The sequence below is a fragment of the Acomys minous genome (assembly GCF_964271855.1).
Source record: "Acomys minous genome assembly, chromosome: 7".
Taxonomy (NCBI): Eukaryota; Metazoa; Chordata; class Mammalia; order Rodentia; family Muridae; genus Acomys; species Acomys minous.
In genome coordinates, this window is record NC_140488.1 from 1,365,300 (window position 1) to 1,434,540 (window position 69,241).

The 69,241-nt window shown below is 48.8% G+C and overlaps 3 protein-coding genes across 11 annotated transcripts in view; all 3 read left to right on the forward strand.

The window, feature by feature from the left end:
- Positions 1-25,224: 25,224 nt before the first annotated feature.
- Positions 25,225-52,432, forward strand: HCFC1 (host cell factor C1). Of its 4 annotated transcripts, none has more exons than XM_084789920.1 (26): positions 25,225-27,811; positions 33,916-34,064; positions 34,582-34,742; positions 35,435-35,643; positions 36,450-36,534; positions 37,079-37,185; positions 38,053-38,232; positions 38,939-39,298; positions 39,545-39,705; positions 41,229-41,426; positions 41,737-41,961; positions 42,121-42,225; positions 42,442-42,661; positions 42,763-42,905; positions 43,039-43,177; positions 43,407-43,627; positions 44,360-45,863; positions 45,993-46,153; positions 46,652-47,228; positions 47,503-47,850; positions 47,996-48,114; positions 48,203-48,340; positions 48,775-48,960; positions 49,591-49,891; positions 50,491-50,554; positions 50,728-52,432. In XM_084789920.1, the coding sequence occupies exons 1-26, from the start codon at positions 27,619-27,621 to the stop codon at positions 50,765-50,767; spliced, it is 6,294 nt and encodes a 2,097-aa protein (XP_084646046.1). In that variant the 5' UTR covers positions 25,225-27,618; the 3' UTR covers positions 50,768-52,432. The 4 variants fall into 4 exon arrangements, with proteins under 4 accessions (XP_084646046.1, XP_084646047.1, XP_084646048.1 ...); XM_084789921.1 differs by having other exon boundaries at positions 25,226-27,811; positions 47,524-47,850; XM_084789922.1 differs by having other exon boundaries at positions 25,228-27,811; positions 47,527-47,850.
- A 3,183-nt stretch (positions 52,433-55,615) lies between these two features.
- RENBP (renin binding protein) lies at positions 55,616-65,585 on the forward strand. The gene is made up of 11 exons (XM_084789924.1): positions 55,616-55,711; positions 55,932-56,041; positions 56,201-56,276; positions 56,386-56,461; positions 56,612-56,784; positions 57,199-57,423; positions 58,093-58,174; positions 59,218-59,393; positions 60,820-60,951; positions 65,270-65,357; positions 65,445-65,585. The coding sequence occupies exons 1-11, from the start codon at positions 55,682-55,684 to the stop codon at positions 65,567-65,569; spliced, it is 1,293 nt and encodes a 430-aa protein (XP_084646050.1). The 5' UTR covers positions 55,616-55,681; the 3' UTR covers positions 65,570-65,585.
- A 138-nt stretch (positions 65,586-65,723) lies between these two features.
- The window catches only part of NAA10 (N-alpha-acetyltransferase 10, NatA catalytic subunit), a 5,254-nt gene continuing 1,736 nt past the window's right edge, over positions 65,724-69,241 (forward strand). For 3 of the 6 annotated variants that reach the window (XM_084789926.1, XM_084789925.1, XM_084789930.1), the window contains exons 1-6: positions 65,724-65,954; positions 66,370-66,468; positions 66,777-66,835; positions 67,726-67,771; positions 67,865-67,980; positions 68,127-68,171. In XM_084789926.1, the coding sequence (XP_084646052.1) occupies positions 65,934-65,954; positions 66,370-66,468; positions 66,777-66,835; positions 67,726-67,771; positions 67,865-67,980; positions 68,127-68,171 (386 nt within the window). In that variant the 5' untranslated portion in view covers positions 65,724-65,933. Of the gene's footprint in view, positions 65,955-65,976; positions 66,188-66,369; positions 66,469-66,776; positions 66,836-67,700; positions 67,772-67,864; positions 67,981-68,126; positions 68,172-69,241 lie in introns of those variants that run through there. The other 3 variants (XM_084789927.1, XM_084789929.1, XM_084789928.1) reach the window with 3 other exon arrangements.

Below are 69,241 nucleotides of genomic sequence, written 5' to 3' on the forward strand. Positions count from 1 at the left end.
CAGTTTATGGTAGGCCTTTCAATTAGGGGATATGGGAAAGTAGTCATAGGTATTTTGTCTTGATATTTTGGAAATTTGAATCAAACAGGGCTCTCTGGTACATTTTTCTAACTTTGTTTTTATTTTTTTATTTTTGGTTTTTTCGAGACAGGGTCTCTCTGTGTACCCTTGGCTGTCCTGGACTCACTTTGTAGACTAGGCTGGCCTCGAACTCACAGCAATCCGCCTGCCTCTGCCTCCTGAGTGCTGGGATTAAAGGAGTGTGCCACCACCGCCTGGCTTTGTTTTTATTACATTGTTATTTGTTGCTTTATTTATATATGTATGAGTGTTTTGCCTGCATGTCTGTCTGTATACCACATGTATGCCTGGTTATCGTGGAGGTCAGAAGTGGGTGTCTCCAGGAGCAGGTGAGCCGGCCCTGCCCTAGGACACGGGAGCAGGTGAGCAGGCCCTGCCCTGATGACACAGGAGCAGGAAAGCAGGCTGTGCCATGATGATATGGAAGTGAGAGAGCGGGCCCTGCCCTGAGGACAAGGGAGTGGTCCCTGATCCAGGACTCTGAGTGAACTTCACCCCAACATCTACCCCATGTATGACCTGCTGGAACACATGAAGGGGCCAAACCTGCAGATTCAAAGATTAAGAATCTCCTTGACACACAGCAACAATGGGATATCTGACAACAGTCCCAGTGAGGATCCAGTAACAATAGTGTAGGCCTCCAACCAGACCCACGACTCTTAGCAATGAACATTTGAAATTAAGCATAGGTGGACAAAAGGCTGTACTGTGTGATACACTGTAGCTTCTGTGACAAGATTTTTTGTCTGTTTTATTTTACTGGGGGCAGGGGAAAGGGATTTTGGTGCATGACGTGTAAATCATAGACATTCAATAAAAGATAAAAAAAAAAAAAAAAGAAGTGGGTGTCTCCTGGAGCTGAAGTATAGGACAGTTGTAGGTACTAGGACATTGAACCCAGGTCCTCTGAAAGAGCCACCAGCACTCTTCTTGAATTAGAATCACCGTTGTAATTCTGAACTAGACTTCTCTTCTTTGTTTTGTTTTTTCTTTTCTTTTTTAAAAAAGGATTTATCATATATACAGTATTTTGCCTGCATGTACACCTGCACACCAGAAGACGACTGTGAGCCACCATGTGGTTGCTGGGAATTGAACTCAGGATCTTTGAAAGAATAACTTCTGAGCCATCTTTCTAGCCCTTTGTTTTGTTTTGTTTTTGAGACAGGGTTTCTCTGTGTAGCCCTGGCTGTCCTGGACTCCCTTTGTAGACCAGGCTGGCCTTGAACTCACAGAAATCCACCCGCCTCTGCCTCCCGAGCGATGGGATTAAAGACATGCACCACCATGCCCAGCACACTAAACCCTTCTTGGTCTCATATCACAACTGGATGTGGTGGTGAAAGCATATACTCTCAGCATATACTCTCACTAGTTCAAGGGCACAGGAGCCCTGAATATGGTGGGTGCTGAGAGCTGGGTTCTATGTAAGAGCAGCAATTATTCCTACCCACTGAGCCAGCTCTCCAGCCCCTCTTTATTTCGCAGAGAAAGCCACTGTCCTACTCAGTGTATTGACAACTTATTAGTAAGTTTTGTGCTGCTAAGGATCAAACCTAGTGCCTCAACCATATAATAGCCTTCTGCCACTGTGCACATCCTTAGCTCTAGAGCTTTTATTTGTTTGTTTTTAGATAGGAACTTAAGATCCTCTTGCAGTTTTCCAAAAGCTGAGATTATAAACTTTCACCACAATACCCAGCTCCTTGAACAGCTTGGGGCCACCAGCCCCAGTGAAGTGAAAAATCCATTTATTCACTCATTTCAACTTTTCTTTTTCCTAATTTCTTGTTCCTTGGAGAGCTCATGAAGCCCCAGCTGAACTTGAACTTTTATGTGGCTAAGGATGATTTGAGCTCCTGATCCACCTGACTCTACCTTCTGAGTGCTGGGATCGCAGGGATGAAGCCCATCATGTTGTGCATGTTAGGCAAATACAAGCAACTAAGCTCCACCTCCAGCTCAAATAGGAATTATTAATCACCTGCTATTGGTCAGAAACTGACAACGAACACATATTTGACTATGGTGGTATATTGTAGAAGATAAACAATAACTACTGTGCTGTGTGAGTGATGGAGAACTAAGCTGTATTCCAGGGCAGGTGAGCAGACATCTATAGTATGTGAACATACCAAAAGTGCCACGAGGTAGTTAGGAAATATATTCACTATTAATGAGGTTTATTTACTTTTCCATTACTGTGACAGGAAAAAAACTCTTAAAATATGTCTTCTGGCCGGGCGTGGTGGCACGCGCCTATAATCCTAGCATTTGTTAGTTTGAGGCCAGCCTGATCTACAAAGCGAGTCCAGGACAGCCAAGGCTGGGTTCCTTGGGGCGAGTCCAGTCCTCCTTTTAGGATGTCTCCTGACAGAGAAACTCTGTCTCAAAACACCAAAAAAATAATTGCCTTCTGGCCAGACATGGTAGCATACATCTTTGATCCCAAGGCTTGCACTCAGGAGGCAGAAGCAGGCAGATCCCTGTGAATTCAAGGCCAGCCTGATCTATATAGAAAGTTCTACACCAGGCAGGCTACACAGTAAGACCCTGTCTCAAAACAAACAAACAAACAAACAAACAAACCAGAAAGTTCTTCTCTGACCTCCACAAATATGTTCATATGTACCCCCACAAAAATAAGTAAATGTGATTTTTAAAGATTTATTTTTGTTTTAATTATGTATCTTTGTGTGTCTGTGTGTGGATATATGTACATGCCCTAGGAGGGTTATTTTGTTTTTGTTTTTGTTTTTTGTTGTTGTTATTGGTTTTTTTTCTTGGTTTTTTGAGACAGGGTTTCTTTGTGTAGCCCTGGCTGTCCTAGACTGGCTTTGTAGACCAGGCTGGCCTCAAACTCACAGCGATCTGCCTGCCTCTGTCGCCTGAGTGCTGGGCTACCACACCTGGCTAGCTCGGTGTGAGAGGGCCAGGGCCGAGGAGGGGTGGGTCTTCTTAAGGCTTTTGCTTTTGAATGGGATTTTTTTCCTGTAGAAAATGAACCTGAAGGGCATTCAGCTTCTCTTAGCTCACTTTCTTTGATAGTAAGTCCACTGTAAGCTGCTACCAGTGTGACTTGGGTCCCCTAATCTGGCATATAGCCACAGGAATGGTATAGGCTTGCTTAACAACTATTTTTTATTTTGGGCTCCTTAAATCCCTTTCTCCCTTCTCCACCCCAATCCCTTCCAACACCCCACCACCAGGTGGGAGAGAAAGAAGGTGAGCGGGGAGAGGGGGGCGTGGTTTTCCTGAGCTGCTTCCTGCTGTCCAGGGTCCTTGGGTTCCTTGGGGCGAGTCCAGTCCTCCTTTCAGGACGTCTCCAACTTGTTCTTCTTGTCCTACTGCATCAGCAGCAACCAGGAGCAGCATGGGGGAAGCACCAGCAGCCCTCTTCTTTCTCGGAGCCCCCGGTCTCTCTCCCCGCTGACAAACATCACCATGTGTTAGTGGTGCACACCTATAATCCCAGCACTCAGGGGGCAGAGACAGGCGATTGCTGTGAGTTTGAGGCCAGCCTGATCTACAGGGTGAGTTCCAGGACAGCCAAGGCTGTTACACAGAGAAACCTTGTCTCAGGGGAGAAAACATGTTTACATGTCATAAACCAAACTTCTAGAACAGAGTGGAGTGGCTGTCTTCCTCACAAGAAGCAGAAGTAGGATAGGAAGGCCTGCCTTAGTATGTACATTTTTTGTATACACAGTCTTACTACGTAGCTCTGGCTGTCCTGGCACTCACTCTGTAAACCAGGCTTGCTTCCTGCCTCTGCCTCTCTGTTGCTGGAATTAAAGGCATGCCTGGCTACTGTACACTTTTAGTGGACTCTCTACTCATCTCCAGTTGATACCTCACAAAAAAGGAAAGTGAGGCTCTGAGTTCACTGTTTCATTAAATTTATTGGAGGGACACTGACTTTCCATGGTGCATGTGTAGAGGTAAAAAATAAAACAAAACAACATCAGTTTTCCTTCTACCACATGGATCCTAGGGATTAAAGTTAGGTTGTCAGAGGGACATATGCTCAACCATGTTCATAGCAGCCTTATTCATAATAGCCAGAACCTGGAAACAGCCTAAGTGTCCCTCAGTAGAAGAATGGATAAAGAAACTGTGGTACATTTACACTATGGAATACTACTCAGCTATTAAAAACAAAGAATTTGTGGACAAATGGATGGAACTAGAAATGATCATCATGAGTGAGTTCACCCAGAAGCAGAAAGAGTCAAATGGTATATACTCACTTATATCTGGACACTAGCCCAAGTGTCATGTCCCATGAAAGTCTTCACTTACCAGGAAAGTGGGACAGAGGGGAGGACATCCTGTTAGGACTCTAGGTGAGAAAAATATAGGAGATAGGGAAATAGATGGATCCAGAGGGTCCCAGAAACCTACAAGAAGAACACTATGATGGGTGGATCTGGGCCCAGGGCTTCTGCTCAATCTATGGCACCAACCAAGGACAATACGTGCAGTCATCATCAAACCCCTACCCAGATCTAGCCAAGGGACTGGACATTCTCTACAGTTGAGACTGGGGACTGACTTTCACATGAACTCTGGTGCCCTATATTTGGCCACGTTCCCCGATGGCACTCGGAGGAAGGATAGCCGACTACCACGGAAAAACTTGATACCCTAGCATTATATTCAGGGGGAGGAGGTCCCCCTCAGTCACAGTCATAGGGAAGGGGAATGGGGTGAAAGCGGGAGGGAGGGAAGAATGGGAGAACACATGGGATGGGATAGCAAGTGAGATGTAATATGAATTATTTTATTTTTCAATTAAAAATGTATTTTTTTAAAAAAGGTTGTCAGACTTGGCAACAGGCACTTTTACCTAGCAGGCCATATCATTACCTAATCTTAATTTTTTTTAAAAAGGTAGTTAATAGGACTGGGGAGTTAGCCCAGTGGTAGAAGATGTGCTTAGAATTCACAAGACCGCCGGACATGGTGGCACACGCCTTTAATCCCAGTACTTGGGAGGTGGAGGCAGGTGTATTGCTGTGAGTTCAGGGCCAGCCTGGTCTACAAAGTGAGTCCAGGACAGCCAGGGCTACACAGAGAAACCCTGTCTCAAAAAAAGAAAGAAAGAAAATAATTCACAAGGCCCTGGGTTCACCACCCAGTGCTGTAGTTAAATACACACAGCATGAACTTGCCATCCTAACCCTTGGAAATGTGAATACAGTTTTGGTGGCATGAATTATATTCAGAGTGCCATGCAGTCATCACCACCACCTAGAGAGTATTTTCATCTGTTCTTTTTTCTTTTCTTTCTTTCTTTCTTTCTTTCTTTCTATCTTTCTTTTAAGGTGTTTGAGGCAGGCCCTTACTCTTTTGTCCAGTCTGCTCTCAAACTCACTATGAATTCCAAGCTGGCCTTAAACTCAAGGCAGTCCTCCTACCTCAGCCTCCTGAGCACCAAAGTCTAGGTGTGAGTCAGCACTCCCAACTTGATCTCTTCCACCTTGCGAAACTGAAACCCTGCCCATTAAGCACTAATTCTCCCCTTCTCTCCTTCCAGCCCCTGCCTCCTAGCACTGTGTGTGTCTCAATCTGAGTAATGTAGGGATCTCCAGAAGTAGCACCTGAACAGTATTTGTCCTTTTTTTAAATGTTTATTTGTTTATTATTATGTATACAGTGCTCTGCCTGCATGTACATCTATAGGCAGAAGAGGGCAGCAGATCACATTATAGAAGGCTGTGAGCCACCGTGTGGTTGCTGGGAATTGAACTCAGGACCTCTGGAAGAGCAGCCAGTGCTCTTAACCGCTGAGCTCTGGAAGAGCAGCCAGTGCTCTTACCCGCTGAGCCATCTCTCCAGCCCCCCATATTTGTCCTTTTGCGCCTGGCTTATTTCACTGAGGGTGGTGTCCTTCAGGGTCATCCCTGCTGTGAGAAGCCACAGCCTTAAAAGCATGGAGAAGAACTCGTTCAGGAAACTCTTCAGTGGGATTGCTATATCATGTGGCACATCTATTTAATTTTTTTTATCTATTTAATTTTTGAGGCAATCTTGATTTAAAGCTGAGAAAGTGAAATAAAAACAAAAGATAATGAAGCATTATGGAACACACCTTTAATCCCAGTACTTGGGAGGCAGAGGCAAGCAGTTCTCTGTGAGTTTGAGGCCAGCCTGGTCTACAAAGTAAGTCTAGGACAGCCAAGGCTACACAGAGAAACCCTGTCTCGAAAAAAACCAAAAACAATATAAAAAAAAAAGAACAAAAGAAAATGTGAAGTCACCTCCACCAGCTCAGTTACATGGTAAACCCTGTTGATGCACCAGGGCAGTCACTTCAGTAAGCCCTTTGGAAAGTTGTTTGGCATCTTTTGTGCAAACCTAAGTGTTCTCCTGGCCCCCATAAGGACCAAGTAGGCAAGGGAGTGCGCTCAGAGGTGCTGCTTGAACAGCAGTGGCAAAAAGAAGATACAGATATGATGGACACCAATTACAGTCCTGAAGTTTCCATTACCCAGGGGAAAGGGGGAAGGTGGGGGAGGTGGACTGGATCCCTGTGGGCTCCCTGTGGGAGAGCAAGATTGAGTGCCCACTGAATCTGTTACTGTTCATGTCTTTCTTTCTTTCTTAAAAAATTTGTTTATTTTGAGACAGGGTCTCATGTCTCATAGGCTAGCCTCCAACTAATTGAGTATGTAGCTGATTATGACCTTGAACTTCTGATCCTCCTGTCTCTGTGTCTAGAGTTTTAGAATTTCATGTATATGGCACTACTTCTGATTTATTTAATGATAGAGATAGAACCCATGGCTTTGTGCATAAGGATTCAAGTCTGTACTGGCTAGCTTTATGTCAGCTTGATACAAGTGAAAGTCATCAAAGAGGACGTAGCCTCAATTGAAGTCAGGCGAGGGGAGCATAGATAGAAGAGGTGTAAGTAAAACCCCAGGTCAGGACTGTGGAGAGAAACAGAGAGCAAAGATAAAAAAAAAAAAAAGGTGGAAATGGAAGAAACTACCAGAAAAAATACAAGAAGATTAAAAAGACTAGGTCTGCCACCACACCCACCAGGCCTGTGACTCTCTAGACCCACAAAAGCCCAGTCCTGGCATCAAGATGGCCACAAGCCTGCTAGCTACAGAGTCACAGATCATCTAGAAGGAAGGAGTGTAAAAAAGATCGAGACTGAGGACACCTGGGCCGAAACTGCCTTATTTATATTATCCAGGGTTTCTACCATTAGAGACCTTCAAAGGGAGAGCAAAGCCTTACTTCCCTAGTAGAGGTGCCCGGCTTAAAGGGCAGAAACATCTCACTTGTTCTTCCAGGCTGCGGTGCAGTGTGGACCCATTTCCTTCTCCTGTGGAACATGATCTCAAGATGGCGATATTGACCTTTTTGAAGCAATTACTCTTTGAGAATCATTGTTTGGCTGCTGAGATGGGGACCTACAGCCTCCTACTGAGCATGCTCTGTGCAGAGAGTTCAGCCCTGAGAATAACTATATATTTTTAAAAGGTTTGTTCCTATTACTTTCTTTAGATTTCTTTATTTTTATCTGATGTGTGCGTAGTGAGAATTTTGCAATTTTGGTTTCTTTTAAAAAAAAACAGCAATATTGGGCTGGAGAGATGGCTCAGAGGTTAAGAGCACTGATTGCTCATCCAGAGGTCCTGAGTTCAATTCCCAGCAACCACATGGCGGTTCACACCTGTCTGAAGCCATTTCTGGTGTGCAGATGTACATGCAGACAAAATACCCATATACATAAACAAATAAATATATATATTTAAAAACACAGCAATACTATGGGATATGTTTTGCTTTAATCCCAGAGGTGGAGATATAGGGCTGCCTCCCAGCAGGCAACTATGATTTGTCTCATGCTATAGCAGGGGCATACTTTTGCCAGCTGCAGATAGCTTTTGTGACTGTATGATGTTTGGAATTCTGGGGACTTTTCAAAGGGTATATAAATGCTAGGGCCCTGAGAGGTGGGGTGCACTGCTGGTTGGATGCTGTTGGTTGTGGCTGTCAAGTAGTCATCCTTAAAGAAATGAGACGAAATTAGACTTGACGCCCCTAATCAGTAAGAGGTGGTTTAATAACAATGTTGCCCCCTTACCCTCTTGTCCTTCTTTCTGTCCTATCTACTATTAGGGGGTTAATAAGGGTGGGTAAGGGTAGAAGAGAAAAAAAGGAAATATAAGCTACATGTGTGTTTTGCCTAAAACTATGGATGTGTAGCTTGTGTGTGCCTGGCTCCTGTCAGAGGAGGCCCCTCTGGAACTGGAGTTGTAGACGGCTGTGAGCTACCCTGTGGGCGTGGAAAGCAAAGCAGTCCTCTGGAATAGCAGCAAGTGCTCTTAACCACTGAGCTATCTCTCTAGCCCTCTTTTTATTATTTTAAATTGTGTGCAGGAATATGTGTCTGTGTGTGTGCAGGTATGCGCACACGTGTCTGTGTGTGTGCAGGTATGCGCACACGTGTCTGTGTGTGCAGGTATGCGCACACGTGTCTGTGTGTGTGCAGGTATGCGCACACGTGTCTGTGTGTGTGCAGGTATGCGCACACGTGTCTGTGTGTGTGCAGGTATGCGCACACGTGTCTGTGTGTGCAGGTATGCGCACACGTGTCTGTGTGTGTGCAGGTATGCGCACACGTGTCTGTGTGTGTGCAGGTATGCGCACACGTGTCTGTGTGTGTGCAGGTATGCGCACACGTGTCTGTGTGTGTGCAGGTATGCGCACACGTGTCTGTGTGTGTGCAGGTATGCGCACACGTGTCTGTGTGTGTGCAGGTATGCGCACACGTGTCTGTGTGTGTGCAGGTATATGCACACGTGTCTGTGTGTATGCAGGTATGCGCACATGCATGCAGGTGCCCTTTGAGGTCAGAGGCCTCTGAGTAGAGTTCCAGATGGATATGAGCTGCCTGATGGAGGGGTTAGGAACCAAATTCTGTAAGAACTGCAAATATTTTACAATTGTTGAGCCATCTCTCCAGCCCCAAGAATAACTTCATACTTAGCACTTATGCTGATTTTTAACAAAGGTAGCTGAGGTGTGGACAAGTACCACCTAGCCCCACAGGAAACTAAACAAGGACAGAAGCCTACAAATTATAATGAACAAGGCAAACATGAAGATGTAAACTTTCAACCATTTTGCTTTAAGATATCTACAGCTGAACATGGGGGCACACACCTGTAACCACTCATGAAGCTGAGCCAGAAAGATCAGTAGTTCAGGGCCTGCTCTACTGCCTCACAGTGTGATCCAGGCCAGCCTGGGTAACTTAGTGAGACCTTGTCTCAAAAACAAGGTTCCTGTGTGTGGCTTTGGCTGCCCTGGAACTCACTCTGTAGACGAGGCTGGCCCTGAAATCACAGAGATCTGCTGCCTCTGCCTCCTGAGCACTGGGATTAAAGGTGTGCGCCATCACGCCCAGCTGGGATTTTCTTTATAACAACACTCCGAAGCCCCCGTATGCGCCTTAAGATTGCGTGCATGCCAGTCTACCATGAATGGCGTGTGTGAAGAGGTGGCCAGGATCCTGGAAGTCATTACATTCTTCTCTGTACTTTCCTATTTGGTTAACTTACTTGCTCTATGAGTCTGGATCACAGCAGAAACAATCAAACATTTTTTGTTTGTTTTTGTTTGTTTTTTGAGACAGGGTTTCTCTGTGTTGCTTTGGCTGTCCTGGACTCACTTTGTACACCAGGCTGGCCTTGAAGTCACAGTGATCCACCTGCCTCTGCCTCCCAGAGTGTTGGAATTACAGGCGTGTACCACCACACTCAGCTTTGTTTTTCTGTTCTAAGAGAGCATCTTGCTATGTACTCCTGGTGGTCTCAAATTCTCGTTTCAAATTCTCCTGAGGGCTGGGATTCCAAGCATGTGTGCTATCATGCCCAGCTAAGAAAACATCTCTTTCCCTGGAGAGAACATATTCAGCACTAATACCTAAAAGCACTTTCCAGACAATGGTTTTTGGCCCCTGGTAGACACCTGGCCTTCTCATGCTCTGGGCTGTGACTTTACGGGCAAGTTTAAGCTCTCTAGTTTCAGTTTCTTATTCTGTCAAGTAAGGAATTGGTGCAGATGTCTTCTGAGATCTCCCTCCACTAGCTTAGGAAACTCTAAATATTAGGTCAAAGATGGGCGAGGTCCTATCTGGCAACCAACCATGGTCTCTCCAGCTGTAGAGATGCTCCAAGGAACAGCAAGACCGAGAGCAGCAGTCACAAGGGTTCAGCAGCAACACTTCCCTCCAACAGAGCTGAGCCCTGTGAGGCGCTGTGGATGGAGGCCTGAAGATGAGGGAAGGCTGGCCAGAAGCTTTCTCCACCTCTTTTGGGACCTTCTGGCCCTAGGCCAAGGCTGATTGGGGGATTGTGAGGGACCAGTTCTAGCAGCTGGGACAGGCCTCCTGGCTTAAGAGGAATGAAGCAAGCTTCATGGCTAAAGTAGATCACAGTTGGACAAACTCCTTTCAAAATGGGGGTGGGGGAGGTTGCTTTAAAATGTGTGCAATGACATTTCCTAGGCCCTGGTGTACCAGGCGCCCTCTCAGCCTCTGCTCAGCCTGCATAGGCTCTAGGGCTTCTGGCTGTTTGAATTGGCTTGCTGGTTTCTTGGTTTTTCGAGACAGGGTTTCCAGGCTGTCCTGGACTCGCTCTGTAGACCATGCTGGCCTCGAACTCGCAGAGATCCGCCTCCCTCTGTCTCCCGAGTGCTGGGATTAAAGGCGTGCACCACCACCACCCAGTTGACACTGAAGAATTTTTAAATGTCTCGTGAAACCTGCATATAATCTGGAGACCAGAGAAAAGGGGGGTGACTAAGACCTCTCCCTTCCCCCCTTCTGTAGCCACACCCTCTCAGGCTTCCAGAGTAGTTAAGGCACCACGTGGTATCTGCACGTCCACTCAGTAGTTCTGTGAAACTGCCTTGAGTCACCCAAATCTCAGCATGCTGCCTTTTTCTGGTGAGGACTCTGCCTGACACAGGAGTTAAATAGAAACCAGAAGTTTCTCAGAATTATTGAATACATATTAGCAAAAATGAAAACTAGAATGAAATAGTCGTTTGTAGCTTCTGTTTGCTACTTTATGGGTTTTTCATCTTCCACCCTTCTTCGCCCTTTTCTTTTACCCCTTCAACCCCCTAACACTAGATATGACAGAAAAAAAAAAGCATAGAGAGGAAAGGAAAGAGATCCCTGAATAAAGTCATGGGCCAGAAAGTGGGTGACATTATCATTCAGCTGCGTCCTGCTGAGTAGGAGCACTTGAGTTCCTTGGGGCAAGCTTGAAACTATCTGCAGCTGGCAAAACCACACCTCTGCTAGACCACGTGGCAAATTATAGTCGGCTGCTACAAAGCAGCCCCGTATCCCCACACCTGGGGTTAAAACAAAACATATTGCTGTGTTTTTCAAAGAACCCAAAATTCCAAAATCGTCACTACAGTGGTACTTGTACTCTGTCCTTGTGTGCCCCCACACAAAGTAATAAAAAAAAACCCTGTAGGTCAAGATCTCATATGCAACTCAAAGGTATGGAATGGATGCGACCTTACAGTTCTCAGCAGACAACTTTTGACAGGGGTTCTTGGATCCTAGATGAAGAGCTCAATCCACAAAGATTTAGGGTCCCACACCATCAAGGAGGCACAACTTCACCCTCCCCAAGATCTGAGATGGGGTGGTTTTCTGGGGGTGCCCACAGCTGCCTTTTTCTAGGGCACAACTTAAAAAAAAAACTGTAGGTCATGGGCTGGAGAGATGGCTCAGTGGTTAAGAGCACATACTTTTTTTTTTTTTTTGGCTATTTAATTTATTTTAATGGTAAAGTTCTTATGACAGCAAAACAAGATGCTGTATGATCTCTACTCACCTCTATCCAGCCACCTCTGAAGTGGAACGGAGCATTCACTCCATGTGCACTTCTGGCATAGGAGCCCCGCACAGTCTATTCTGGTGCAGGACCAGAGGAGTTCACTAGCACTCACATCAAGCAGCTCACAGCTGCCTATAACTCCAGCCCTAGGAGATCTGGTAGATTTCTGAGCTCCTGTAAGTGTGTGAGTGTGCCCACACACACACAAAGTAATATTTAAAAAAAAACTGTAGGTCACAATCTCATATGGAGGTGATGAAGGAGAGAAACCTGTTCTTTAGGAGCCCAAGTGTGGGATCAGAACGGTCTCGTGAGAGAACAGGTGATGTTAATTCACTAGCAGGGCAACCACCTCGTGCAGGAGCTTAATTGCTACCAGATGAAAAAGATCCCGTGAACAGACTCTGGGAGGAGAGATATAAATGAGCCCAGAACTGGCGGCTGGGGGGATTGGAGACTTGGGATAGATTTGGCTGTTCATCGCTGCCCTTCGAGACGCTCCTAGAGAAAACCGCTTGAGGGAAGGCTTCAGAGCTCTGGCTCCTGCTGAGGCTCTGGGGTCTGGTTACCCCAGGTTCCAGTGGAAGAAATCCTGCGGCTCCCGACTGGAGAATCGTTCCTCAGAACTGATATCCTTAAGGTTTTGTTGTTGTGTCCATTAATCCTCACTTCCTACTGTTTTGGTTAATCAGGTTATAATTTACGTAGTCTCAGTAACTAAGTTGTTAATAAAATATTTTGGTTAAGAAAATTGAGTCTACAAGGTAACTAACTGAATGTGGCAATCTCAAAAAAAAAAAAAAAACAACAACAACAATAAAAGGTTTCTCAACATTCAGTGACCAGGCACAGTGGCACACATCCATAATCCTAGTACTTGGAAGGTGGAAACAGGAGATCAGAGTCAAGCAGTGGTGGCGCACGCCTTTAATCCCAGCACTTGGGAGGCAGAGGCAGGCGGATCTCTGGGAGTTCGAGGCCAGCCTGGTCTACACAGTGAGTCCAAGACAGCCAAGGCTACACAGAGAAACCCTGTCTTGAAATACAAAAAAAGAATTTTTTATATATACCCTCAAAAATATTTAGAATAAATTTATTATTTATCAATACATGTTGATTTGTGCCATATATATATATATATATATATATATCCAGGGTGTTGGAGAATGTCTTTGGTCAGTGGAAATTTTTTGTTGTTGCTTTGGTTTATTCGAGAATGGGTTTTTCTGTGTAGCCTTGGCTGTCTTGGACCTCACTCTGTAGACTAGATCAGCTTCAAACTCAGAGACTTGCCTTCCTCTGCCTCCCAGCACTTGGCATGTGCCATTGACATTCTGCTATGAGTGAAAGGGGTTTAAGAAGCTTCGGTGTGAGGTGTTTGCAGCCCTTAAGGAACAACATTATTTCTCAAGCCACTTGCAACTTCCAAAAATATCATCACTGGACCCAAATCCTGAAAGATGGACAGAGGTAGGCTATGGCCCTTTGCTGGCATTTCCATAGGAAATGGGTTTGGTTACACTCACCAGTGAGCTCCCACTTAAGATGTGCCCAGCCAGGACAGAACATCCAGTCTAGGGACTCAGGTCTGAAAGCATCTCAGAGATCACAGCAATGGTCACATGCCAGCCAAGGAGGCTCTGGTGACCAGGCCTTGGGGCACTAAGCAGGTACCTCTAGGCACCCTGGCCTCACAGGCCATTTAGCAGAAACAAGGTGTCTTTGCTTCCCTGGCCTCTCCTTTGACCTGTTCACTTTTCCATTTGATTTGTACAAGATAGGGCTGCATTGTTGTCTACCAGTGACTAACAAGTACTTAAACAATGTTTGAGGATACAGAGACAAGACCCTGGGGTCTAGAATTGGAGAGATGCTGAAGTAAACGCCTTTATAGCTCCTGAGTTGTGGCTCCTGAAAACTGAAGCAGGACTATGAATCTGAAGCTCCCCTGCACTACACAGTGAGACCCTGTCACAAACAAAGTTCCCATTACAGGCCTGGCGAGACTGCCAAGCCCAACTACCTGAGTTTTCTCCCTAGGACCCATCATGATGACATAGCAAGAGAAAAATGACTCCCACAAGTTGTCCTCTGACCTCCATGCATGCCATGGCAAACACATATAAATGTGTAATTTTTAAGAAAATCTGCATTGTAGTCTAGATGTGTTTTAGGGGAAAGATGGTGAGATGGGCAAAAAGAGAATTGATATGCGACTGCCAGAAATACTTTCTTTCAGTTGGCAAGGCCAGTACTATACCTTTACCTCAAGGATGTGTTAACTCTCCTGCTGCCCTGTGTCATAACATAGAGAGGATTGTTTGTTTGTTAGTTTTTTGAGACAGCATTTCTCTATATAATAGCCCTGGCTGTCCTGGACTCACTTTATAGACCAGGCTGGCCTCAAACTCACAGAGTTCCACTGGCCTCTGCCTCCCAAGTGCTGGGATTAAACCAGGCCAGGCCATAGACGGTATCTTTTTCTTTTTTAAAGATTTATTTATTTATTATGTATACAGTGTTCTGTACCACATATACCCCTGCAGGCCAGAAGAGGGCACCAGATCTCATTATAGATGGTTGTGAGCCATCATGTGGTTGCTGAGAATTGAGCTCAGGACCTTTGGAAGAGCAGGCTGTGCTCTTAACCTCTGAGCCATCTCTCCAGCCCCATAGAAGGGAATCGTGATTATTTGTCTCTTCCACAAAATATCACACTGGTACATTATATAGAGGACATTATGCTGATTGGACCAAGTAAGCAGGAGGAAGCAACCACTTTGAAGTCATTGGTAGCACATATGTGGATCAGAGGATAGGAAATAAATTCAACCAAAATTCAAAGACTGTCTCCCTGTCTACCTCAGTGAAATTTTTAGGAGTCCAGTAGTGTGGGGCATGCAGAGATATTCCTTCTAAGGTGAAGGTAGGTTACTGCCCCTGGCCCCTCCCACCATCAAGAAAGAAGCGCAGTGTTTAGTGGGCCTATTTGGATACTGGAGACAGCACATTCCTCACTTGAGTGTGTTACTCTGGCCCATATACCAAGTGTCTCTCAAAGCTGCTAACTTTGAGTAGAGCATGGAACAAAAGGTTTTCAACAGGTCCAAGGCTGCTGTGAATGATGCTCTACAACTTGGACCATATGATTCAGCAGATTGGATTGTACTTGAGGTGTCAGTGATAGATAGGAATGCTGTTTGGAGCCCTTGGCAGGCCCTGTAGGTGAATCACAGAAGAGACCTTTGGGATTCTGCAACAAGGCTCTACCATCACCTGAAGACAAGTCTCCTCCCTTTGAAAGACAACTCTTAGCTTGCTATTAGGCCTTAGTGGAAACTGAACGTTTGACAATGGGCCACCAAGTTACCAGGTGACCTGAAGTGCCCGTAATGAGCTGGTTGATATTGGACCCACCAAGTCATAAGAGCACAGCAGCAATCCATTATCAGAAGTGGTACATATGTCATTGGGCCCAAGCAGGTCCTGAAGGCACAAGCAAATTTACATGAAGAAGTTGCCCAAATGTTTGTACTCCTGTTACAATGCTATCTATAGCCTCATGGGGTGTTCTCTAAGATCGACCAAGTAAGGAAGAAAGACTAGGACCTGGTTTACTGATGGTTCTGCACATTATGCAGGCACCACCCAGAAGTGGACAGCTACAACATTATAGCCCCTTTCTGAGACAACCCTCAAGGGAAATCTTCACAGTGGGCAGAACTTTGGGCAGTACAAATGGTCATACGGTTTGTTTAGAAGAAGAAATGGCCAGGTGTGCAACTGTTGGCTGACTTATAGGCTGTAGCCAATGGACTGGCTGGCTGGTCACTTGGAATGAGCAAGACTGAAAAATTGGTGAGAGCCAGGCAGTGGTGGTGCATGCCTCTAATCCCAGCACTTGGAAGGCAGAGGCAGGTGGATCGCTGTGAGTTCAAGGCCAGCCTGGTCTACAAAGTAAGTCCAGGACAGTCAAGGTTACACAGAGAAACCCTGTCTCGAAAAAGAAAAAGAAAGAGAGAAAAATTGGTGAGAAAGACTTCGGGTAAGATGTATGTGGATAGATCTCTCCAAATGGGCAAAGGATGTGAAGATACTGTGCCCATCAATGATTAAGTAGATAGGATAGATGGCCCATTTTGTGGACAGTCAGCCTATTTCCTGGTTTATCTCTGTCATTGCCCAATGGGCACATAAAGAAAGCGGCCATGGTGGCAGAGATGGGGACTATGCATGGGCTCAACAACATGGATGCCCACTCACCAAGGCTGACCTGGCTACAGCTGCTGCTGAGTGTCATATCTGCCCACAGCAGAGACAAACACTGAGCCCCTGATATGGTACTATTCCCCAGGGTGACCAGCCAGCCACCTGGTGATAGGCTGACTACACGGGACCTTTCCTCTGTGGAAAGAACAATGCTTTGCCCTTACTGGAATAGATACTTGTGACCAAAGTCAAACAAAGGTTGCAAAGCTCCTTCAGAAAAACAACTCTATAGATAACAGAAAACAATCACTGTTTCTCCAGTGATTTCTTCAGGGCCAAAATACTTCTAGAAAACAACTGGCCATTCTGGTGTTTACCCTAGCTACAGTGGAAAACAGCTGCTTCACTGTGATGTTTGCTCTAGATCTAAAGATTCTACTAGAATTTCACCACAGCTAGGTGTGGTCTGCTCCCACTTTAGCACACTGTCTCTTTAGGACAGTCTTGGCCATTTGTTTAAGTTTGTCAGAAACAAAAATGCAAAGTGGAGCTGGGAACATGACAGACCTTAGACCAGAAGTGGCCAGGGAGTTGATGGGTCGGATGCTACTGTAAAAGCTGATGGTCACACAGCTTGAGAACCTCAGAACCCAGGCAAGAGAGCAGGTCCAAAGCTCAGTAGGTGGCTACGGAGACACCACCGTTCTGCTTGTGGGTGCACAAGGCTTCTCCAATAGCTGCTACTTCATGAGCACCCAATGCCACCCCAAAGCCCTGTGCCTTGTCCTCAAGGTTGTAACTTGATAGAGACAACCAGGGCCTCCAGCCCTCTCTGGGGGAAGCACTAGGCCAGTAGCCATGCAAAAGTGGGCAAAGGAGCCATGGCAGTGAGGTATGTCTGGATGCAGGCCCACAGCCACAGAACAGGACCATAGACCAAGGCCATGCTGACAAAGACATCCGTCAGGTAATTAGCCCTCTGCAGCTCTATGGGGCAGTCAGGGGTGCTTGCATTTCTTTAAAGCCAGTACACTCCCAGGAGCATGGAGGCCATGTTTATAATTGAGCTGAAGGCCATGGGCAGGCTGGCCACTGGTGCCTCAGCATAAGTACTCTACAGCTAGTCTACAAAGTGAGTCTAGGACAGCCAAGGCTACCCAGAGAGACTCTGTCTCAAAAAAAAAAAAAAAAAAAAAACAAATACACAGAAACCCTGTCTCGAAAAACCAAACAAACAAAAAAAAACATTGGGTGAAGTCTGAATTTGGGAATCTGGACCAAATTAAAGGAGGACAATGAGGATTTCCCCTCCTTCCCTATGAAAAGGACTCAAGCCATAAACGACCTTCCACTTCCTGCAGTCACACAGCCATAGAAGCAGAGGCAACTGTGCAGGGATGGCTTCACTTTTTGAGACAGTGACTATGTACCCCTGGCTCTCCTGGAACCCCTGAAACTGCTTTGTAGAACAGACTGGATTTGAACTCATAGTGCTCCATCTGCCTCTCTACCTCCTGAGTGCTGGGATTAAAGATATACTTTTTTGTTTGTTTGAAGATAGGGTTTCTCTGTGTAGCCTTGGCTGCCCTGGAACTCACTTTGTACACTAGGCTGGCCTCAAACTCATAGATCCGTCTGCCTCTGCCTCCTGAGTGCTGGGATTAAAGGTGTGCGCTACCATTGCCTGGCTAAAGGCATACTTACTTAGTTTTGAAAATTTTATTAAATTTATGTGTGTGTGTATTCTTATGTGTACACACACATGTAGAGGCCAGAGGAACAACTTTCAGAAGTCAGTTCTCTCCTTCCATTAGGTGTGTCTCAGGGATGTATTTAATTCAGGGGCCATCAAGCTTGATGGCAAGTGCTTTTCCTTGCTAAATCATAAATCACCTCACGGGTTGTTAGTTTTTCTTTTTTGAGACAGGGTCTCACTATGTATCCTTGATTGGCCTGAGACTAGATATGTAGACCAGACTGACCTCATAATCACAGCTGTCTGCTTGTCTTTGCTTTGCCTCAGAGTGCTAAGTCCTTGGTTTTGTTTTTAATCTTTTATTATTCTTTGACACTTTCATACTTGTATACAATCCTCTCAAGTCCATCGGCCTTGCTTTTTTTTTCCCTCCGAGACAGTGGCTGGTCTGGACTCACTTTATAGACTAGGCTGGCCTGGAACTCACAGCAATCCTCCTGTCTCTGCCTCTGCCTCCCAACTGCTGGGATTAAAGGCAAGTGCCACCTTGCTTTTTTGGGGAGGGGGAGTTTTACATTATAGCCCAAGCTGACTTAATAAAAACTTACTCCTGCTTCTACCGGCCGAGTGTTGAGATAAAAGGCAAGACCCACCACTCCCAGAGACAAATGAATTAGCATTGAAGAGAGAACAAGCTCACCTCAACACTCTGAAAAGGACACACAGCCAATCACAGCCAAAGGGCAGAGATGAGGGAGGACGAACACAAAGAGAGACCCTTAAGTTCTCTAATGCTGAGCTCTGTGCATTCCAGGCCTAGCCTTTTCTCTGCTATGTGACCAGAACCAATTTGCTCACCAATAAAATGTAGAAATTAGCTTTGATTAAGAAGAGACCAGCTGGGTGTGGTGGCACACGCCTTTAATCCCAGCACTCAGAGGCAGAGGCAGGTAGATTGCTCTGAGTTCCAGGCCAGCCTGGTCTACAAACGGAGTCCAGGACAGCCAAGACTACACAGAGAAACCCTGTCTTGGAGAGAGAAAAAAAAAGAGACCAGCAGGCCGGGCAGTGGTGGTCCATGCCTTTAATCCCAGCACTTGGGAGGCAGAGGCAGGCAGATCGCTGTGAGTTCGAGGCCAGCCTGGTCTACAAAGTGAGTCCAGACAGCCAGGGGCTACATAGAGAGTGTACTGGCTTTAAAGAAATGCAAGCACCCCTGACTGCCCCATAGAGCTGCAGAGGGCTAATTACCTGACGGATGTCTTTGTCAGCATGGCCTTGGTCTATGGTCCTGTTCTGTGGCTGTGGGCCTGCATCCAGACATACCTCACTGCCATGGCTCCTTTGCCCACTTTTGCATGGCTACTGGCCTAGTGCTTCCCCCAGAGAGGGCTGGAGGCCCTGGTTGTCTCTATCAAGTTACAACCTTGAGGACAAGGCACAGGGCTTTGGGGTGGCATTGGGTGCTCATGAAGTAGCAGCTATTGGAGAAGCCTTGTGCACCCACAAGCAGAACGGTGGTGTCTCCGTAGCCACCTACTGAGCTTTGGACCTGCTCTCTTGCCTGGGTTCTGAGGTTCTCAAGCTGTGTGACCATCAGCTTTTACAGTAGCATCCGACCCATCAACTCCCTGGCCACTTCTGGTCTAAGGTCTGTCATGTTCCCAGCTCCACTTTGCATTTTTGTTTCTGACAAACTTAAACAAATGGCCAAGACTGTCCTAAAGAGACAGTGTGCTAAAGTGGGAGCAGACCACACCTAGCTGTGGTGAAATTCTAGTAGAATCTTTAGATCTAGAGCAAACATCACAGTGAAGCAGCTGTTTTCCACTGTAGCTAGGGTAAACACCAGAATGGCCAGTTGTTTTCTAGAAGTATTTTGGCCCTGAAGAAATCACTGGAGAAAGAAAAAGAAGAGACCAGCAAGCCAGGTGGTGGCGGCGCTACACAGAGAAACCCTGTCTCGGAAAGAGAGAAGGAGAGGGGGAGAGAGAGAGAGAGAGGGGGGGGGGGACCCTTTGTCAAAAATGGAACCTGGGACAGGTTGCAACTGGGGCATGGCATAGGGAGATATTGGCTGCCCTTGTGAGACACTGAAAGCTCTGAGGCTTTAGGTAACTAACTGACAGATCAGTTGTGCATTTGAGCAAGCTGACCCTTTTCTTGAGCTGGGCGGTGGTGGCTCACACCTTTAATCCCAGCACTTGGGAGACAGAGGCAGGTAGATCCGCTGTGAGTTCGAGGCCAGCCTGGTCTACAAAGTGAGTCCAGGATACACAGAGAAACCCTGTCTCAATAAACCGAAGAAGGAGCCGGGCATGGTGGTGCGCGCCTTTAATCCCAGCACTCGGGAGGCAGAGGCAGGCGGATCGCTGTGAGTTCGAGGCCAGCCTGGTCTACAAAGCGAGTCCAGGACAGCCAAGGCTACACAGAGAAACCCTGTCTCAAAAAAAAAAAAAACCCGAAGAAGGAGAAGAGGAAGAGAAGGAGGAGGAAGAAAAGGAGGAAGAGACCAACAGCCTGGTGGTAGTGGTGCACACCTTTATTCCCAACACTCAGGAGGCAGAAGCAGGCAGATCTCTCTGAGTTCAAGGCAGCCTGCTCTTCAGAGTGAGTTCCAGCACAGCCATGGTTACACAGAAAAACCCTGTCTTGAAAAACCATTAAAAATGTGGAAATTAACAGCTCTTCCTTGAAGCTTGTACACATGTGTCCAGTGCATAGTATTTCCCCATCCCCCCTTTTTTCTCTTCTTGAAACGTGGCCTTTTTTTGTAGTCCATGCTGTCTTAGAACTCAATTCATGATCCAGGCTGAGCCCCAAAGGGTGATAATCTGCTTGTCTCACCTTCTGGCCTTCTGAGATTACAGGCATGAGCTACCACGCCCAGTTTTTAAGTTGTTTTTTTTTTTGGTGTGTGTGTGTGTTATTTTTTTAAATATTCATTTTTTGCCAGGTGGTGGTGGTGGATGCCTTTAATCCCAGCACTTGGGAGGCAGAGGCAGGTGGATCTCTGTGAGGTCGAGGCCAGCCTGGTCTACAGAGTGAGTCCAGGACAGCCAGGGCTACACAGAGAAATCCTGTCTCAAAAAAGTTCATTTTTTGAGACAGAATCTCACAACACAGTCCAGGGTGCAGGCTTCAAACTTGCAGCGGTCTTCCTCTCTCAGCTTCCTGAGTGCTGGGGTTCACACATGTTATACTCAGCGTATTGTTGTTCTTTTCTATTTTTTTTTCCCCGAGACAGGGTTTCTCTATGTAACAGCTCTGACTGTCCTGGACTCACTTTGTAGACCAGGCTGGCCTCGAACCCACAGAGATATGCCTGCCTCTGCCTCCCAAGTGCTGGGATTAAAGGCTTGTGCCACCACACCTGGCTCTATTTTTCTTTTCTTAACAGTCACAGTGTCACCTCCTCTATCCTGGACCTCAACTCCGTAGTTCATACTATCTCTAATCTATTTAACAAACTCTCAACTTGGGCTGGTTAAGAACACTGTTGCAGAGGCTGCAGTTTGCCTCTCAGCACCCATATGGAAGTTTACAACCAGGGGGATCTGATGCCCTGTTCCAGCCTGTGAGGCTACTCTGTGTGCCGTGCACAGGTATACATGCAGGCAAAACAGCCATATACATAAATTAAAAATAAATTTCAAAAGCAAACAAACAAAAACAACAGCAGTGGTAGCACATACCTTTGATCCCAGCACTGGGTAAGTAGAAGCAGATGGATCTCTGTGAGTTCGAGGCCAGCCAGGTCTACATAGTGAATTCCAGGATAGCCAGGGCATTTATACAGAGAAACCCTGTCTCAAAACACCAAAGAAGAAAACAACAACAAACCCAAAACTCTGAACTTTAAGAAAAAAAAAGTGGCACACTTGGGAGGCAAGAAAGAGGCAGGTGGATCATTGTAAGTTCGAGGCCAGCCTGCCTGGTCTGCAAAGTGAGTCAAGGACAGCCAGAGCTACACAGAGAAACCCTGACTGGGGAAAAAAAGTGTAGCATCATGGCTCATATCTGTAACCCCAGCTGATATGGATGCTGAAGCAGGAGAATTGAAAGTTTAAGGGGAAACCTGCCTTAATAAAACCCTGACTCAGCTGGGCATGGTGGTGCACGCCTGTAATCCCAGCACTCGGGAGGCAGAGTGGATCTCTGTCAGTTAGAGGCCAGCCTGGTCTATAAAATGATTCCAGGACAGCCAGGGCTATTACAAAGAGAAACACTGTCTCAAAAAACCCAAAAGAAACACCCGGGCGTGGTGGCGCATGCCTGTAATCCTAGCACTCGGGAGGCAGAGGCAGGCGGATCACTATGAGTTCGAGGCCAGCCTGGTCTACAAAGTGAGTCCAGGACAGCCAAGGCTAACACAGAGAGACCCTGTCTCGAAACACTGACTCAAAAAGTTTGAAAAAAAAAAAGTTTGAAAACAAAAGGTTGGAGATATAGCTCAGTGGTAACACACTTGCCTAGAATATATGAGCCCTTGAATTCAATATAAAAATAAACAAATAAACAATAAAGCATGGAGAAGTATTTATATAAAACTGGTTCTTAATTGGACATGCATTTAATCCCAGCACTCGGGAGGCAGAGGCAGGCGGATCGGTGTGAGTTTGAGGCCAGCCTGGTCTACAGAGTGAGTCCAGGACAGCCAAGACTACACAGAGAAACCTTGTCTTAAAAAACTAACAACAACAACAACAACAAAACCAAAACCCTGGGTTTTTTGTTTTGTTTTTTGGTACTGCTGAGGGGTGGAACCTAGGGCCTTATACACACCACTGAGCTTCGTTCTCAGCCCCACAATGGGCTATTATACATTAAATCACTTAGTAATATATATATTACTCCATATATATATTATTGTTTGTTTCTAAGACAGAGTCTCCTACTGTATGTAGTCCAGGCTAATGCTTGTCTTACCAGCCCCATTCTCTTGCCTTAACTTTCCAAGTCCTGGAATTACAAGCATGAGCAAGTACTGTTTAATTTAAAGACCAAATGTCTAACTTCCTTCCTGGAGTTTAGGGTAGGACCCAGCTGGCTTCTATTCTCCTCCCTTATCCATTCACCAGACCCATCTGCTCTTTGGCTTCTCAGCTATGTCCTGGTGTCCCCTGGATCCTGGGCTATGGCTGCTGGACTTGCTGTGAGTATCTATTGCTAAGAAGGAGCACCAGGTTAGGATACGTGAGTCCCGCTGCTCTCTCAAACTCATTACCACCATCAGCTGAAGCTCTCGTCCTGACCTTGTCTCCATGTGTGGGAGCCACATCTGCTCTTAGGTTTTCACCTCCAAGCCAGGGTTAACATGGCCTGTATCCTGAGGCCCCGAACCTTCCTTAAGTACCCTTGGATCGCATCATATCCCTTCTAGCCACCCTTCTGGCTAGAGGCAAAGTGCCATCCACATGTATCCTTGAAGAGGCTTCAGCTGGGACACAAGCTAAGGCCTCACTTGATGTCTCTCCAGCCTTCCCTCCACCCATATGGAGCTGCCTGACTCTACTATCTTCCAGCAAGCAGAGTGGTGAACTGGTGCTAGGAGGCAGATCCTGTCAACTGGATAAAGGAGGATGAAGGAGAGAGAAACCTGGTTTTTAGGATCCCAAGTGCGGGATTGGAATGGTCTCGTGAGAGAACAGGTGAGGTTAATCCACTAGAAGACCGGCCACCTCGTGTGGGAGCTTGATTGTTGCCAACTGAATAGATCCGTGAACGGACTCTGGGAGGAGATACTTAAACGAGCCCAGAAGTGGAGGTGAGCTTTTTGGAGACTTGGGATAGTTTTGGCTGCACTTCGAGAGGCTCCTAGAGAGACCTGCTCAAGGGAAGGCTTCAGGGCTCCGGCTCCTGCTGAGGTTCTGGTTACTCCAGGTTCCAGCAGAAGAAATCCTGCTGATTACGCCAGGAGAATCGTTCCTTGGAACTGATATCCTTATGGCTTTGTTACTGTGTCCATTAATCCTCATTTCCTATTTTTTCGGTTAGTTGGGTTATAAGTGACGTGTGCTCGGTCACTAAGTTGTTCATCAAATATATAGGTTAAGAAAATTGAGCCTAGAGGAGGACATCCCGGAAGGTATAGATGAAGCAACCTTCCTTTAATATGATCAGAGTCCACCTAAGTACCAGATGAAAGTCGCGTACCAATTGTCTTAATCCTCCCAGGAAGACTAAGCTGGCTACTTTGTAGCTACTTTGTACACACTACTGCTTCTACAGCTGTAACCTTTGCACCAGGCCAAACAGCTCTTCAGACCTTGCCCCTAGCGACAGACAAGGAAGGCTCTTAGGTCTTGAGTGTTTTGGGAACATCCTGCAGAGTGTGACACCTCCCTCTCCTTTTCTATAGCAATGAGTTATATAGCAGGCATTGGCTACAAATTTTCACCACTATGTCCAGCTAAGCGTAACAATTTACCAGCTAAAGAGCTTCTTTCATAAAATATGTGTTCCTTCCACTAGCTTTTTTCCTGTGGCTGTATAGATTTAAGCAGCACCTACTGTGTATACCAGGCAGTGGAACAGAGGTGGCTTTTTGGCTTGCAGCATTTATGAGAACATTCTGTTGTGCTCCAGGACTGTGTGGCCTTTCTGCAGCTATGAAGGCATAGCCTGGGTCACTACCAGAAGATCTGGATAACCTTAGCCACTTATAAACTCACAGAATCCAGAGGAAACAGCAATTTTTGAATTTGAGAGCAAAACATGCTGCATTCAGTCAAGCTCCTGGAAGTCCAGCAGCTCAGCTCCCTATTTTAACAGGGAGGACTTGGGGCTATAAAAAAGACTGTCCAGCCGGGTGTGGTGGCACACGCCTGTGACCCCAGCACTTGGGAGGCAGAGGCAGGCGGATCTCTGTGAGTTTGAGGCCAGCCTGGTCTACAAAGTGAGTCCAGGACAGCCAGGGCTACACAGAGAAACCCTGTCTCAAAAAGCCAAAAAAAAAAAAAAAAAAAAAAAAGACTGTCCAAAGCCAGGCGTGGTGGAGCAGACCTTTAATCCCAGCACTGAGGAGGCAGAGGCAAGTGGATCGCTGTGAGTTGGAGGCCAGCCTGGTCTACAGAGAGAGTCCAGGAGTCCAGGATGGCCAAGACTACACAGAGAGACCCTGTCTCAAAAAACCAAAAAAAAAAAAAAAAAAAAAAAAGACTGAGCAGGGGCTCATCTCTGGCCTTTGCCAACCGAGTACTTGCAATTGGATAAACTAAAACCGAGAATTACTAAATAAATTTAATACATGAAAACATGACTATTATATACCCATTGTTTACAGTGTGGTATGGTATCATGCATGTCTATTGCTGACAAATTACAAGATTTACTGACAGGTTCAATACAATAACATCAAAGCTAAAAATCATTCAGACTGCTGGGAGAGCTTGTAATTTAATTTCTATATCTGTACAAAACAGGCACAGGACCTGCAATGCATGTCCTTTGATGACAAAGTCACAGGTGTGTCTGATACTCCATGTTCTGCTTCCTACATTTGTAATTACAGGAAATGCCAAATTACTACTAGAAGTTAATTTAATAAAAGGATGAACTAGAGAGGCAAATGTGGAGAAATCATCTGCTTTTGGTCTAGGCTCTGTGACATTAATTTAGGACCCTGTGCTACAAGGTGCCTATGATAATTGTTATAGTGATGACATTGCTGTGCCTAAGAGGCCTCCTAGGCTTGGAACATAGTAATGAAAACGGTAACGTTCCTTTTTGAAGGTTGTTGTGTGAACTTACAGTATTGGCGCGAAAAGGCCAGAGCTCAACATCCGGGTATTTTGCTTCTCTCGCTTTGCTAGGGAAAATTCAAATCTCAAAAAAGGGCGGACCCTTTAAGCTGCTGTACGGCTGCGCAAAGGCGGGGCGAGAAGCCCTGGGAAGCTGGAGGGGCGGGTGACGCGAGGTGACGCGAGTGGTGCTGGCTGCTCCCGCGTCGGCATGGTTCCGGCGCCTTCAGCCTCGCCGAGCCGCTGGGTGGGGGTGGCCCATCGCCCTTGCGGTTCGGAGCGCGCGACCCGGTTGTTCCGGAGGCGCAGGCGGAGGCGGCGACGCCCCGGGGTGTTGCTGGCGGGCCTGGGAGCGGGCGCCAGCTCCGCCCCTGGGAGCTCATGGCGTCACCTTCCGCTGTCGCCCCGCCTCCACGGCGGCTCTGTGGCGGGGTTCTGGCTGGCGGCTGAGTGGTCGGGGCGGGAAAACAGCTGCTTCACAGCCAAGAGCGCAGTTGCAGTGTCTTCTCGCTGCCGCCCTTAACTACCATGTGCCCTATCTCCTCTGCTAGTTAAAGGCCATTTCTCGGGTTTGTGTCCCTTCGGCGACCCGAGAGACAGTTCCCGGGAGGTGGAACCCATGACGGTTGGGGGAGGTTAGATTTCTCATCCGGGCACCCGCAGATGCCTTGACCATCTTTGCTTTGTGCTGAAAGTCGCTATTGACGCCCGCAGACGGACGGGCGTGGGGAAGTGGCAAGATGGCGGCTCCCAGGGAGGAGGCGTGGACGAGCGCTGAGGGGGGCCGCAGGGCGGGGCGTTACTGCACTTGACCCGAGCTTAGCTGTGTCTAGCCTACTGCGCAGCAGCGCCAACTCGCCCGCAACCAGACAGCGGAGAGCTCTTTTAAGAAGCTTTAATTCTTTATGAGCCGTGGGTCCTTTAAGTGTCTTGGTCCCAGAAACGGAGACATGAGAAGGCGGGGGAACGGTGACGTCTTATGACTCCGCCCCCTCTCCCGACCGCCGCCATGTTTAGTTGTTACTTCTTCACACAAGATGGCGGCTCCCAGGGAGGAAGCATGAGCGCCCTGCCGTTACCGCTTCTTCTGCCGTACAGTTGTCACTTCGGGGCATAACTTCTGCTCTTTCGAGCGGATCCTGTGGGAAGGAGTCATAAGGAGGGAAGCGACGATTGGACGCTGCCTTGCGTTTGGTTTGCTGTGGAACAACTGTCCAGGAAGAAGAGAATAGGGGGGAGGGGGAAGTTAGTCTCAAGATGGCGGCTCCCAGAGCGGCAGGCGCAGCCTGAACAGCAGAGGCGGACTCAAGGGAGAGGTGCGAAACCTCAGGAGCCGTACGGCGCGGGGCCCCCAGGCAGCGCCTGGCGTTCGGGCCGTCACGCCAGCTGCTGACAGGCCTTTATTACTTAGGAACCTCTGCGCTGACCGGCGGTCGACGGCTGGACTAAGTGCTGGGCGGGGAAGCACGACGGTCTCAAGATGGCGGCTTCCACAATTGTGGCCTGACTGCCGGCGGGGCCGAGACAAACGCGGCGTTTGTGGCTCTTTTCCACCCGCCCCGGAAGCCAGCCAGTGCTGGGGACTGGGGGGTGTGGGAACCGGGCCGGGGCTCCGCCATTTCCGGCGGGGGAGGGCTACGACTGAGGAAGGGAGGAGAGAGAGGCGGCTCAAGATGGCGGCTCCCAGAGCCTCCTGCCTGAGCTTCTAAGCGGGAGCGCCCAGGCAAATAGTTAGAGCGACGGCGCTCAGTGGCCTCCAGCTTCTCGGGAGTAGGTGCTCTACAGTTTTGAGGAGCTTTTAAGGAGACGAGCCGAGTGAGAAGGGGGGGAAGAGCCAAAGGGAGGGAGGATAGTTAAGATGGCGGCCTCCATGGAGTCATCCACCGCTGTGTGAGGAGCCGCTCCTCCGTGAGAGCTCCCTTAGACGAAAGGGGGTGTGTGAAGAATTAAGGGTCTCCCTCCCGTTCTGTGACTTCTTCCCGCTGCATCCTTAACTGGAACCATGGCTTCGGCTGTGTCGCCCGCCAACTTGCCAGCGGTGCTTTTGCAGCCCCGCTGGAAGCGGGTGGTGGGCTGGTCGGGTCCGGTGCCCCGACCCCGCCACGGCCACCGTGCCGTAGCGATCAAGGAGCTCATAGTGGTGTTCGGCGGCGGCAACGAGGGGATCGTGGACGAACTGCACGTGTACAACACTGGTGAGTGGAAGCCCGCGGGCTCTCCATCTCTCGCCGAGCCCCTCTCTTCCCCATCTTCTCCACTTCTCTCTCTGTCTCTCTCCTGGTGTGTTTTCCTTCTCCCTTTGCTCTGCTTGCCATCCCTGCTTTTCCTTGGTTTTTCAACCCCCGCTCTTACACCCCCGGACTCTCCTGTGTTTAAAGGTTGCATTTAGAGAAACCCTCTAGTCCGACTGGTGAAGGGGGAGGGAATGTCGCCTGCGATGGTGACTTCAGACGTACACCGTTACCCGGCGGCGGGCTGGGGCTGGCGCAGCAGCGGATGTGTTCTTTTGGCGCAGGCGGAATCCTCCCCCCTCCTGCGCTGGTCCTCATCTCCAGCGCCCATGCTCGTTCAGGAGAAAGGACAATTTTTAGATCACAGACCCTTTCTCTGCACCAAGAAAATGATGGCACATTCTTTAAGGGGCAGAGTTTTAACAGCCTAATGCGACCCTCGTGGCAAGTCCTAATGGCATGGTGGTTAGACTGCCCTCCACACACACACACACACACACTTTGGGGTATTGTACGAGTTGTGAGTGTGTGTGTGTGTGTGTGTGTGTGTTTCTCTTCAATTTGTTTCTTTTCCTAATTGGTGCCCTAACAGCTCAGGTTCCTCACCCCCACTCCCCACCCACCCCCGTAGGAGGCAGGAGAGCTCAGTGCCTCCTTTCCTGTGAGACGGAAGGGGTTAACAAGTCCCTTCTAGTGTCTCCTTCCCTAACCCAAGCCCTTGCAAATTGGGAGGAGCCTCTCTGACTGCAGGTATCTGCAGCCTGGCCTCTGCCCCCCTTATGGGAGCCACATGTTGTTCCTTGCTTGGTTTCTTTACTCTGTCTCTAGGGCAGAAAGCTTTGTCGCATCCTTCCCCTTGGTAGCCTCTTGGCTCTTTTTGCACGTCTAGTACAGGGGCCTGAGTTGCGGGTTGGCTGCCCAAAGGCCTCCAGGACCTTTGCCTTGCCCTAAGGGAGAGGTGCTGGGACTTGTTAAGTCTGGAAGCTTGGGCCAGTTGTATCCAGGTGAGAGCCTGGAATACTAGTGTGGCCGGCCAGAGCCAGCCCCCCTTGCCTGTGGTGGACTGGAAGCTTCCCTCTGCTGCAGGAGGTGCAACCTGCAGTGCTTCCTCCCTTGCCAGCTCCTTAGCCTCTTCCGTGTACTTTCATCCTTTCTGGGCCCCTGCGGTCCCAGGCACCTCCTCTTTATTTTAGGGCAGGAGCAAGGCCATTCTTACTGACAACCCCCGATTGACTCCTTGTTCTGAGGAGGGAGAAAACAGGCAGCAGATCGTGGTGTAGAGTATTTCGTGGAGCAAGGGTTAGAGCCACACTCTCCCTAGCACCTCCCCTGCGGGGCTGAGTGCAGGCTTGTCTCTATACCTCTCAACTAGTCCCCTCCCAAGTTGACTTTGAAAGACTGGTGGGTTGTTCACCCCTCTGAGTTCCTTGTCTCTCTGCACCTGTTGCCTCCAGAGAGCAGGGCTTTTCTCAGATCCTCTGTAGAAGGGTGGGGGTGTGGGGGGGGTTGGTGATTCTTGTGCCAGCGCAGACAGCTGTGGTGGCAGGAATGCGCCCAGTAAGGTAAGGCAAAGGGCAGGGGTGCAACTTGTGGAGTAGTGGAGCTGCTTTTAGAGATGCCTTCCACAGGAGCAGCAGCACCTTCTCCAGTCCCTGGAACACCTTTCTTCTACTAAGGCCTGGAGCATACTTTCTGGCAGGGAAATACAATTTTAGAAAGTAGGGCAGGGGCCTAATTACAGTCAGCTCCAAAGTCCACTGCAGGCCTCTGTCTTGGCTTCCTGGGACCGCTAAATATTCATTAGTTTACTGAAATCAATTGGCTACTTTGGTGTTGATAAGAAGCTGGGTATTAGAAGTCTCCTAAAAAGCCAACTTAAAGCAAAGGCCTAGAATCCTCCAAGAATAACAGTTTTTGAATTGTCCTGATCAATTTTTAGTTGACTTGAGAGAGCAGCTAGCAGACCCTGCTGCCCTCTTCTTTGCCTTAAAGGGTGTGCCCCTTGTTTTGATGGGCTCAGGGTGTGTCATGTATTTGGCAGGCTCCAAGTTCTAGCCCTCCTGGTGCTATCCTGGCTGCCCACCCTTCCCAACAAGTGCCTCTTCTGCTTACCTTGGTTTTGTTTCCAGAGAGGAAAAAGATCCAGGGTGTGTGTGTGTGTGTGTGTGTGTGTGTGTGTGTGTGTACACACGTGTACGCTTGGCTGTCTTGGGCAGCTCTTCAGTTTTCAGGAGGTGGAGTATAATTCACCCAGGGGTTACCCAGTGAAATAACTGGGTTTGTGTGTGCTGGAGAGTGCATGCAGTACATGGCTTTGCTCCTTTAATGGCAGTCACTTCAGGGTCTGAAAGACCCTTTCCTGGCTTTTGGTAGGTCTTGGGGTTGCTACTTCTCATAGAGGCATTTTATTTCCATGAGGCAATTCAGATTACTCAAGAGGCCTCAAGATCAAGGGTCCAGAATCAGAGGTAGAATGTGCTGTGCTGAGGCTGTGTGCGTGTGTGCTTTACCTCTCCCAGGCTGCTTTTGCCTCTGGATATTGGACGTCAACAACTCCCCTACCCTAGGGTTGGGTGTGGAACAGAGCCTTGAGCAACTTCTGAATCAGTCTGAGCCACATCTCCAGTTCCTCCATAGACTCTTTTGGGGGCTGGTGGAAAATGTCTAATAGGATTTCCTACACATAAGAAAATTGCAGTCCAAGAGAGGAAGTGACAGGTTCAGGGGCACAGCACTAGCTAGTGATAGAAGTGGGCCAGAGTGTGAACCTTTATGGGGACTGTTGTACCACTTGTTTCTTCATTCAGTTAACAGGCTGAAAATCACCTTAGAAACACAGTTTCCTCGGTCCATATACCTAAGTCAGATGTTCCCATATATCTATTTCAGGCCTTTCTTACTTCTTAAGCAGGCTCACTTCCTGATTGGCTCCTTAGTTTTGCTGATTAGGAGATAGTCTGTTTACTCTTAAAAGCTCTGGCTTAAATTTTTTTTAACTCAGAGAAACCTTCAGTTATGTGCTTTATCACCCTTGCTCTGCTACCAAGGGTTGGGCATGGTTCCAGGTTTTTTTTTTTTCTTCAGTGGAGGGGTGCACAGCCTACCTTCCAGATGGGAAATAGGAGTCTGGGGCTCCTCTGTGCCTTGAATCCACCATGTTCTCTGGTGCATGGGTATCAGTCTAGGTGGTGATGAGGAGGCAGAAGCTACGAATGAAGTTGAGCCGAAGAAAGGGAAAGTAAAAAGTATCTCACTCTGGAGCCTGCAAACAGGTGACCTTTCCTCAATTTCCCCTCTTCTGGTGAAGATCAGGCTAGAGGGCCAGGGACGGGCCAGGGCATAGCAAGAATGAGGGACCCAGGGTTAGGTTACATAACAACCCCCTGGGTGTTTGGGGGCAATGGAGAGCAGCTGTTAGATTTATAAGATGGAGAGGGAGATTCACATACTTGCACACTTGCAGGGAGTAAAATGCGGAATTCATAGGTGAGATGAGGAGAGGGAGTGTTATCTCCATACCAGGAACTACTCTCTGACAGACTGGGCATTCAGAAGGCCTACTGCCAGGCAAGAAGAAGCATTCTAAAGCCAGATTAGTACCTCTTGGGTCTCAGGAGAAGCTGGTGATCTGGGAGGCTCAGGAACATCGTAGTTAACTTCTGGCCTGGCCAGCTGAGTTACTAAGTCAGCATGATAGAAAAGCTATAGGCCAATCCCATTTGCTATTTAGCTTTCATGCAAGCCTTGCCTCCTGACTCCCCTACCTATATGCCTTAACACAAGGGTTCTCAGCTGAGTGAGGGACTTCCTATACATGACACAGATACTGAATCAAGGTTCATGTCCCTATTGAGTTTTACTGACTGCAGGGTGAGTGGTTTCCCTTCCTGGGCCCTTTTTTCCTCCCTAGGGTCTTTTGTTTGTGTTTTTTGTTTTGAGACAAAGTTTTTTTTTTTTATAGCCCAGGGTAATCCTGAACTCCTGCTCTTCCTGCCTCCACCTTTCAAGTGCTAGGATTGTAGGTATGCTCTGGATTCTTTTCTTTTTGTAATTTAGATGAAACTCCCTCCATGGGTTGTTTAAGGCCATCTTTCCCAATTTGTGCAAGATGCTTCAGTATTGAAAGCTACTACATTTCTTGGTTCATGCTTGCACTAGGAATGAGGAAAGCGGTCAAGAACCAGCATTTGGTATATGGATGCATGCATGCTTGTGCACAAGCAGTACAAGCTACGTCACTCCAGCAGGAAAATGGCAGAGAGGACGGGGGCTAGGCAGCCTGTTGTCTCAGTGACTCAGCTAAACCACTGAGGAGTCTTAATAGCTAGCTGTTCCAAGTGCACCTAGGAGACCCTCCTCTCTAAGGCAAGGCAGGGCGCAATTTGTTGCTTATGGGGCCTTGGAGGTAAGAGCACAAATGGATCAGAGGAGAGAACTTTTTCCAAAATGCATCTGAATAAAGTGAGAAAAGAGGCAAAACAGTTTCCCTCTTTTTCTCAGTACATTGGTCTCCAAATCAAATATTTATTTCTCTCTCTTTTTTTTTCAAAGATTTGTTTTATTTATTGTGCCTAGAGTTCTATTGCATGTCCACCTACAGGCCAGAAGAGGGCACCAGATCACATTATAGATGGTTGTGAACCACCATGTGGTTGCTGGGAATTGAACTCAGGACCTCTGGAAGAGCAGCCAGTGCTCTTAACCTCTGAGCCATCTCTCCAGCCCCCAAACATTTATTTCCTAACTTGTAGAAGTGAATCTGCCTCCCTGTGTGGACAGTATGGCTAAGAAGCAGATGCATAGCCTAGACTGGTCTACAGAAGCCACCTCCAAAACAAAACCTGACCTTCCATCTACTTCTACAAGGGCAGACTGGTCTTAACTTTAAAACTCTTTCCTATGGTACCTGCAGCCCCCTCTGCTAGGGCTCAAAGTACTTCCTGTAGCCTACTCAGCTATCACCTGACTGGCATGCACGTGTAGCAAGTCTGCCTCTGGGATCCGTCTCGGAGATTTTGGAGGGGATGGAAGAAAGAGAAAGGCTTATCCTTTATAAATATATGACATAAACATAAAGAACATGTTTGCTTCTAACATTTCCCGGAACCCTTGCCACTGCAGATATGAAGGACATAGGAGCCTAGGTGAAAGAGCAAACTGTTAGGCAAGCTAGGGAAGGGCTCCATTCCAGCTGAAGACTTGACCACTGTCTTGTACTGTCCTGGGGAACCACAAGATGTCTCAGGCATGGTTTGCCCTTTCTTGGTGACCTCTTCACATTACCACCACCTAGAGAGTGAGGGGCTCCTCCTGAGACGTTTCACATGATCTCTGCTTCAGTTACCACTTCAGGTTTGAGACATTCTGGACTTGTGTGGGCGTGGTGGTGGTGGTAGAGCACTACCACAGAGCCTGTGAACCGTCACGGAGGAGAGAGACAAGTGGGTGAGGAAGTCAAGGCAGAGACAGCTAGGCTTGGGAAGTCAGCAGATGGTAATTCTTGCCTCAAGCTCTTTTGAGCCAGCAGTCTCTCCTACCTGTCTGTCAGCTGCCTGCATGGAGGGAAAGCACCAGCCTGTAACAGGTAGTATTTCTAGGACCACCTACAGGTGCAGCTGTGGGCTCTGGCTATCTAACTCTGTGGTGCAGGGAGAGAAACATAGGCTCTGAAGAGGAGAAGCATAGGTTCTAGAGGACATTTGGGGTATAGTAGTTTTGATAATCATGGAAACAGTCAGAAAGGAAGTCGGGGGCTACTAGATTCCCAGAGGCTGATGAATTATCTTGGTGGTAACTTTGCTGCCTTCTGAGATGACCTTGATAATGAGAAGCATGCAGTTGTGCAGTACTTTGAAAGCCAGAGCTCTATAGATGGCTTGGCTAGAGATGCTAGAGATTTGGGGTGATGGTGCTCTTAAAGGACAGTATGCTGGCTCAGCCCTCCTTTCTTGGCTACGTTTTTGAAGACTAGGAGTTGCAAATTCAAGACATAACGAATAAGAAGAATAGGAGAGGCAGGGGCAAGAAGCTCCTGGGTGTTTTGACTTCTTTTTCCTTTTGTTCTTCAGCAACCAACCAGTGGTTCATCCCAGCAGTGAGAGGGGATATCCCTCCAGGATGTGCAGCCTATGGCTTTGTGTGTGATGGTACTCGCCTGCTGGTGTTTGGTGGGATGGTGGAGTATGGAAAATACAGCAACGACCTCTATGAGCTCCAGGTAATAACATAGAGCCTCTGTGGGCCTGGATTCTTTTTTTTTGTTTTTTGTTTTTAATAAGATGGGTTCGTTTGTTTGTTTATTGTGTATATAGTACTCTCTGCATGTACTCCTGCAGGCCAGACGATGGTATCAGATCTCATTATGGATGGTTGTGAGCCACCATGTGGTTGCTGGGAATTGAACTCAGGACCTCTGGATGAGCAGTCGGTGCTCTTAACCTCTGAGCCATCTCTCCAGCCCCAGGCCATGGGAGACTGTCCCTAGTGTTTCCTATAGTGGTTTAAGGGTTAAGACAGGAGAGTTAGTAGAAGGGATCAGTTATGAGTCTACCAAGGCTGTTCTCTCCTTGAACAGTGTCAGAAAAGAGAATAGGAGCAAATTCTTTAGGATTTACATGTTCCCACAATGGACTCCTCCCTCCAGACTATCTTCTCTTTATGCCACATAATAGCCCCAGGCCCCACCAGTGCCCTTCTCATCTCAAGAGTCATTCTCTTAAGTATTGATTTTGCAGGCAAGTCGCTGGGAATGGAAGAGACTGAAAGCAAAGACGCCCAAAAATGGACCTCCTCCATGTCCTCGGCTTGGACACAGCTTCTCCCTCGTGGGCAACAAATGCTATCTATTTGGGGGTCTGGCCAATGATAGTGAGGACCCCAAGAACAACATTCCGAGGTGAGGCTTTGTCTTTTTTTTTTTTTTCTTCTGGAGAACCCCACCAGGGTGGGTCTGCTTGTACCCCAGGCACAAGATTCATCTGGAATTCTAAAGTTGGTTGTGCCAACTGTCTCCACCAGAGCCATGTTTCTCTCCTGTGCTGGGTTGCCAATGAAAGAATGTGTTCAATGCCCTTTTAAGACGTTTACAGCTTTGAAATCTGAACCCTTGGGTAGGTCTTGTAGGAGAACACTAGGCAAGAGGTGGAAGCCTGCTTTGCTTTGGCCTGGTCCCTATCCCTCAGACCTTAGATCTTGTTGCTTCCTTTGCAGCTTCTGCTGCTTACATATTTCCTGATGGGTCTTTTCCAAGGCCTGTGGCCAAAGCTCTTACTGTCTAAAGATACTTCAAACTGATGCCATCTTACTGTAGGGAGGCCCAGCTGTAATGCCTGTCATTTTGTACATGATTGCCTGAAGAGGCCTGCTACTGATTCTGAAATTAAGGCTGCCATATACACCCCTTCCATTGCTCCAGCTGGACTCACCTTGTGAGCTTCTGGTAGTCCCCTCTGTGGGGGCGAGGATAATAGAGTTTGGAATGTCCATAGCCTTTGCTCTTTTATGTTCTAACATACTTACTGCTCACCGAGAACCTGGTGAGGCCTGTGGCGCATTTGCGCAAGACTTACTATAACTGCTCTTTCTCAGGTACCTGAATGACTTATATATTCTTGAACTACGGCCAGGCTCTGGAGTAGTAGCCTGGGACATCCCCATCACTTACGGGGTTCTGCCCCCACCCCGGGAGTCACATACTGCTGTGGTCTACACTGAGAAAGATAACAAGAAATCCAAGCTGGTGATCTATGGAGGAATGAGTGGCTGCAGGCTAGGGGACCTTTGGACCCTGGACATTGGTAAGAAGTTGATGCTCTTCGAGTAGTTTCAAAGCAAAGCCAGTCACTCGTCTTCTGCGTACCTAGCCTTGAGTGTCTGTCACTGCCTGGTGCGGTGGGCCTCATGAGGAGCTAGTAGTGTCCCCCTTAGCCTTATCAATGGATAGGAAACAAAGAATAAGGCTTGGTTGCACTATTATGTGGTCTTTCGGGAGAATAGGGAGAGAGTACAATTTTTTTAGAATAGAATTCTCTCAGTCTGGGTAGAATCCCTACTAATTCTTTAGTAGTGGATAGTCTGTATATGGAATGGTGTATTCTGATATGGCTAACACAGTAAAATTTGTTGCCTATAAACCAATTTGACTTGGGTTATAAAGTGGGTGATGGATTGGGTTGGAGGTAGATCTTGGTCATAGTGCCCTGTGGATGAGAGCACCCAGCATTTAAGCAAAACTTAAGTAGCAATATCTCCTTAAGTGTGGTCTGTCCAGTGTTAAGGTGGCATGGAGGTAAATATTGCTCTATAGGGAATAAAGGTGTAAAGGAGAGGTTGGGGTGGCCTCAAAGGCCCTGTGTCATCCCTGAGAGTAGTGCTGCCTTATAATGGGTGTCCAGTACATTTGAGAAGAAACCTCCTTGCCCAGATCAAGCAGCTATGGAAATGCTGAAGCCTAGCTGTTAGGATAATAAACTGGAGAGCCTGCTGAGGCATTTAGAAAGACAGGAGTGCAGTTCTTATGTTGGTGTATAGGGCCCACTTGTCCTAAGCCCTGGGACTGTACTATCTGATCCAGCATAGGTAATTTCTCTCTCCATTTCTGCAGAGACACTGACGTGGAATAAGCCCAGCCTTAGTGGGGTGGCCCCCCTTCCTCGTAGCCTCCATTCTGCAACCACCATAGGAAACAAGTGAGTGTCTGCTTTTCTCTTCCCTGACCTGAGCTGCCCCTGACTCCTGAAGGCTTCTCAAGTCAGTTTTGTCGACTCTCCCTCAATCCCAAGAAGGCCTTGTTCTGACAGGTCTGGCATTCAACAGCCCCATACCTACCTTATAACATAGCAAAGACAGGTTAAAGGTGGAGGGACTGCATGTAACTCAGCCTGAGACCCTTCCTTGGCCTGTAAGGCTCTACTCCATCAAGAGAGTATAGACTGCTGTAGTTCCTCATATAATCAGCATTCTTTCTGAATGCCAAGGTCTAGCTAGGGTCCATGGAAATTTAGGGACAACTTAGAAGAGCAAAACAATGTTCTCCTGCCATACAAATGACAGTTCTTTGTAAGAGCTGAACCATCAGGTAGGAAGTGCCATCTTAAACAAGCTTCATGCACCCTCAGGGATTCCTGGGGCTTCTAGAGAACTGAGCATGTTCAGAACTTCCTAGGTAAAAGAGGTATCCTCTAGCTTGGTACTTCTCTTCAGTCCTCTCTTGCTTTTTCTTCACTGTCCTAGAATGTATGTATTCGGTGGCTGGGTACCTCTTGTCATGGATGATGTCAAAGTGGCCACACACGAGAAGGAGTGGAAGTGTACCAACACGCTGGCTTGTCTCAACCTGGGTATGGCTTTCTTAGGCTTAGAGTGGCAAGGAGTGGGGTGGTTCTAGGAGATATAAAAAGCAAACCTGGGCTCATGGATCCTTCTAGAATTTACTAGAAGTATCCAATAAGTAGAGAGCTCTCAATCTGCTCTCTTTAGTTTGAATGGGCTCTTCATATGTGCCTGACATCCCCAAGTATAAAAGCACATAGAGTGAAGGGGAGGTGTTTCTTGTACTCCATTTTCAGGAAGTCTTCTATATAGGCAATAGCTCCAGGCCTTTAGCCTACTATATGCAAGGCTAAGTAGCCCTTTTCCCTAATTATATTTTGGAATTATTTTATATTCATGCACAGTGAGTATCACATTCTTTTTTGGGGGGTGGGGTGTTTCAAGACTGGATTTTCCTGTGTAGCCTCGGCTATCCAGGACTCTCTTTGTAGATGAGGCTGGCCTGATCTGCCTGCCTCTGCCTCCTGAGCGCTGGGATTATAGGTGTGTGTGCCACTGTGTTTGGCTATCACATTCTTTACTATGATGTACAGCTTTCATTCTAGCACCTAGGAGGCAGAGGCAAGTGGATCGCATAAGTTCAAGACCAGCCAGATCTTCATAGTAAAACCTCATCTCAAAAACAAAATAAGAAACAAAACTTTTGAGTTGTTTTTATTTTGACTGAGAACACACATGTTTTCTATCTTCCAAATACCTTTTCACTTTATGGCTTAATTTTCTTTTTATGGTGTTTTTGCCTTATTTTTCTTTACTTTTAATTTGATACTTCAATAACTTACCTTCCCTGACAACAAAAGAATAAAGGGCAACTTGGGAGTTGGGGAATGGGTTTCTTTTGTCCTCTGTGTGGCCTAGCACCTATGTACCTCTAGATACCATGGCCTGGGAAACCATCCTGATGGATACACTGGAGGACAACATTCCTCGAGCTCGAGCCGGCCATTGTGCTGTAGCCATCAATACTCGTCTATATATTTGGAGTGGCCGTGATGGTTACCGCAAGGCCTGGAACAACCAGGTCTGCTGCAAGGACCTGTGGTATCTGGAGACAGGTAAGATTTTGGGCCGCTGCTATTTCCACTGTTGCAATGAAGCCTTTCTATTCCCTATTATTGAATTAATGCTTTTTTTCTATACTCACTCTAGCTCCCAAATAATGAGATGGATACCTGTTACAATTATAATAAACTTTAAGCACTTTAGCTGGGCAGATCCTCCTCTGTTCTAACCTGTCTATGCTCGCTCAGCCTACTTCCCAGCCACATGCCCTGTTACCTGGCCTCTAGTCTTGCCCTAGCCACTCCTGCACTTGTGGCAACTCCCCACCTGGGACGGACACACACATACCGAGATTGCAAGTAATGCCTTACCTCCCTGCTATAGGCTGGTCAGCTCTATATTGACCAGTCAGAGATGATGGAGAACCTTTTTGTTGTTTGTTTGTTTGTTTGTTTTTGGGTTTCTCTCTGTAGCCGTGGCTGTCCTGGAACTCACTATGTAGACCAGGCTGGCCTTGAACTCAGAGATCTCCTGTCTGCCTTCCCGAGTGCTAGGATTACTGGCCTGCTTGGAGAACACAGCATTGAGACAGGAGATTATTCAGTAGTATTGACAATTCCAGAATCTGTTAGCATTTAACTCACTGCCAGTTTAGAAAATTCAGCAATTAACAATCGTATATACAGAGGCACACCTTCATACAGTGTGAATGAAGGTCACCTCTACAACTGTCTTAATGGTTGTTTTGTTTTATTACAGAAAAGCCACCTCCCCCAGCCCGAGTACAACTAGTACGGGCCAATACCAATTCACTGGAGGTTAGCTGGGGTGCAGTGGCAACAGCCGACAGTTACCTTCTACAACTCCAAAAATATGACATTCCTGCCACGGCTGCTACGGCCACCTCCCCCACTCCCAATCCAGTCCCATCTGTGCCTGCCAACCCTCCCAAGAGCCCTGCGCCAGCAGCAGCTGCACCTGCTGTACAGCCACTGACCCAAGTAGGCATCACACTTGTGCCCCAGGCTGCTGCTGCACCCCCAAGCACGACCACCATCCAAGTCTTGCCGACAGTGCCAGGCAGTTCCATTTCTGTGCCTGCTGCAGCCAGGACTCAAGGTAAGCCACGAGGGCCAAAGTCATTTGTGTAGGGCCTAGTCACTGGAGACATTAATTGCTTTAATAGTAGGTGCTACTCTGTTCTTGGTGGATCAGGCTTGTTCTTGAGATTAGAGGTAAGAGCACTATCTTGCTGCCAGGGACTGTGCTGAGAGCATAGAAAATTCATTACATAAAGAACTTGGCAGAGCGGTGGGATATGTGTGGAAGAGGACCTCCTGATGATCAACCCTCTTTTTTTATCAGGTGTTCCTGCTGTTCTCAAAGTGACTGGTCCTCAGGCTACAACAGGAACACCACTGGTCACCATGAGACCTGCCAGCCAGGCTGGAAAAGCTCCTGTTACTGTGACCTCCCTGCCTGCCAGTGTGCGAATGGTTGTACCCACACAGAGTGCCCAGGGGACGGTGAGGCTCTGTTACTGGGCTTTGTAGCAACCCAGTAGCATAAACAGAGTTCTTGTATGATCTTTAGAAAATACCCTGGCGCTGGGAATGTAGCTTGTTGATAGAATGCTTGCTTATCGTGCATGAAGCCCAGCAGCTCCCATCATATGCCTTTGTTTGTAAGGTGCTGCTGAATTGAAAATGCTGTGCATCTTTAATCCCAGCGCTGGGGAGGCAGAAACAGGTGGATCACTGAGAGTTCATGGGCTACACAGAGAAACTGTCTCAAAAACCAGAGAGAGAGAGGGATGGGGGCTTGTTTCTCATGTGATCCTTGGGGCATTTTCAGTGTGGACTTCCTGATTTGGAAGGTAGAAGGGAAAATCTGGCTAGCTGGGTTTGACCCAGGTCTATGAGAATGAGCTGTATTTAACTCAAAGGTGTGTTTTATTTTGGGTTTTGACAGTCTTACTCTTTAGCCCAGGCTGTCTACTACTTAGAGAGATTCCCCTGCCTCAAGCCTCCTGAGTGCTAGACTTGTTAGCATGAACCATTACACCCAGCAGTGGCAATCCATGGCAGTGTTGATGGTGTTGTATGTGTGTGAAACCCGTTACTGCCTGCGTGCTAGGCATGTGTTCTTAGACTGAGATCTCCAGTTCTGGTCTCTGTTGGTTGGTTTGTTGGTTTGTTTGTTGGTTTGTTTGTTTGTTTGTTTGTTTGTTTTTTGAGACAGGGTTTCTCTATGTAGCCCTGGCTGTCCTGGACTCCCTTTGTAGACCAGGCTGGCCTCGAACTCCCTGCCTCTGCTGCCTGAGATTACAGGTGTACACCACCATGCCTAGCTAGCTGTCTTTTTCTTTCTTTATCTCTGCACTGCTGGGGCCAGAATTCTGTTAGGGAAATACTTTACAAGCTCACTGTCTTTTTCTTTATCTCTGCAATGCTGGGGGCAGAACCCCGTTAGGGAAATACTTCAAGCTAACTGCGTCCCTAGCTTTTACTTTTGAATCAGTCTCACTAAGATGTGCTCGTTCTGCTTCAGCCTCTTGAGTAGCTAGGATTGCAAGCATATGTTCCAGGCCTAGCTTGACTATGGTTCTTTGATTAAAAATCTGCTCAGGAGCTGGGTGCAGTGGTTCATGCCTATAATTCCAGCACTCGGGAGGCAGAGGCAGGCAGATTTCTGTGAGTTCAAGGCCAGCCTGGTCTACAAAGTGAGTCCAGGACAGTCAGGGCTACACAGAGAGACCCTGTCTGGAAAAACCAAAACAAAATCTGCTTAGGGGTTGGTAGTGTAGCTTAACTGGTTGAGTGCTTTCCTAACATGCACAAAGTTCTAGGCAGATCGATGTGAGTTCAAGGCCAGCCTGGTCTACAAAGTGAGTCCAGGACAGCCAAGGCTACACAGAGCGAAAAACCGAAAAAAGAAAAAGCTAAGAGATGCTGCTGAGCTCTCATGGAAGGCTCTGAAAAGATCATTCAGTTGGGAGGTAGGTGACAGATGGAACTCTTGCAGCTCACATGCTTTCTGCCCACCACAGGTGATTGGCAGCAACCCACAGATGAGTGGGATGGCTGCATTGGCTGCTGCCGCCGCCGCCACACAGAAAATCCCTCCTTCCTCAGCACCCACAGTACTGAGTGTCCCGGCAGGCACCACCATTGTTAAGACAGTGGCTGTAACACCTGGCACAACCACTCTTCCAGCCACTGTGAAGGTGGCCTCCTCCCCTGTCATGGTGAGTACTTACCTTCTTATGGGCCTGGTTCTGAGCTTGCCCTGGAACTTGTGACTTCTGATCACTGTGATTGAAGAAACAGTGCCATTTGTTACGGGCTTTGGAACAAACCTTCAGGCCATTGGTTTATAGTCCATACTAGCATGGTAACATGAAGTTACCTTTAAGGACGTGCAGCCTTTGGCTAGACCTGTGGGGAGTTCAGGCTGCTCTCTTGATGCTCAGCCAACCACGCTGTGTGGACAGGTGGTCAGCAGAGCTACAGCTATTATGTTGACACTATGTTTCTCACTCATCTCTGCTTCTCAAGGTGAGCAACCCAGCCACTCGCATGCTAAAGACTGCAGCTGCCCAAGTGGGGACATCTGTGTCCTCTGCTGCCAACACATCTACCCGTCCTATCATCACGGTACACAAATCAGGGACTGTAACAGTGGCCCAGCAAGCTCAGGTGGTGACCACAGTGGTAGGCGGAGTCACCAAGACCATCACCCTGGTGAAGAGCCCCATCTCGGTCCCAGGAGGCAGTGCTCTGGTGAGTGACAGGCACCACCTGGCTGTGTGTGACAGCTGTCAGGCTATGGTGAATGCCACTGGTGGCTTGCTGTCTTGAGCCAACTCGAGTATAGTCCCAGCCCAGGCCATGCCCTTGTTTAGTTCCAGATCACTGCCTGCTCCATCCTTTCCTTTTTAGATTTCCAATCTGGGGAAAGTGATGTCAGTGGTCCAGACCAAACCAGTTCAGACTTCAGCAGTCACAGGCCAAGCATCTACAGGCCCTGTGACTCAGATCATCCAGGTGAGCTCTCAATCTCTCTCAGAAGTCATCCTTAAACTCGAGGCCCATAGAGGTGAATGGGCACTGGGAAATGAGGACAGAAGACCCCATGAGCACAAATGGCTCAAAGGTCTGCTGATACCACAGTGCCCACAGTAGTCAGAATATTCTCTGAGTTAGAGCAGCTAAACCTAATGTTTCTGGCATTAGTTCCTGTTCTCACCTTTTCCCTTTCAGACCAAAGGGCCCCTGCCAGCGGGAACTATCCTGAAGCTGGTGACCTCAGCAGATGGCAAGCCCACAACCATCATCACCACCACACAGGCTAGTGGAGCAGGAACCAAGCCCACCATCCTGGGTATCAGTAGTGTCTCTCCTAGTACAACCAAACCTGGCACAACTACCATCATTAAGACAATTCCCATGTCAGCCATTATCACCCAGGCGGGTGCCACAGGTAAACATACAGTTTTCAAAAGGCTCATTCCGGTAAGTATAAGTCAGGAAGATGAGAGACTCTCACAGAACTTATTTTCTCTGGACCCTCCCCCAATGCAGGTGTTACTAGCAGTCCTGGCATTAAGTCCCCCATCACAATCATTACTACCAAGGTGATGACTTCTGGAACAGGAGCACCTGCCAAAATCATCACTGCTGTCCCCAAGATTGCTACTGGCCATGGGCAGCAAGGAGTAACCCAGGTGAGGCATACGTGCTCTCTTTTCACCTCAAACTAGTGCAGGCCACATGTGTCTTCCTAACAGGCCTGAAAGAGGCAGCATAGTCCAGTCAGCCTTAAAGTAACATTGGTGGCACTTTGCTCTGGTGTTCCAGGTGGTGCTAAAGGGGGCCCCTGGACAGCCAGGCACCATCCTCCGCACTGTGCCCATGAGCGGCGTTCGCCTGGTCACCCCTGTCACCGTCTCTGCTGTCAAGCCAGCTGTCACCACATTGGTTGTGAAGGGCACCACAGGTGTGTAGCCCACAGGCCACTTCCTCAGCTGTGGCTGGGCTCTCTATCCCTCATGTCTTCCTTTGGCTATCACCTCTAGTCTGGCTGGGGGAGGATGGCAGGTGCTCTTTCCAGAGCCTTCTGTCCTTGGTGGCTCCCTTGTCCCCCAGGCCTCTCCAGAGAGACATGCTGCTAGATAGAAGGTGGCAGCAATAGGCTTCATTCTACCTCCACCTCTCCCTCCCTTTAGGTGTCACAACCCTAGGCACAGTGACAGGCACTGTCTCCACCAGCCTTGCAGGAGCTGGGGCCCACAGCACCAGTGCTTCCCTGGCCACACCTATCACCACCTTGGGCACTATTGCCACTCTCTCAAGCCAGGTGATCAACCCTACTGCCATCACAGTATCGGCTGCACAGACTACATTAACAGCTGCTGGTGGGCTCACCACACCCACAATTACAATGCAGGTAAGTGGGTCCCAAGGTTGTACCACCAGAAAGCTGTGCTCCCCACATGAAAGTAGGGAGCATTTTCTCCCCTTTCCAGGTTTTGTTTTGCAGCCCTATGCATTTATGACATCTTTTCTACATGTAGTGTGATCTCTGTCTCAGTCTTCTTCCTTGGTGACATATCTTCCCTGCCCCCTGCCCCCTGCCCCCTGCCCCCTCAAGACAGGGTTTCTCTGGCCTGGACTCACTTTGTAGACCAGGCTGGCCTCGAACTCACCATCAATCTTATCTGCTTCTGCCCTCCGAGTGCTGGAATTAAAGGCGTGCACCACCGCACCTGGCTCTGGTGACATCTTATGTGACCTATGTCCAGTTTGTAGACACTAGGATGTCATAATGTAGTGCTGTGTGTGAATATGGTATTTGCCCTCATGTCATTTTTTTTTTCTCTCAAACTGGACAAGAAGTTTAAGTAAGGGCTCTATTTTTGGACTTTGTACATTGTCAGGACAAGGCCTTGACTATAGCCCAACTCACTCTGTTGCATCATCTCTGCCTTATAGCCCTTCTATCCTGGTTTCTGAGTAAGTCATTGTTTTGAGATCATGAGTCAAGTGACTCTTAGATTTGCCTCGGCTAGTTAGCAGAGCTGGTTGGTGGTCCCAGTTAGCATGGATGAGCATAGGATAGTAGGAGAGACAAATGAGAAATCACAGTCCAGGCACTAACACTTCCGTTTTGTGTCCCCAGCCTGTTTCACAGCCTACCCAGGTGACTCTGATCACAGCACCCAGTGGTGTTGAGGCCCAACCTGTACATGACCTTCCTGTATCCATTTTGGCTTCACCTACTACAGAGCAGCCCACGGCAACAGTTACCATCGCTGATTCAGGCCAGGGTGATGTACAGCCTGGTACTGTGACACTTGTGTGCTCGAACCCACCCTGTGAAACCCATGAAACAGGCACCACCAACACAGCCACCACCACTGTTGTGGCTAACCTTGGGGGACATCCTCAGCCTACCCAGGTGCAGTTTGTTTGTGACAGACAGGAGGCAGCTGCTTCTCTTGTGACCTCAGCTGTGGGACAACAGAATGGTAATGTGGTCCGTGTCTGTTCAAATCCCCCCTGTGAGACCCATGAGACAGGCACTACCAACACTGCCACAACAGCCACCTCCAACATGGCTGGGCAGCATGGCTGCTCGAATCCCCCCTGTGAGACTCATGAGACAGGCACCACCAGCACCGCCACTACAGCAATGTCCAGCATGGGCACTGGGCAGCAGCGAGACACTCGTCGTGCCTCTAACACCCCCACTGTAGTGCGGATTACTGTGGCTCCTGGATCATTGGAGAGAGCCCAGGGTACTGTGAAGCCTCAGTGCCAAACCCAGCAGACCACCATGACCAGCACCACCATGACTGTCCAGGCCACTGGAGTGCCGTGCTCAGGTGGCCCACTGCTCAGGCCAAGTATGGCACTGGAGGCTGGGAGCCATGGCCCTGCCTTTGTGCAGCTAGCCCTTCCAAGTGTCAGAGTTGGGCTGAGTGGCTCCAGCAGCAAGGACATGCCCGCAGGGCGCCAGCCAGAGACATACCATACTTACACAACTAGTACCCCAACCATAGCCTGCTCTGTCATGGGTGCTGGGGAGCTTGGTGCAGCTCGGGTGGTCCCCACATCCACATATGAAAGCCTCCAGGCAAGCTCTCCCAGCAGCACCATAACTATGACAGCCTTAGAGGCACTGCTGTGCCCTTCAGCTACCGTGACCCAAGTCTGCTCCAACCCACCATGTGAGACCCATGACACGGGAACCACCAACACCGCCACTACCTCCAATGCGGGCAGTGCTCAGCGGGTATGCTCCAACCCACCTTGTGAGACTCATGAGACAGGCACCACACACACAGCTACCACTGCCACATCAAATGGAGGTGCAGGCCAGCCTGAGGGTGGACAACAGCCTGCTGGCGGCCGTCCCTGCGAGACACACCAGACCACTTCCACTGGCACCACCATGTCAGTCAGTGTGGGTGCCCTGCTTCCTGATGCCACCCCCACTCATGGAACCCTGGAGTCGGGCTTAGAGGTGGTAGCGGTGCCCACTGTTGCCTCCCAGCCTGGTACCACGTTGCTGGCCTCTTTCTCAGCACAGAGGGTATGCTCCAACCCTCCTTGTGAGACCCATGAGACAGGCACCACGCATACAGCTACCACTGTCACCTCTAACATGAGCTCAAACCAAGGTGAGTGAGAGTGTCCAGTAGAGTCAGGTCTAAGTGCTCTGGTTGTGTTAGCCAGGGTGGAGGGAGGAGTTTCTCAGAAGCCTGTGGTGGTAAAAGCAAGTGGAAGTCAACTGGTCTCCCCTTTGACAGACCCTCCACCAGCTGCCAGTGACCAGGGAGAGGTGGTAAGCACTCAAGGTGACATCGTAAACATCACCAGCGCCAGTGCCATCACAACAGTGTCTTCCACACTGCCACGAGCAGTGACCACAGTGACACAGTCTACACCAGTCCCGGGTCCCTCTGTGCCGGTAAGCCCCCAGAGGGTCCTTTCTGTGTGGCCTTTTGCCCACTGTGCCTTTCATCTGTGCAGTCCAGAGATGGACACCAGATGTCGCCTTTGTACCAGGCATGGTAGTGCTGCTTGGTTTTTCTTTCAGACTATAAAAGGGCAATCCTGGTGCCTGGGAGACAGAAGGCAGACAGTTCCTTAGAGGTGGCTTGGTATTTTATCTCAGCTGCAGGTTTCCTTCTTGGCTGTTTCCCTGTTTGTCTCTACAGTGAAGCCTTCTGGGCATGAGTTGAAACTTGACCCAGGAGCTCTCCTCTTGCCACACCCTTCATGCTGCTTCTTGATCCACCTTCCCTGTCTACTTTTAGCATGGGGTGAAAGGTGGCCAGCCTGTCACAGATGATTCCACAGGCCTACAGGGAGAAAACAACGGCCATCTTGTTTTTCAGCCCCACTGCCTGGTTCTAGCCTCCGTCCCTCCCCTCTCCCTCTGACGGGGGCTTCTCTCCCTTTCTAGAACATCTCATCACTGACTGAGACTACCCCAGGGGCTCTGACTTCCGAAGTCCCCATCCCAGCCACGATAACAGTGACCATAGCCAACACAGAAACTTCTGACATGCCCTTCTCTGCTGTTGACATCCTGCAGCCCCCAGAAGAACTCCAGGTCTCACCAGGGCCTCGCCAGCAGCTGCCTCCACGGCAACTCCTGCAGTCTGCCTCCACGCCCCTGTTGGGGGAGTCCGCCGAGGTCCTGTCAGCCTCCCAGACCCCTGAGCTCCAGGCCGCCATGGATCTGAGCAGCACTGGGGACCCATCTTCAGGCCAGGAGCCTGCCAACTCTGCTGTCGTGGCCACTGTTGTGGTCCAACCACCCCCACCCACACAGTCCGAAGTAGACCAGTTATCTCTTCCCCAAGAGCTGATGGCTGAGGCCCAGGCGGGCACTACCACCCTTATGGTAACAGGGCTCACCCCAGAGGAGCTAGCAGTGACTGCCGCTGCTGAGGCAGCTGCCCAAGCTGCTGCCACTGAAGAAGCCCAAGCCTTGGCCATCCAGGCTGTGCTCCAGGCTGCACAGCAGGCCGTCATGGGTAGGTATCAGCTGGCAGCTTTTGAGGGATAAGGCCCCTGGGATGAGTGATAGCCTTACAGGGAGGGTTAAGGCACAGTGTGGGAGCAACTTGAGAAGGGAAGATGTGCTATAGTGGGCCTCAAGGGAAGCCTGTGTAGGACAGCTGCTCCTAGGAAGAAGACACAGGGCCCAGTGGTGAGGGCGTGGGCAGGAAAAGAAGCTTAGAGAATCAAAATCTCGGGGACGCCATCACTGTTCCTTGGGCCAGGCACGCTGGTGTTCCTTTTGAATAGCAGGTTTTCTTGGTCCTGGAGCAGGCACCGGGGAGCCCATGGATACATCTGAAGCAGCATCAGCAGTGACACAAGCAGAACTGGGTCACCTTTCAGCTGAGGGCCAAGAGGGTCAGGCCACCACCATACCTATTGTGCTGACACAGCAGGAGCTTGCAGCCCTGGTGCAACAGCAACAGCAGCTCCAGGAGGCTCAAGCTCAAGCCCAGCAGCAGCACCACCTTCCTACTGAGGCTCTGGCCCCAGCCGACAGTCTCAATGACCCATCAATCGAGAGCAGCTGCCTCAACGAGCTAGCTAGTGCTGTCCCCAGCACTGTGGCCTTGCTACCCTCGACAGCCTCTGAGAGTAAGCTGGGCTGCTTTTTGCCAGGGGTGAATTGATAGAATTTAACCTGGTGGGAGATGGGCACAGGGTGGCAAGGGTGGCATGGAGGTTCCAGGAGGTTCTGGCTCAACACAGAACCTTCTTCCCACTGATTTATTCTTCACAGGCTTGGCTCCATCTAACACATTTGTGGCTCCCCAGCCTGTTGTTGTAGCCAGCCCAGCAAAGATTCAGGCTGCAGCTAGTCTAACTGAAGTGGCTAATGGCATCGAGTCCCTGGGTGTGGTGAGTCTGATACAGCGGCCCCAGGGCATAGGGGTAGCACTGCCTTTGGGCCCCAAGGACTTAATGTCATCTCATTTCTGTTCTCCAGAAACCAGACTTGCCACCTCCACCCAGCAAAGCCCCTGTGAAGAAGGAGAACCAGTGGTTTGATGTGGGAGTCATTAAGGGTACCAATGTAATGGTGACACACTATTTTCTGCCACCAGATGATGCTGTTCAGTCAGATGTAAGTATACCAGTAATTGGCACCCTTGGATAGTGGTATGGATCCTGGTCCTGCCCTGCCTGTGAAACAACTATTAAAGAAACAAACAGCTTTGCTGCCTTGCAAGAGGGGCTCACAGGAGAGCTCCTTTTGTGCCACTTGAACAGTATGGGAATTGGGGTGGGGGGGGCAGCCAAATGGAGACCATCCCCCAGAGACTAAGAAAGTTAAAATTCGATCTGTTCCTAATGGCACCAAGCCCCAGTTTGCCTCACAATGTCCCTAAGGCCTTGCTATAGAGGGGCAGCGATCACTGAACTTCCTCTTGGTCCCATGGTCCTCTAGGATGTTGGCTATCCTGGACAAGCACTCTCATCCTGAACTGCAAAGCATTCTTTTTGACTGCAGGCCTCATGCCATTTTCTTCTTGCCTGGTTTTCCACTTCTTCCCCTAGGATGACTCAGGCACAGTCCCAGACTACAACCAGCTAAAGAAGCAGGAGCTGCAGCCAGGCACAGCTTATAAATTTCGTGTTGCTGGAATCAATGCTTGTGGCCGGGGGCCCTTCAGTGAGATCTCAGCCTTTAAGACCTGTCTACCTGGTTTCCCAGGTGCTCCTTGTGCTATTAAAATCAGCAAGGTGAGTCTTTCTATGGGCTGCCTTTTCTTTGCCCTGTTGGTCTGCTGTCTGCCCTAGGGAGGTACGTATGAACAAAGCCGGGGGCTGGCTGAACCAAGAGTGGACAGATAAGGTCAAGGTAGCCACTGACCCTTATTAGACAGAGGTTATGTTCCAGGCTCTCCATTGATAGTCTTTTGTCTAGTGCGGAAAGTTCAAGGAGGCCTGAGTCCTGTTAGTCCTATTCACAAATGCAGAAACTGAGGCACCAAGAAGATAAGTGACAAATTATGGATTAGGTGATGTGTTAGGGGTAGGATTATAAAGCCTCTTTAAAAAATTTGGTGTGGAATATCTGGGCTGTTTTTTGTTTTGTTTTCAGTTTTTTACTTACATGTTTAGTTATTTGTGGGGGCAGCATATGTGTGCCACAGTGCTCGTGTGAAGGTCATATGGGTCATGGCGATTGAATTCAGTCGTCAGGCTTGGCAGCAGGCATCTTTACCATACTGCTGAGCCATTTCACTGGCCCCTGGAATAGCTGTTGTGGTCTAGAAGCTTTTAGCCCTCCTGCTCTGGGCATAGGAAGGGTGGGCTGAAGTCACAGTAGCTGAAAAAGACAAGGCTTGACTTTTATGTCCTGGGTTCTAGAGCCCAGATGGCGCTCACCTTACCTGGGAGCCACCGTCTGTGACCTCCGGGAAGATCATCGAGTACTCTGTGTACCTGGCTATCCAGAGCTCACAGGCCACTGGTGAGCCCAAGAGCTCGACCCCAGCCCAGCTGGCCTTCATGCGAGTGTACTGTGGGCCTAGCCCTTCCTGCCTCGTGCAGTCCTCCAGCCTCTCCAATGCCCACATTGACTATACCACCAAGCCTGCCATCATCTTCCGCATTGCTGCCCGAAATGAAAAGGGCTATGGCCCCGCCACACAAGTGAGGTGGTTGCAAGGTAAGTGTTTATAAGCCTTTTTTGAGACAAGTTTTGTTTGTTTGTTTTCTTTTTTTTAATATGTGTTGGTGTTTTACCTGCATGTATATCTGTGTGAGGGTGTCAGATCCCCTGGAACTGGTGTTACAGACAGTTGTGACCTGCCATGTGGGTGCTGGGAAATGAACCGAGGTCCTCTGGAAGAGCAGTCAGTGCTCTTAACCACTGAGCCATCTCTTCTAGGTGTTGAAGCAAGTTTTAAGGAAGGCGCAGGGGTGGGGTGAGCACTGAGTAGAGCAAAGGCACCTAACTAGACTAGGAAGGCTTCAGATATGGGGAAGAGGGTGTAGAGTACTATAGAGGAGTCTCTCAATGCTCTGGGGATGCACAGAGATACTCTGGGATGTCTAAAAGTGAGAACGGTTAAGGAGACCTAGAAGAAAGCAAAAGCGCTCAGGCTGAGGCCAGCTTCCAGGAAGCATCTGTCTCAGCGGGGGACATTGAGAGGCAGGAGCTAAACCTGAAGGATGACACAGGCAGTCAGGACCATAACAAGTAGGGTACACCCAAGTGTTCCTGCTCTTTGCTGGGCTGCTCATCATCTATCCCATTCATTTCAGAAACCAGTAAAGACAGCTCGGGCACCAAGCCAGCCAGCAAGCGGCCTATGTCGTCTCCAGAAATGTAAGCAGCAAGTCTCTACCAAGAATCTTCTATAGAGGATACTTAAGAGTGGAAGTAGGCTCCACGTCTCATCAGCTGCTTGGGACAATATCCACACAGGGCCTTGAGTCAGTGTTTTTGGGATGCTCTTGGGATGCCCTCTATAACTATTCCTTCTCTCTTTTTTACATAAGGAAATCTGCTCCAAAGAAGTCTAAGGCTGATGGTCAGTGAGGAAGCTGGCCAGCATCTGGATCGCCAGACCCCTCTGCTTCAGGAATGCCCTATAGGGCCCACCCTCCCACCCTGCCTACCTGGCCTTTGCACTTCACCCTCACCAGCCACTGGCCACCATTCAGTCTCCCCCTTTCCCTCTGTTTTTACAATAAAGAAAGCACATCTTACCATTGCTGTTGGGAGGAAGTATAAGGCAGATTGGAAAGAATGGCGAGTAAGCAAATGAGCGCAAGTTGTGCTCCTTCCTTCTCCCTGCCTGGTGCCCTCCTTGGGCTGAGTATGACTGGACAGTTCAGAGACTTTGGGAAGAGAAATTAAAACTGAAAACAAAGGAGATAACACCCACACTTAAGCCTGCACTTGTTTGTAGTTAATCACTCTTGGCCTGAGAGGCAACCAAGAGCTAGAGGGGGAGGGGTGTCCCCTAATTTCCCTCAGAGGCTTTCCCCAACAGGTGTCCAATCCTGGGTTTCTGCCTGGCTCTATTTTGTTTTGTTACTACCCTTGTATTCCTAGGCCCCTCCCATCCCTTCTTCAGGCTTAGCCAGAACTATCTCGCCCAGCAAACTCACAGGAAGCTTAACATATCTCAGAGGCCTTTGTGCTCCCAACTTAACACCTCTCCCTCTTTACAAAAAAGGAAAGAGAAAAGGAGCCTTGGGTGGTCTGAGCAGTGGCCATGAAATCCAGTGGGCACAGAGTGGACCCCAGTGACCCTGGCTTTGGCCCACTTTTTTTGAGGCTGGGGGACACATCACCAACTGCTGCATTTGTTGTATTTTTTAAGTTGAAATTAATGAAGTTAACTTTTTATTGTAATTTTAGCCTTAGAGTGTGGGGGTTTAATCCCTTTTTGTTAGCTGTGTACAGAATGTGTATCGTATCCCCCCATTCCCCCCCCCCCCTTCCCGGCTAATCATTGGCAGGGATCTTTCTGGGGAAAAGCTGAGAGAGCAGCTAGGGCAGGAGAGAAAACAGTGTCTTGGGTGGGACCTGGTAAACACGCCCAGCTCAGTTTCCTGTTGCTAGCCCCTGCCTGTTTCTGGAACAGTGTGAAACATTGAACTTTATTCCCTGTGGGTTAGCACTTAAGATGTAGGGGCTTGGGCCTAGGTGGAGTCCACCTTCATCAGCATCACTCGAAGAGACTGACCTTGAACAACATAGCAGGGTCAGAAAGGTGGCATCTGGCCCTCTTGAAGGCAGCCCAGGAAGGGGGTGAAGTAATTCCATGTCCCACAGAGGGTGAGGGTAGGCACCTGATACCAATTCAGTAATTTCATGGCGTTGTCCCCAAGCTCTGGATTTTTTCTCTCTCCAGGACCCAAGTTTTAGGTAGTGAGTATGCTTGCAAGAAAGTTACTGAAGGATTTAAAAGTGGACAGCCAATGTTTTCAGCCACTCTGGCTTGTACCCCCTGGGGCCTCTAGTGTTTTGTATTATATTTCTCTGTGGAAAACGTCATGTTTAGTCAAGTTGGAGCCTACTGGCCTGGTCCCTTTGTTTTCCCTATCCCTTCTCCCAAGCACCCTTTGATTTCTCTTCTGAGAACAGTACTACCCTGTTCATCTATTGTAGAGTAATCCCTGTGACTCAATATTACCATAGTGCGATGTTGTTTTGTGCTATTTTGAACAATTAAAAAGACTTTTTTTGAAATAACCATCTGGTATCTACCCCTGTGTCAAGAGTGTCTTGTGACCTTTGGAGAGGGGAAGCTGAGACCTGCCCAAGGTTTGCTTGAGCCACCAGAGGCCTTTTGTAACCAGGAACCATAGGTGAGCAATTCTCAATAGCGCTTCTAAGAAGACTTCAGAGCAAGGTACACCACCAGGCCTGGGGCCTCTAGAGACACTAGGTACCAAGGCTAAGGGGCCTCTTGAGCTCTTGCTGATTTTGCATTTGGAAATCAGATCACCTATTCTTCCTCTAAGGTACAGACCAAGGCAAAGACCTAGCTGGCTGTTGGCAGTTGGCTTTCCGGGACATGTGAGTAAGCTGCAGCCTCTATATACTTAACTGTCATAAGTTCAAGAGGCCCTACGGTGTCAGGACAGGTGTGTCTGACGTGATGGCTACTCAATATTTTAGGACCAAATCTTCTGGCTTTGTGCGCAAGCCAACCCTCCAAAAAGGAAGAGGCAGAATTACTGACCCTGGCAGTCAAGTAGCCATTTGGTGCAGCTGTGATTTGGTTGAATAGTGCTAACTGGGCAGAAAGCCTGAAGGCAGCCCTGGCCTAGTGATGGCAGGTCTAGGTGCCAACAGGCCGAGAGGAGCAAGCACACCATCCCCATGTCTCTAGGTCCCTAGTTCTTGAGCAAGAGAAAAAAGGGTTGTGGGGACATGTTTCCTCAGCATCTAGTTACTTACTTCCTCTTAGCATGTGGTGTCCATTATGGCCTCCCATCCAGACTCTTCCCTGACTCAGTTGGAAGCCAGCCTGGGACAGCTAAGGCACAATGGGGCTGGGAGCACAGCCTCACTTGGTCCAAGGCTTCTTGTTTGACATCTGTCTGTCTGTCTGACTGACATTTCTGCTGCCATTCCCTTTGTTTTAATTCTGTGTACATGTGTGGATAAGGGAGTATGTGCAAGTCCCCTCAAGACACCAAACAACAGTTCTCTGGAGCTGGAGTTAGAATCAGCTATGAGCCGCCCAACTTGTCTGCTAGAAATTGAACTTGGGTCTTCTGCTAGAGCAGTACACACTTAACCAGTGGGCTATCTCCAGCCCATGTGTTGCTGTTCTTCCTCATCCATATTGGTGCCAAAAGTTACCTCCTGTGGGCCTAGTACTGCTGTGCACCTAGATTTGTACACTTAGTGCATGCTAACGCCTAAGTGCAGGCCTAATGTAGGCCTCTGAGAAGCCCTTTCTTGGTGCTCACCTCATAATTGGGCTCCACAGCAGCACTTCTTAGCATGTGGTGTCTATTATGGCCTCCCACCCAGACTCTTCCCTGCCTCAGTTGGAACCCAGCCTGGGACAGCTGGGTATCCTGGGACAGTTGAGGTATCCTGTCAGTAGAGAGAGCTAGGTGACGTTCCACTAGCCTGCCTCAGGCCCAGGAAGAGAAACAACACACTATCCTTCAGATGGGAGCCTTGGGAGCAACATCCTGGGATAGGAGGACATGGGTCAGCGGGTGAGTTGTCCAGTGGAGAGGCCTGTGCAGATTTGTTAAGACATGTGGACATGTGCCTGGCAGAAATGCAAGGGTTCTTTCCACTCCTGTAGCTATTACCTATGGGGTACCCTTAAGGCAAGGAATATACAAGGCTGGAGCGATGGCTCAGTAGTTAAGAGTGTACTGCTCTTGCAAAGGACCAGAGTTCAGTTCTCAGCATCTTCTCCTGGTTTGTAGTCAGTCCATGGTTAAGAACACGATCAAATCAGGCATGTTGGTGCACACCTTTAATCCCAGCACTCTGGGAGGCAGAGGTAGGGGGGTCACTGAGCTCGAGGACAGCATGGTCTACAAAGCAAATTCAGGACAGCCAAAATAACACAGAGAAACCCTGTCTCAAAAAACAAAACAACATGATCAAGGAGCTGTGTGTGTGGTGGCGCACGCCTTTAATCCCAGCACTCGGGAGGCAGAGGCAGGCAGATGGCTGTGAGTTCGAGGCCAGCCTGGTCTACAAAGTGAGTCCAGGACAGCCAAGGCTACAGAAAGAAACCCTGTCTCGAAAAATAGAAAAAAGAGCCGGGCGTGGTGGCACACGCCTTTAATCCCAGCACTCGGGAGGCAGGTGGATCGCTGTGAGTTTGAGGCCACCCTGGTCTACAAAGTGGGTCCAAGACAGCCAAGGCTACACAGAGAAACCCTGTCTCGAAAAACCAAAAAGAAAAAAAAAAAAGAAAAATAGAAAAAAGAAAAGTAAAAAGATCAAGGAATTGGAGTGATGACTCAGCAGTTAAGTCTGCTATTAGCTCTTCCAGAGGGCCCATGTTTGACTCCCAGCACCCATGTGGAGATCCACAACCACCTGTAACCCAGAGGATCCAGTGCCCTCTTCTGGTCTCTAAGGATATTGCATGCATATGATGCACAGAAATAGGTAGAGGCAAAAGCCACCAAAACATAAAATAAAATGAAAAAAAGTCAAAATATGTTCAAGCTCCCCAAAGTACCTCAGGCATTCTGGCTGGAGCTCTGCACAGAATTCTGCTGAGCAATTGAGGGTGCCCAATGGGTAGCAAGAATAGGGAACATCAACCAGCCTGTTTCAGAGCCAACCTATACTGTATAGCTAGGAGGCAGGGCCAGAGAGCTGAAGGATGCCCGCTCTGTTCTGCACGGTTGCTTCCTCTTGGGTGAAGTACCCAGCAACTGGCAACCAGAGCCAATGGTGGTAAATTATTGGATACAGACAGCTGAAGCAGCTAAAAAAACAAATTGGAGCCAGGCGTGGTGGCACACGCCTTTAGTCCCAGCAGAGGCAGGTGGATCACTGTGAGTTTGAGGCCAGCCTGGTCTGCAAAGCTAGTCCAGGACAGCCAAGGCTACACAAAAAACCTCTATCTCGAAAAACAAACAAAACAAAACAAAAGAACCAAATTGGCAGAAAGGAGTTATAGGGTCTCAGAGTTCAGGCATTTCCAGGGGCACCCTTCCCCCACTATCTGTTGGGAACACCAGCCTTAGCTGTCAGGCCCAGATCCCATCTCTTCCCAACTGCTTCCCTGTGGGCTCACACTTCCTCATGCAGTTTCCAGCTGGCGGGATCTAGAGCAAAAGTGCTGGGCCCCTGCCTAGATGGGCAGAGGGCGGGGTTTGAAAACCCGCCCTCTGTCCCGCCCCGCCTACGAACCCTGTGGAGGATCAGGTGGGTGGAGCATTGTTCAGTCAGCTGAGTGAAAAGTCACGAGATCGCAACCAACTTCAGTTTCCTGGAGGCAATCGAATGATGGACCGAGGACTCCGAGTATTACAGGTCAGTGGTAGTGTTGTCTGGAGAGGTGCTGTCCTGGACAGCTCCAGTCCATGGTACGGTCAGAAGCCCATGGCAGAAGTGGCAGGGTATCCTTGGCTCGAGGCCCTATGGGGTTGGGGGGGGTGGGGTCAAGCAGCTCTGGAGCCCACTAGAGTTGATTCAGGAAGTCCGTGTGAAAGAAGAGTTGAGCCTCCATGGCCTGATCTGAATTACATCACAGGACATGGAGAAGGAACGGGAGACACTGCAGGTCTGGAAGGAACGTGTGGGGCAAGAGCTCGATAACGTGGTCGCTTTCTGGATGGAGCACTCCCATGACCAGGAACACGGGTTAGCTGCTTCGCCATGACCCTCCCAGGGCTTTGGCCCTTCCCAAACCCGCACCTTACTCGGAGGCGACTCACAGATCCCTTGGCTTCAGGAGAGTGGTGGAAATATGGAGGGGGTGCAAGGCTCCTTGCCTCTTTTTCTAACAGTGCTGTCCCCCAGGGGCTTCCTCACATGCCTCGGCCGCGACGGGCAGGTGTATGATCACCTGAAGTATGTCTGGCTCCAGGGGAGGCAGGTCAGTCCGCACATTTTAAGCTGCCACACAACAACAGGGTATTGCCAGGGATGTCTCGGATGCCCCACCCCACCCCAGTGGCCCCTCTTTAAACTCTGTTCCCTCACAGATATGGATGTATTGTCGCTTATACCGCAGTTTTGAGCGCTTCCACCGTGTTGAGCTTCTGGATGCAGCAAAAGCAGGTACCTTTTCTGCCTCCATCTCCCCAGGAGCTGCACTGGGCCATTATTCGATGGATCTAAAGGGGTCTAGAAAAGGAAAGGGCCTGGGTAGGTTCCAAGAGTCCATATATTCAAAGTCCTCACCTAGCATGCATACTCCCCAACCACTAGGTGGTGAGTTTTTGCTGCGTTATGCCCGAGTGACACCACCTGGCAAGAAGTGTGCCTTTGTGCTTACTCGGGATGGCCGTCCAGTGAAGGTGCAGCGGACCATTTTCAGCGAGTGTTTCTACACCATGGCCATGAATGAGCTATGGAAAGTAACAGGGGAAATGCATTATCAGGTGTGTGGGAGGGATGGCGACAGGCTGTTGAGTAAGCGTGTACTCTGAAGACAGGCCTGGGAGCCTGTCTCACGTACCATTCACTCTTTTCCTGCCATTTTGTGACCATATTGTCTCCTCAACTCTCTCCCACCTCCTGTACTACCATAGGGACTCTGGGCAAACAGGAATCTCTCAATGCCCTGTGTCCAGGTAGACAAGGTCCTCTCTTTCCTCCCTGGGTCCTTTTGCCTGTGACCTGAATCTCAGCGACACCCCCCCCCCCAGTATTGGGAGGATCTGCTTGGCCTCCAGAGGCTGGCCCTGGAGAGCTGCAGGAAAAGCAGGTGTCCTTGGAGAGCAAGCTGAGTCCTGAGTCCCTGAGGGTGGGGGCTGGGGGACAGGGCATGCAGCCCCTGCCTGGTCCCCCCACAGAATGAAGCTGTGGAGATGATGGATCAGATCGTCCACTGGGTGCGGGACGACCCGGCTGGGCTAGGCCGGCCTCAGCTCTCGGGGGCCCTGGCCACAGAGCCCATGGCGGTGCCCATGATGCTGCTGAGCCTGGTAGAGCAGCTTGGAGAGGAGGACGAGGCGCTGAGCGGCAAGTATGCAGACCTGGGAGACTGGTGTGCCCACAGGATTCTCCAGCACGTCCAGGTGGGCACAGAGACAGAGGCAGGCTGAACAACCCCATTCTCCCACTCCGTAAGGGCCGCTCTACCTGAAGTCCTCTGTCTGTTCTTCAGCTTTCTAGACGGGTGGCTCCAAGGACACTCGTTCATTTGAAATACAGCCCAGGGCCCTCAGGAAGGTGGAGCCCAGCTTGCTTGGGGCAGAGATGGGTGGGTCCTAAGACAGAAGAGTACAGAGCCCTAGGCACATCCTGAGATCAGGATTTGTAGTACTCCCCAGCTTCTGTGGGCATCCAATTGGCCTTGCCTCCTCATTCAGCATTTTACCCTCCTCACTTGAGAGACCCAGAACCTAAAGCAAGGATCAGAACCTACTAGACCCGTGGGAGACAATCAGCCATTCCAAAAATGTTCTAGAGCAGTGCATGGTACACATATCTGTAATTCCAGAACTCTGGAGGTAGAAACAGGAGAATCTAGAGTTCAAGGTAAGCCTTGCTTGTGTATAGTGATTTCGAGACCAGCCTGGGTTACCAAACACTGTCTCAAAACACAAAGCCAAAAATGCCCCTTTGGACCTATTGAGTAGCAGATGGCTGGTACCAAGGGTGGAGGAAAGGATTTTTTTAAACTAGATTTTTCTGGTTGAGTGACAAGAAACTGGAAACATCTGTCCTTTGTCCCTTCCTGACAGAGGGATGGACAAGTTGTGCTGGAGAATGTATCAGAAGATGGCAAAGAACTTCCTGGTTGCCTTGGAAGACACCAAAACCCAGGTGAAGGCGTGTGCTGGACCTGTTAGGAAAAGGCTCCTCTTTTGAGTTTGGGGCATCGGATGGGAGGGGGTTTGTAGCTAGTCTTTGCTATTTTGTGGGTTTTCCCACCGCTTTATCCTCCCCTCCCCCCATTTCACCCCCTAACAGTAGGTAGGAGAGAAACAAGGATAGAGGGAGAGAGGGACTAGGAAAATCCCTCAATCTATCCAATTCCTTTTGTTTATTCTTTAACCATGGCTGTTAATAAAGCACAACCAACCTCCTTAAATGCCCAACAAGCAATGACCCCGCTTCTCAGGCTCCTAGCATTTATGTACTCTCTGAATTCCAGAATTCCCAGAATTCCAAATATCACACACAAAAATTATCTGCAGGTGGCAAAAAGCACACTTCAGTTACAGCATGAAGCAAACCATGGTGAGCTGTGGCTGACAAGCTGAAGCCCCCACATTCCTACACCTGGAATTAAAATGAAAGCACAGTCTTGTGTTTCTGTGGGTTTTTTTAAAAAAGATTTATTTATTATGTATACAGTGCTCTGCCTGCATGACAGAAGAGGGCATTAGATCACATTATAGATGGTTGTGAGCCACCATGTGGTTGCTGGGAATTGAACTCAGGACCTTTGGAAGAACAGGCAGTGTTCTTAACCTCTGAGCCATCTCTCCAGCCCCCCCCCTTTTTTTTTTCGAGACAGGGTCTCTCTGTGTTAGCCTTGGCTATCCTGGACTTGCTTTGTGTACCAGGCTGGCCTTGAACTCACAGTGATTCACTTGCCTCTGCCTCTCGAGTGCTGAGATTAAAGGCGTGTGCTACCATGCCCGGCTTTTTCTGTGGGTTTTAAGACTGTCACTATAAGGAGCTTCAGTGTCTGTGTTGGGACATTTTTTTTTTTCATGGAATGCAGAAAGGCAGGGTATCCTGTAACAGAGTTCAAGCGTCTTTTACTCTTGAGGAGGAAGGGAGGTGCCAGAAGCTCAAGCAATCAGGTACCTGGAAAGGGGACCCTGATTCCTGCCTGACTTTCCTTTAACCCTCACTAGGCCACGCACTGGAAGCTGGCTGGTTCCTGCTTCAGTATGCTCTCAGGAAAGGTGACCCCAAACTTCGAATGCACATTATTGACAAGTTTCTCTTGTTGCCTTTCTACTCTGGATGGGACCCTGAGCATGGAGGCCTCTTCTACTTCCAGGATGCTGATGATCTCTGTCCTACCCAGGTGGGAGTGCCCAGAGCAGCTTGCACACACATGCAGGCAAAACACCCATACACATAAGAGAAAATAAATTTAAATTAAGATAAAATTTATCTGTTGAAACTTGGGAAAGTGGATTAGACCCAAGTATGCTGGCACATCCTGTAATTGTAGCATTTAAGAGATAGAGACAGGAGAATATGGAGTTCAAGGTTATCTTTTTTTGTTTTTGTTTTTGGAGACAGGGTTTCTTTGTGTAGCCTTGGCTGTCCTGGAACTCACTCTGTAGACCAGGCTGGTCTTGAACTCACAGCGATCCACCTGCCTCTGCCTCCCCAGTGCTGGGTCAAGGTTATCTTTTCATACACTATAAGTTTGAGGTTCAGAGTGAACTCTTTTTAAAAAAAAAAAAACAACAAAGAACACCAGGCATGGTTGCTCACGCCTTTAATCCCAACACTTCAGAAGCAGAGGCAGGAGGATCTTTGTGAACTTGGGGCCACCCTGGTCTACATAGTGAGTTCTAAGACAGCCAGAGCTATATAATGAAACCCTGTCTCAAAAAACAGCAGCAAGGCCAGGTGTGGAGGCCCATGCCTTTAATCCCCAGCACTCAGGGAGGCAGAGGCAAGCGAATCACTGTGAATTCAAGGCCAGCCTGGTCTACAGAGTGAGTTCAGGACAGCCAGGACTACACAGAGAAACCCTGTCTCCAAAAACCAAACCCCCTCCCCCAAAAAACAGCAGCAACAGCCAGGCATGGTGGTGCATGCCTTTAATCCGAGCACTCGGGAGGCAGAGGCAGGTGGATCTCTGAGTTCGAGGCCAGCCTGGTCTACAAAGTGAATCCAGGACAGCCAAGGCTACCCAGAGAAACCCTGTCTCGAAAAACCAAAACCAAAACAACAACAATAACAACAAAAAAACCCCAGCAGAACATCAATAAAAAAATTGAACCTAGAGCCCAATTCTCTCCAGCCAATATCCTATGCAAGCCATTAGAGAAGAGAGTTTGTGAGAAGGCTGAGGCCAAGTCCCATGTCCCCTTTGGTGCCAGTAGCTCAAAGGGCTCTTGTGTGATTCTTATTTGGTGGCAGGCAGGAGTGGAATTGTTCTGATCAGTTGTTTCCTTGTCCTGCTGGAGATCTGCAGAGGGATCTCCAGCCATGCATAGCAGCAGTGTCCAAAGGGCTTAAAGACAGTGTGACAAGGCAGACAGCATTCCAATTCAAGGGCTAAAGGGAGTACTTGTCTCCTTTTAAGGAGCTGTCTGGGTACATAGGGGTCAGAAAGGTAGCCCTACTCTTAAGAACTATTCAAACTCCATTCCCCATGTCTCATGATTAAGTACCAAGTCCTGAGACAGATAGACTGAGCCAGAACAGAGAATGTTAAATGTTCTCGTAAGGCCTACAGGAACCTCAGCTGCATATCTCTGCTTTGTCCTCAGCTGGAGTGGGACATGAAGCTGTGGTGGCCACACAGCGAAGCCATGATTGCCTTCCTCATGGGTTACCGTGACAGTGGGGACCCTGCCTTGCTGCGCCTCTTCTACCAGGTGGCTGAGTACACCTTCCGCCAAGTAAGTGCTATCTCCTTGTCCCCTGGAAGCCCAGTGCAGGGATATGAAGGATATGACAGGCAGCCAGAGAAGGCAGAAGAGAAGCTGGGAGGCCCAGGCAAGTGGGCTCCATGTAGCAGGGACAACCTCGATCGGCCAGGACCAACCTGCAAGTCTGAGCCTTGACAGGAAATCCAATAGCTAGGGTGTCAGCTTCCCCAGCCCCACCCCTGTGCAAATGAGAGAGAGAGAATATAGGCAGGTCAGGTGGTGTTGAGAAGATAGGGTGCCTTACGAGTTGTCTCGTAGGCGACCCCTTGGGGTCATCCTATCTTTGCGTCTCCAGTGGTGGGATTATAAGTATGCTATCCTTGACTTTTTCATATGACTTCTTGGTCCAAATTGAGGTCCTCAGGTTTGCAAGGTGCTTTTCTTGTTTTTCCTTTTTTTTTTTTTTCTGGGTTTTGAAGACAAGGATTCTCCGTGTAACAGCCCTGGCTGTCCTGGATTTCACTTTGTAGACTAGGCTGGCCTCCAACTGAAAGATCCACCTGCCTCTGCCTCCAGAGTGCTTGGATTACTGGTGTGCGCCCACCACACCTGGAGACTACTGGAATATTTCTAAAGTTACTATTCCAGTAGTTGGCCTGCAGCTGTAGCAGGAACTTTTTCATTCTACAGCCTGTGGCTTTGGTTCTAGAAGAAAATGACAGTTTCTGTGTGATTGTTTTTTTAGATGTCTCATATAACTCAATCTGGTCTTAAAATTCAGATGTAGCTGAACAAGGCGGTGACAATTGTGTGCTACTACATTTGGCTGTTTTGTAATAATTAACTGAAATCAATCCTTCATGGTTTTATTGTGACTACAGGCAAAAAAAAAAAGGAATAGAAGAGAAAAAAATCAAAACCATGTTTCTATTACATTATATCTAAACAGGCAACTGGAGCTTTCTCAAATACTTGGTGTTACTTCCAAACAACATGAACCATTAGTGTGTATCTCTGCTTGGATACTGAATATATTTGTTAAGGGTATGGATTAGAAGTCACCAATCTGAACCATAAAATGAAATAATGCACTTGAATAAGATGGAGATGACACAAACAATTTCAAGAGCCTATTGTGGTGTGCATCCCTGTAATCTCAGCACTCGGGAGGCCACGGCAGGAGGACCGTGAGTTCAAAGCCTGCCTGTGCTGCTGCCTCAAATGAGACCAAGAAAATTAATTGCAAAAGTTATAATCAATAGGTAGATAGTCACTAAGCAATATAACAATACAGAAGACCAAAAATTCAGATGCCCAAGGCACAATCTTGGGAATTGGTTAGTTTTCATTCTCCCTGCCCCGACCCCATTCTCTTGTATAAGATCAAGAAGTTAAAAATAGGTAAACGAGGTGTGGTGGCGCACACCTTTAATCCCAGCACTCGGGAAGCAGAGGCAGAGGCAGGCAGATCGCTGTGAGTTCAAGGCCAGCCTGATCTACAAAGTGGTCCAGGCCAGCCAGGGCTAACACAGAGACCCTGTCTCAAAAAAACAAAAACAAACAAATAAACAAAAAAGGTGTTGTTAGTCTATGTATTTAGATGCTAATTAATAAAAGGCCATGTACCTGGGCAGGGCAAATGAGATAGGCATGGCTAAGGTTCCCAGGCTGGGGAGACAGAGAGAATCTTGGGAAGAGGAGAGATGGGAGGAGAAGAAGGGTGCCATGGGTTAGATGGCCGGCGTGGATGGAGGATTTGGCCCAGATGAAGAACATTAGCAAGTATTTGGGATTATCGATGGGAGGTAGCTTGGTAGAAATGATTAGAAGCTGATGGCATGGGATTGGGACAGGTATCCCATACCCGCCCCACTATGGGGAGTAGTTTAGAAGATTAATATCTGCTCTACCCCAGGTTAACTAAGGCTATTTTAAAATAAAACAGGTGCCTGTGTCTTGCTTGATTGTTAGCAGGTTATACTGCAGTAATAATAGTTATAGGCCTGATAATAAACAATTATTAGGTAATACTGGTAAATTACCAGCAAGGCATGGTATCACACGCCTGTAGTCCCAGCACTCAGGAGGCAGAGGCAGGTGGATCTCTGTGAGTTCGAGGCCAGCCTGGTCTACAGAGTGAGTCCAGGACAGCCAAGGCTACACAGAGAGACCCTGTCTTGAAAAACAAAAAACAACAAACAAAGGACATGAGCCAGTTACAGTGCACGCCTTTACTCCCAGCCTTGGCGAGGCAGAGATAAGATCTCTATTGAGTTGCAGGCCAGCCTGAGGCATAGAGCAAGTTCCAGGACAGCCAGGGATACAGAGTGAGACTCCTTCTCAAAATCAATACATAGGGCTGGAAAGATGGCTCAGGGGTTAAGATTCCCCACTTTCTTTGTGACGCTCTTCCAAAGGTCCTGAGTTCAATTCCCAGCAACCACATGGTGGCTCACAACCATCTATAACGAGACCTGGTGCCCTTTTCTGGCCCACAGGTGTACATGCAGGCAAACACTGTATACATAATAATAAATAAATACATCTTTTTAAAAAATCAATATATAATAATGACAAGACTACTCAAAAGTTACAAGGAATAAATACAGAGCTGGCTATACCTTCCTTGACAAATATACCACCACCACTATTTGAGACAATCTGTACTGGTCTTGAACTTGAAGCATTTCTGCCTCAGCCTCTTGACTGCTGGGATTACAGACGTAAACAAATCATCACACAGTTTAAAATTTACAACTCATGAAGCTGGCTGTGATGGTGTATGCCTTTAATTCCAGCACTGAGGAGGCAGAGACAGGCAGATCTCTGAGTTTGAAGCCAGCCTGGTCTACAGAATGAGTTCAGGACAGGCAGGGCTACACACAGAAAAACCCTGTCTCCAAAAACAAAACAAAATTTTACAACTCATGTCACAATTTTTAAAGATTTATGTATTTGTTACATATATAGTATAGTTCCTTCTATGTCTCCCTCAATTTTACTTTTTTGTTTATTTTTTGTTTTGTTCAAGACAGGGTTTCTCTGTGTAGCCTTGGCTGTCCTAGACTCACTTTGTAGACCAAGCTGGCCTTGAACTCACAGCGATCCGCCTGCCTCTGCCTCCCGAGTGCTGGGATTACAGGCGTGCTCCACCATGCCTGGCTTATTTTTTGTTTTTCTTTCTCTTTTAAAGATTTATTTATTATGTATACAGTGCTCACCACATGTGCACCTGCAGGCCAGAAGAGGGCACCGGATCTCATTATAGATGGTTGTGAGCCACCATGTGGAATTGAACTCAGGACCTCTGCAAGAAGCAGCCAATGCTCTTAAGAGCTGAGCCATCTCTCCAGCCCTGCTTGTGTGTGTGTGTGTTTTTTTAAACTTAGATAAGTTAAAATGTATTGAGAATTCTGGAATTTTGATTTCTTTAAAAACACAAAATCATCATAAGAATGTTTTCACTTTTAATCCCAGGTGTGGGGATGTGGGCCTGTTTTGCTGCAGCAGCTGACTATGATTTTCCTCATGCTCTAGCAAGTGGTGTGGTGTGGTTTTGCAGCTGCAGATAGTTTCTACAATTATGTGAAGTTTGGAACTCTGGGAACTTTTCAGAGGGTATATAAATGCTAGGGCACCAATGGGAGGGGATTGGTGTGTGGCTTGTTAGGAGTGGGGCTCCATAGATAAGCAAGAGGAAATTAGACTCAAGGCTCTCTCTTTCTTTCCGCTCTGTATCCTTCTTTCTCCTATCTACTGATAGGGGGAAGGCGACCTTGCCACAATGTAGTAAAGACCAATCACACTAACATGCGTCCTTTTTTCAGTATTCAATTCAAAGTGTTAGAAAGTACTTATGCCACAATCAAATGTAGAGCGCCTGTTCTCGCTGTGGTGCAGCACACTGCCTGCACCTGCTTCCCCATTAGCTTACATGCTGAGAAGGCCTGCTGTCTCCTACCTCCCAGCATTCAATTCTTCCAGGATATGTTTTCTTAAAAGTACTGATTGTGAAGCAGGGTGGTGGCGCACGCCTTTAATCCCAGCACTCAGGAGACAGAGGCAGACGGATCTCTGTGAGTTTGAGGCCAGTCTGGTCTACAAAGTGAGTCCAGGACAGCCAGGGCTACACAGAGAAACCCTGTCTCGAAAAACCGAAAAAAAAAAAAAAAAGCACACACACACACACACACACACACACACACACACGTGCTTATTGTGAAACCATGCCAGTTTTACTTTGACCTTTGGTAGCGGTGCAAAGGGGACAAGCGAGGGCCCCATGCTCAGCCAGTGACAGTCGGGTGGGTCCTGCCAGACACTAGCTGTCATTGTCTCCTTATTCTAGTTTCGTGATCCTGAGTGCGGGGAATGGTTTGGCTATTTGAACCGAGAGGGAAAGGTGGCCCTCACCATCAAGGGAGGCCCTTTTAAAGGTGAGTGAAGAACGGGACGAGACTGAAGAAGGGGTTTGTGGCACCCGCTCTTTTCGGCCACAACTCCAGGATCCATTCTCCCCACAGGCTGCTTCCACGTGCCGCGGTGCCTGGCGATGTGCGAGCAGATTCTGGGAGCCCTGCTCAGCCGCCTCGGGCCCGCCTCTGTCGGCTCCTCGCCCGCTGTCCCCACCCACGGAGGCTCGAAATAAAGCTGATCCTGTTCCACCTGCTTGTGTGCGCTCGTCTATGGGCCCGCGGGAGGGGACAACTACTCCCCATGACGCCTGCCTTGCAGGGCCTTCACGCTGGCCTCAAAAGCACCACCTCGCCACCGCCCCACCGCGTCCAATTGGCTCTAAGTGCCTTGCTCTCTAGTTCTGCGGTTCGGAGGCGGATCCTGTAGCTGCGCACTTCCGCTGGAGGCCGGTCGGAGCGGTCCGCCTTTTCCGCCTCAGTCCTCGGGAGCCTGGCCCCAGGCCCAGCCCTGGCCCCTGTCGTCCCTTCCTTGCTTCTGAGTGGCCTCGGAAGGCGCGCATTCACGAACCACAAGGACCCGCGAGCTTCGCCGCCGCGATGAACATCCGCAATGCTAGGGTGAGGTGACCGGGAGCCAGTGTCCGCACCGCGTGGGCACCTTACCGGGTGACCGCGTGACCGCGTGCGCATGCTGCCGAGGGACCTGATGCTGTGGCCCTGCACGTCAACGGCCGCCGGACCTTAAGGCTGCTGAAGCCTGCTTTAGACATCTCGCGGCTATAGCATCCCTCGTTTGCCTAATGTCAGGGTTCCGTCGAACGGGCTCCGCAATCTCCGGGCGCTGTTGCTAGGTCCTGACCCTGGCGCGTTTTGCATGGAGCATAGAAACCAGCCTTGTGCAAAGTCGAGTAGTCAAAACTCTACCCGACTGGGGGAAGGGGAGGCCCAGAGATTGACACAGAACGGGGCTCCCGCTTGTGTGAGGCCTCTTAGTCACTGTAGACCTGGACTAACCGTATCCGTTGTCACGCAGCCCGAGGACCTGATGAACATGCAGCACTGCAACCTCCTCTGCCTGCCTGAGAACTATCAGATGAAGTACTATTTCTATCATGGCCTCTCTTGGCCCCAGGTGGGCCGCGTTTGCATTTTGTAGGGGTGTGGGGCACAACACGAGGAAAACCTGCATCTGAATGGGCTAAAAGGGGTGGGCAAGGCCGCAGAGCCTTGGTACAGTGAGGCCCTGGCTGATGGGGAAGCCTGACAAATGAAAGGGTGTTTTAGGGACTGCAAGCTAGACACAGGGTGGAGATGGAACTCCCACCTGTGCCTGGCCTCTTCCTGATACAGAGAAGGCACAAGTGTGGAGTAGGGAGACCCGGGCCCCTTGCATTCCAGGTCACCAGATGTCACAAGTCACCTTTTCCTTTCTGTCACCAGCTCTCTTACATTGCTGAGGATGAGAATGGGAAGATTGTGGGGTATGTCTTGGCCAAAATGTGAGTCACCAAGGAGAAAGAAAGGAGCCTAAGCTAAGACTGGGTGTCCATGGGCTGGGGCAAAGGCTTTGGAGAAGGGAATGGTACGCTGACACCGCTCTGTCTGATGAATGCTGCTGTGGATTAGTTTGAGAGGGGTTCTCACGCTGGTGTGCAGACTGGTGCTCACTGTGTGACTCAGGCTGCCCTCCGACCTCCAGCAGCCTTCATTCAACGCTGAGCCGCCTCAGTGCTGGCATTAACTTGCCCAGCTCGCTGTGGATTTTGTTTTCTGATTAACAGGTTTATAGGGTAGCTCTAAATTGACAGAAAAGTGGAGCAGAAGGTACAGAATATTCCCACACACCCCTCCTCTACACTTGTTCTCTCCTACCTTATGGCACACTTGTTAGAAGTGAGAAACCAGCAGAGTTTGTTAAGCAGATTCATAGTGTTACTGTGTTTCTGTCCATGTTGCACAGGCTCTGAGCTGGACAGTTGAAGACTGTCGCTCCACCTTCACAGCCTCCATTCCTCCCTCTATCTCTGACAATAAGGTCACTTTGTCCTAATGCTGCAGAATTGGAATAGTAGCTTATAGCTCTTTCAAAGTAGCTCCCTTCGCTTAGAGCTCTGCATTCAGTAGTACTCTTTGTGGCCCAACAGCTGCTTTTTTTTTTTTTTTTTTTGTCAATCTTGGGCGATGTTCTATTGACACTGCACATATCCGGTGTGTGTAGCATGGGGGTTTGATTGGGGCATGGTTGGTGGTTATTCTGATTCAGAAGTTACTAGTTCTCTGCCTGGGTCTTGGGTGCTGTGGGATAAGGCACACTCTGCACGCCTGCTGTGCACAGGTGTTTCAGATAGACTGCACCCATACCAGGCTCCTTTCTAGCTTTCTCTTCTAGGGAAGAGGACCCAGATGATGTGCCCCATGGCCATATCACCTCACTGGTGAGTACAGCTACTGAGATTTTGGCAGAGGTGTGCTGGAAATAATTGGAGGAGTGGCCAAGGTCTTACTTCTACCTGCCCTTCTTCTGTCAGGCTGTGAAGCGGTCCCACCGGCGTCTTGGCCTGGCTCAGAAGTTGATGGACCAGGCCTCTCGAGCCATGATAGAGAACTTCAATGCCAAATATGTCTCTCTGCATGTCAGGAAGAGGTGGGAAGGGCAATGCTGGGGAGTGGGGAGGAAGAGAGGTACCCAATTGATAGGGGTTCTGGGGTTTACTGCCTTCAGAAGATGGGAGTTATTACTGGGAAAGGGGCCAAGTTTGTGAAGTTCAGCAGCACCTTCTTCCCCTGCAGTAACCGGGCCGCTTTGCATCTCTACTCCAATACCCTCAACTTTCAGTAAGTAGATCAAGTTGGGTTTTTTTTTAGTGGCATGATCCATCTAGTTGGCTGGGGTGGGTGGAGAAAGGAGTGAAGGGACTCCAGACATTGGCAGAAGGCTCTCTGTATGCTCATTGGCTGTTCACTGACAAGCTAACATGGAGAAGGCATCTGCTTTCTGTGTGTGTGGTAGAGGGGGGATGGCTTGGTGCTAGTGAGGCTGGTGAAGGGCTGTGTGGTAAAGAACACAGAAGGCTTCTTGGTGCTGTTCTAGAAGTTCAGAGAGATAGGCTAGGACATGAGCAAAGGCTGAGAAGTGTCTCACCAGGGAAGCATTAAGTAAGAGCAGATGAGCGGGGATGGCAGGGGAAAGGTCAGAAGCAAAAGCAATGTGGGGCCTAGAGCTCTGGGTGTTCTGGTGGCTAAGGACAGGTCTACTCAGGACGTGGACATCTCCATGAAGAGAGGACCTGGCAGTACCTAGTGCCACTTGAAAGTGTGCTAGAGTAGATTAACTGGAGGACCTAATGAGCCACGCTAGGCTTTGAGGGGGCAGAATGAGGATGAGTCTATAGGGACAAGGCAGTGGCCTTCAGGCTTTTCTGGGTTCAACACGCAGATTCATGGAGGGCTCTTTGACCTAGCTAAGGATGCCCCTGTGGTGGGAACTGCTTTCCACACTTGAGCCAGCAGTTCCCAGCTAGATATGGTGGTACATACATCTTAATCTCTGCACTCAAAGTAGAGGACTTTGGTTTGGGGGCCAGTCATAGGGTATTCCAGGCAAGTCTCATCCACACAGCAAGACCTTGTCTCAAAAGGGGGTTGCTAAGGAGGTAGCTTAATTGGAAGGCCCTGAGTTTGATCCCTAGCACCCAAATATAAAAGCCACGTACAGTGCCCTAAACCTGTTATCCTACTGCTGAAGAACCCACCAGCCTAGTTGAATGGCCAAGTTCCAGATTCAGTGAGAAACCCTATTTTGAATGGGAAAAAAAGATGGAAAGCAAGACACCCAACCTCTGGCCTCCACATGTACACATTCTCTCTCTCTCTCTCTCTCTCTCTCTCCTCTCTCTCTCTCTCTC

Excerpts from the sequence above, each read along its gene's own strand:
- RENBP (XM_084789924.1), top strand. The coding sequence starts at position 55,682 with ATGATGGACCGAGGACTCCGAGTATTACAG. Across the intron at positions 57,424-58,092 it reads GGATTCTCCAGCACGTCCAG|AGGGATGGACAAGTTGTGCT; the intron begins GTGGGCACAGAG and ends CCTTCCTGACAG. Across the intron at positions 58,175-59,217 it reads TGGAAGACACCAAAACCCAG|GCCACGCACTGGAAGCTGGC; the intron begins GTGAAGGCGTGT and ends AACCCTCACTAG.
- HCFC1 (XM_084789920.1), top strand. The coding sequence starts at position 27,619 with ATGGCTTCGGCTGTGTCGCCCGCCAACTTGCCAGCGGTGCTTTTGCAG. Across the intron at positions 45,864-45,992 it reads TAACATGAGCTCAAACCAAG|ACCCTCCACCAGCTGCCAGT; the intron begins GTGAGTGAGAGT and ends CCCCTTTGACAG. Across the intron at positions 50,555-50,727 it reads CCTATGTCGTCTCCAGAAAT|GAAATCTGCTCCAAAGAAGT; the intron begins GTAAGCAGCAAG and ends TTTTTACATAAG.